This window comes from Coregonus clupeaformis, unplaced genomic scaffold (genome assembly GCF_020615455.1).
Source record: "Coregonus clupeaformis isolate EN_2021a unplaced genomic scaffold, ASM2061545v1 scaf0491, whole genome shotgun sequence".
Classification (NCBI taxonomy): domain Eukaryota; kingdom Metazoa; phylum Chordata; class Actinopteri; order Salmoniformes; family Salmonidae; genus Coregonus; species Coregonus clupeaformis.
Window position 1 is genome coordinate 151,475 of NW_025533946.1, and position 72,089 is coordinate 223,563.

The 72,089-nt window shown below is 42.2% G+C and overlaps 1 protein-coding gene across 4 annotated transcripts; it reads left to right on the top strand.

The window, feature by feature from the left end:
• The first annotated feature begins 1,082 nt into the window (after positions 1-1,082).
• LOC121576914 (UPF0606 protein KIAA1549L-like) lies at positions 1,083-52,168 on the top strand. Of its 4 annotated transcripts, none has more exons than XM_041890500.2 (23): positions 1,083-1,756; positions 19,576-19,890; positions 20,283-20,903; positions 21,030-21,145; positions 23,993-24,215; positions 24,375-24,508; positions 27,663-27,831; positions 32,801-32,860; positions 33,555-33,715; positions 34,299-34,470; positions 34,749-34,909; positions 35,134-35,169; positions 39,134-39,324; positions 41,344-41,474; positions 41,913-42,040; positions 42,383-42,597; positions 43,028-43,166; positions 43,751-44,131; positions 44,287-44,384; positions 46,748-46,890; positions 50,192-50,352; positions 50,469-50,542; positions 50,651-52,168. In XM_041890500.2, exons 1-22 carry the CDS (start codon positions 1,534-1,536, stop codon positions 50,496-50,498), a joined length of 4,008 nt encoding a protein of 1,335 aa, XP_041746434.2. In that variant the 5' UTR covers positions 1,083-1,533; the 3' UTR covers positions 50,499-50,542; positions 50,651-52,168. The 4 variants fall into 4 exon arrangements, with proteins under 4 accessions (XP_041746434.2, XP_041746436.2, XP_041746435.2 ...); XM_041890502.2 differs by having other exon boundaries at positions 50,192-50,343; XM_041890501.2 differs by having other exon boundaries at positions 41,916-42,040.
• Positions 52,169-72,089: the final 19,921 nt, after the last annotated feature.

Genomic DNA, 72,089 nt, shown 5'->3' on the forward strand with positions numbered 1-72,089 from the left:
AAGTTGTCACTTAAGTATATACTTCAACTGTATTGTATTATTATTTTATGACTTCCTATATGATTCATTCAGGGTCTTTGTATTGTCCAATATGCTACTGTATTAACCTTCCAATCCTTACCACTTTGTTTGATTGCTTTGGATCTTTTTTGCAGTAATTTCACCTGTTAGTAGAAGTTGTATTACACTTCAATTTTATTGGGTAATATACAGTATCTAAACAACACAGCATATATAGACTTGATTGCTAAATTGGAACTGTTACTGGTTTAATGTGTAGTTTTTGTGGCTTTAAGATTTTGTTTGCTTTTGATTTTATGCTACACTAGTTTGCCATGTAGCAACTGCACTGTGCAATATATACATTATGAGGACTGGGAAAATTATTCTTTTGGATGTAATGTCTTTTACCGTTTGCGGTTGTATTTCTCTCTAGTTCTCAGTGATTTCAATGTGACCAAGCCTTATGTACGTTGTCACCAAAAAGCGGGTTTTCCTGGTGAATATTGGCGAGTGTCAAATTAAGAATTGGTGTACTATTGTCAAGATTCACTTTGAATAAAAAAAATATGTTGCTTCAGCCATAATGTTTGTGACTGTGTTATTCCAGTTTTGCAATCTTGTGCATGTTTTGCATAAGGTATTTGCTTAGCTAACTATTGTATTTTACAGTATATGTCCTCTTTCAGATGCAGGACAATACAGTAGATTAAACTGAGGTCGAAGCTAATAGCACCACCCAGTGCAAGCAGAGTAGAAGAGCAGTACCTGTATTTGCGCTTGCATTGAAAATGTACAGTAAAGGGAGGCTAGCTACATCACTATGATTTACTTGACACAATGTTCCTCAGCTGAATAATAGCAGACATGTTAATATAGGCTGTAATTTTGAAACCAGGCAATCTTTTAAATGACTAGTAGCTTATGCAATGCTGTTCACAACCCAGATCTCAAATGTCTCATCACTTATGAATGCGATGCCATTGGCTGGCCCTGGCTGGCACCTGGTGACAACCTATCCTATGAAGCCCAATTTTCATTTAGGCAAATCCAATTGATTAGAATTAACGTTTCCCAGTAGGTTTAGTATTGATTATTTCTTATTTTGGTTTGTCATCTATACCCACAAGCGGTCGTCTCTTACTGAGAATGCCAAATATTTTTTGCAGTCAAAGCTGGCGTCACTGGCGTGATATTACGGGTTTGAAAGTAAATATTCTGATGGTGTAGCCTGATTTATCAGTTACGTTTTTTCAATGGGAGACGTTTGTTTTCGTCAGAATGAATGAATTCACTACTATGGATATGAGTGCACCTGACATTTTTCGCAGATAATAGCTTATTACGAGCTAGCAGGTCGACGTGGTGCATGGAGTGTGCCCTACAGACGCATTACACACAAGTGTCAATGCTGCCGTTTTCTGTCAACCTCGGGGAGAGACAGGCTTACGTAGAACCTCATTGTCCGCAGTGAAGGATTGATCAAATGTATTTTACAAGATCAAGACTGTTAGATGTATCAAGGATAAACAAATGGCTTCAAAACATGCGCATAACAGCCTAGACGATTTGATCGTCAGCGGAATAAACAATGCTCGCGCGCTTGGTTCGATTGAATGGATAGGTGTGGGGATGGGATCCACCTTATGTTTCCAGAAAAACGGAAAGACACTGGGACTGGATCGAATGTGGACTAAATGTATTTTATCAGTTGGAATGGTTTTGCTTTTAATGCAGTCGGTCCTAGCTGCTGATGGTAAGACTTATTTGGTTTTGATGACAACCTGTTCGAGTAATATTTTTATTGCTTTTGGTAGGACAAACTAATTGGTCTTCATTGAGGTGTTAGGCTGTATTATTATAGAACCATACCCCAAATTGGTTGCTCTTCAGGTTGGTGGAACTCTTCGTACCCTGTCCCCATATTATGACCATCGGCTTACACACGGGGATAATGACCGTGGAGAAAGTAGCCTACCTTCTAGTTATTTTTGTCGATGTAGGAAATTGTGATTTATTACAACAATCTAGATTTTAGAAGACAACAAAAAAAGCGCAAATTGCAATGTAGCCTATGTGGAGGGCACTTTACAAATTTCCAACTATTTAGAATGTAGTGGTTTATTGTGCGTAAATGATGACATTGCGCCTATTTTTGCATTATCTAAATGTCCCACTAGCCGTGTTATCTGTCGCAGACACATTCAGGCTATTGAACGTCCTAAATCAATATGAATGTTGATTTTCTATAATGCGGCCTCCCAGACACTTGTGTCTTTCGAATTAGTAACATAACCGCTGGAGTGCCCTTTGTGCCTGGAGTGGCCTGCCTGTGTGCAGTCAATACTGCAACGCGCGCGCGCCGTAGAAGCGCGATTTTATCATTTCCATTCAAACTTACTTGATCGTTGGCAACATTTGTGGAGGTCATTCACATTATAGAAATAAAGAACATAACGCGTGAAAGGTTCATACTCATTATTTATTATGCTGTCTTAAGAAACAAAAACTAGCCATTAGCCTAAATGAGATTTTGTTTTTTCTTTTCCTCTATGATTTCGTCCTGGTGTTTATAAGCCTATAATTTGACCATGGGTAGTGGTTTTCACCTCATTTTATCTTCAAGTAGTTAAAACAGCTTGTGAATCAGCCATGGGCATGACCTATACATGTTCAATTCCTCTCAGATTGCCATTATATCCCCCTATTCCTCCATTCATAAAACCATATTTGAATTTGGCGTTTGGCTGTGGTCCATGACTAGATCCACTTGTACCTATTTGAGGATGAGGCTTTTCTGTATTTCCAGGTGTTTTCTTTGGGGGGGGGGGCAATGAGTTGCTCCTTTGAGTCAACATGGAGCCCACTGTGCCTTGTTGCCATGGGAACTGATCTGCCTAATGCTTTTTTTTCTGACAGGGAAATATATAGCCTGCCCTATAGAATCTGAATAACCAGTACAAACTCCAATTTGGTCTGCTTTTAGACAATAGCTTAAGGTTGATTTGAAATTATTTGAAATGCTGTGTGATTCGAATAGTACATGCAAATGAAATGCTTCTCTGTGTAAATTATGGAAGAAAGGATTTCACACTGCTCAACAGCAACAATAGGCATTTTGGAGATACAGTGCATGCCTAGGCCTATAAGCCTTTCTTCACAAGAAAACACCGTATTTTGTTCTCCATTTTCTTTCCAGTATTGTTCTAACATTACACACAACTAGACCTTTCACATTTCTTTAACCAGGCTGTCCATGCTGTGGTCATGTCTTGCTACTGTATCATTATTGGTGTGGGAAAAAGAGCAGCACACTGGTCTTGGAGTAGGCTGCTGAAACGACCAGTAACCCACTACTGGTTTAGTGGTTGGTAATCCAATGAAAAGCCAGTGTATTTATTGCAGAGTATATAATGACAGCTGCTGCTGGTCGCAAGGCAATGAATTCCCAATAATAATGAATCTGTCTTCATCAATTACACTGATCAATTATGCTAACCAGGACTCCCATTCTGCTGATTTAGTCTTTCATAATGTTTCTGTTTTTTATGCATGTGGCTCCAATATGGGATTTCTTGTAAAATAGGAAACGGCATGGCAGAACATGGCACAGTTTGGTAGATTTTTTACGTTTCAAATGATACAATTCGACATGTCAGAGTATGAAAAATAAAAAGGTAGAGATAGACCATAGAACCGCTGTCCAATTGGAGTTCTCATTGGTATCCTTGATTAATAATTTGTAGCTCAAATGATGGTGGGAAAATGTGGGCCTCTGTTATCTGTCCTGCTTGCTAGCTCCTTATACCAGGGTTTCCCAAACTTCCCCCTCAGGGTGCACGTTTTGTTTTTTGCTCTAGCACTACACAGCTTATTCAAATAATCAAAGCTTGATGATGAGTTGGTTATTTCAATCAGCTGTGTAGTGTTAGGGCAAAAAACTAAACGTGACCCAGTTGGGGCCCCAGGACCGAGTTTGGGAAACCCTGCCTTATACAACCCCATAATAAGATGCCCACAATTTTGATTATGCAGAAATCAAGTATTAAGAGTTGTGTTGCTTGGATGCCTAGCCCTTTTATTAAAGAAGCCTCAAACATGGCCTGTACAGCACCTTGGCCCATGCACTCTGCTTTGCTTAATTAGGGCGATTGCCTGTGCTTTGAAAGTTAATTATGCATTGCTAGAGCCCCTCTCACTGCGTCAGATCTTAAATAGATATGTCCCTTGTACATTAAATGCATTATGCATGGAAAGCCTCTACAAATTATGTGGTTGGGATGAGCTTGTTGGCTAATTTGATTTCTAATCCCAATTAGGTATAGTACTTAATTCCCAATCTATGGGGAATTCTATGTAGTGTTCTGAACAGGAGAGTGTGTTCGAAACACAGTTTGTGTTTTTGTTGTTGTAATGAAGTGTAAACACCTTGATGCAGAAGATGTATTTATATATGCACAATATAATGTATTCACGGGTAATACATGTTATTACATAAATACATGTTAGTATATTATACTGTGTGTGCATATGTGTGTTTTCCAAATGTCTGTATTTTGGAGTCTGCATAGCAGCTATAAGTCCAGTTACTGTGTCCCCTTTTTAAAGCTGTAATTCTATCTGAGGGACATGTAATCTGTACAAGCTTAGATGTCCCCAGAGATTGTCCATATTCATGAACGCAATGTTTTATAATTTCATTTCTTTCCTTGGGGAATAGCGTTGACCCCAAACCAACACATTAGGTAACAGAGATTTTACAGTAAAAATCACAGCCTTGCATGAAATTTTAATTAAGCCCCTCAAGATTGAATGAAGAATATCTAGATGGATTTATGTCTCCATCTCCTTGAGCATTTCTGAACTCACAATGTATTAGAGCACCCTCTCGTCTTCGCTCACAGTGACGGCTGTGTGACGGCCTTAATAGATGCTGCCTGCTATGTAGCAGCAGTCTTCACTTTGTGTTGGCCTGGGAGGCTTCCGTACTGACTGAAGAGAGAAACACAAAGAGAAGGGCTGTCTGGCTGTCTCACCTTAGACCTGAGCAGATCAGGAGATCAAACTGAAACAGGAACAGAAAAATAACTGTTTTGATTGATTTCAGCAATGCCATACAGAAGCTCTGTGTAGTTATTTATTTGGCACAGCTTAAATATAGGGCTGTACAGGTACTTGGAATTTGCATTTAAATTTTTTGTGCTGTATAGGTAAAGCAAATTAAACCTCGCTGGTACAACCCCTACAGACATCACAGTTTGGAATCTTAGAAATATTCTTCACTGCAACTTTAGCGTCCGTTTAGAACCCACTTGCTGTATCCTCAACTGGCGGAGAGCTGCAAAGATGCTTCTCACTGTGTAATGTATGACTATCTATTATGTAATGGGAAAGGACAGCCAAATGAGTGCTAATTAATACTTTATGCAATGGAATTAGAGCCATTTAACAAATGTGTTTCTTAAGAGGGGTTGGAAAGTCACAGGATCATGGGTGGCCTCTGTCAGATTATGTCACGTTGTATAAGGATTTGACAAGGTACGTCATGAACAACGACGGGGACGAAGCCCAAAACAAACACGTATATATATATTACACAGGGATGTAACCCAAACAACAGAGTGAGGTGTGAACCTCTAAACAATACACGGGACAAGACCCGTAATACCAAGAGCACAAGCTCTAAACAATATACGGGACGAGACCAGTAATACCAAGAGCACAATATACGGTACTCACAAGACCAACGGACATGGGACAATAATTGACAAGGACAATGGGGATACAGTTGAAGTCGGAAGTTTACATACACCTTAGCCAAATACATTTAAACTCAGTTTTTCACAATTCCTAACATTTAATCCTAGTAAAAGTTCCCTGTCTTAGGTCAGTTAAGATCACCACTTTATTTTAAGAATGTGAAATGTCAGAATAATAGTAGAGAGAATGATTCATTTCAGTTTTTATTTATTTCATCACATTCCCAGTGGGTCAGAAGTTTACATACACTCAATTAGCATTTGGTAACATTGCCTTTATATTGTTTAACTTGGGTCAAACGTTTCGGGTAGCCTTCCACAAGCTTCCCACAATAAGTTGGGTGAATTTTGGCCCATTCCTCCTGACAGAGCTGGTGTAACTGAGTCAGGTTTGTAGGCCTCCTTGCTCGCACACGCTTTTTCAGTTCTGCCCACACATTTTCTATAGGATTGAGGTCAGGGCTTTGTGATGGCCACTTCAATACCTTGACTTTGTTGTCCTTAAGCCATTTTGCCACAACTTCGGAAGTATGGTTGGGGTCATTGTCTATTTGGAAGATGTTGCTTCAATATGTCCACATAATTTTCCTTCCTCATGATCCCATCTATTTTGTGAAGTGCACCAGTCCCTCCTGCAGCAAAGCACCCCCACAGCATGATGCTGCCACCCCATGCTTCACGGTTGGGATGGTGTTCTTCGGATTGCAAGCAACCCCTTTTTCCTCCAAACATAACGATGGTCATTATGGCCAAACAGTTGTATTTTTGTTTAATCAGACCAGAGGACATTTCTCCAAAAAGTACGATCTTTGTCCCCATGTGCAGTTGCAAACCGTAGTCTGGCTTTTTTATGGCGGTTTTGGAGCAGTGGCTTCTTCCTTGCTGAGCGGCCTTTCAGGTTATGTCGATATAGGACTCGTTTTACTGTGGATATAAATACTTTTGTACCTGTTTCCTCCAGCATCTTCAGAAGGTCCTGTGCTGTTGTTCTGGGATTGATTTGCACTTTTCGCACCAAAGTACGTTCATCTCTAGGAGACAGAACGCGTCTCCTTCCTGAGCGGTATGACGGCTACGTGGTCCCATGGTGTTTATATTTGCATACTATTGTTTGTACAGATGAACGTGGTACCTTGATGCATTTGGAAATTGCTCCAAAGGATGAACCAGACTTGTGGAGGTCTACCATTTTTTTCTGAGGTCTTGGCTGATTTATTTTCATTTTCCCATAATGTCAAGCAAAGAGGCACTGAGTTTGAAGGTAGGCGTTGAAATACATCCACAGGTACACCTCCAATTGACTCAAATGATGTCAATTAGCCTATCAGAAGCTTCTAAAGCCATGACATCATTTTCTGGAATTTTCCAAGCTGTATAAAGACACAATCAACTTAATGTATGTAAACTTCTGACCCACTGGAATTGTGATACAGTGAATTATAAGTGAAATAATCTGTCTGTAAACAATTGTTGGAAAAATTACTTGTGTCATGCACAAAGTAGATGTGCTAACCAACTTGCCAAAACTATAGTTTGTTAACAAGAAATGTGTGGAGTGGTTGAAAAACCAGTTTTAATGACTCCAACCTAAGTGTATGTAAACTTCCGACTTCAACTGTACAGTATATACACACACTAATCAGGGGAATGTGAACCAGGTGTGCGTAATGAGACAAGACAGTCCGGGGTTGGTGGTAATGATCCATGTCAGTGACGCCTAGAAAGCCGGTGACGTAGACCTCTGGAACTGGTGAACGGAATGAGCAGCAGTACCGGGGGGATCCGTGAAAGATTAATGCTTCTGATTCCCAGAAACGATAATGAAATGGCTTCTGTGCTCACACCATATGTACCTGCAAATCTCCCACTACAGTAGCTTATGAAACAGGGTCCTTTGTAGCTCAGTTGGTAAAGCATGGCGCTTGTAACGCCAGGGTAGTGGGTTCGATTTCTGGGACCACCCATATGTAAAATGTATGCACACATGACTGTACGTCGCTTTGGATAAAAGCGTCTGCTAAATGGCTTATATTATTATCTATTGAGCCACAGTAGGGGACAAGAAAGGGCAAAGCATGGCTAGTGGTTCCTCGTTGGCTTCACATGGTCCTGCAGCAGTTTTGGCATTTGTTATGAAAACTCTATGCATACTTTTATGTTAAAAGTCTTATCAATTGAAGTGCTCACGCTTCCCTGGGATAGGCTGTTGCTAGGGGCTTTTGTGATTTACTGTCTGTGTTTGGCCACTTCAGTTAATATGAATTCATAATCAAAAATACGGTTTGTGTACCTGCCAGTGTGCTGTGTACTGTGTACTGTGTGTGTGTGTGTGTGTGTGTGTGTGTGTGTGTGTGTGTGTGTGTGCATTTGTCACTTGTGCATGTGTCCTAATTTCGCTCTACCCTCAGTGCCAGTTCTGACAGTTGATCATACTGTAATGAAATAACTGTGAATTCATCACTATCTGCATTCGAGAGAAGCTATAAGAAATGATCTTAACACCTTTAAAAATATATATCTGGACTGAAAAAATATTCTGATAATATAAATTGGGCTTATAGAAGTCAGATTTAAAACAGGCATATTGTATTGAATTATATATATATATTTTAATGAAAATATTTTTTTTTGGTATGATCAGTAATGTGTTTGCCTTACACTCGCTGTAATTAATTCCAATCATGTCAGTATCTTGTTTTTTCAAAAGGCCATACGTTGCTTCTGATAGTATTTGGAAATTAATTGGATTGTCTTTAGTGTTGGGCTTGTATTTATGAGTGAGACTTACTCACATGGACTTGATATTGTCTGTCTGAGGATCAGTAGGTTTCAAAGAACAATTCAACAAGAACTAATACAGAGTGAAACTAACTTTCCCAGTGTCTATGTCTTACTTCTGGTACCCTGAGGTCAGTTTCGACTCCTCAGACATGAGAAAAAAAATTCTCACTGCTCTTTTGCAGGGTGGTACTGGAGGAGCAAGACACTCATCCACTTTTAATAGGGTTGTGATCGCCTGCTGCATCCCTGGGACTTGAAGCTTGAAGCTTGTGTTTCTTAGGATGCACTGAGGTGAAGGAATCTCACATGCTCTCCCTTGCAGGAGCTTAGAAAGCTCTCAATATTTCAGTCCCAGGCTGCTGTGATGCTAACCAAAGGAGAAGGCTGCAGAGCCCGACTGAGCCAGACTCAGAATACAAAACAAACATGGCCTGCTGAAATCCATGCTCCATCCATCATTGTCGTCATTCATTATCACTGTCCCGCAAGCTTCAGGTTTGTTGTAGCAAGCCAGTGAGGCAGGATCAGGATTTGTTTGTTTGCCAAGGTGGATTTAGGGCGATGTAATGGTGTTGGCTGTGTTCCCTTCTGTGTTGCTTTTCATGAGCTACAGTGCTAGACTAGAGCTCTCCCAGCAGCATCACATGAGACTGACTGTGTCTTTCCCCTCCAAATCAAAGGCATGCAGTAGAAGAAGACCAAAGAGCCTCCCTCCACTTAGTGGATTCTTCATCGCTTCCTGCCTGCCTCATCACCATATGGCCGGATTGTCAACTGCATCATTTCCACTCTCTCAGTATGTCCTTATGTGACCAATTTTTTAATTGTTGTGGCTCAGAATGTCTCACCCTCACTCTGTTTTTGCTAGACTGCCTGACCTACCCCGAGCCGGGGAAATGGTCACATGACTGTCTTATTTAGTCACATGGGACCCAGTAATGCCTGCACAGATGAGCTGCTATCCATCTGCATCACTGACATCACAACCATGTTTTGTTTATCACATTCGGAAAGCATTCTTCATGTGTGTGCAATGTGCTAGTTACCTTGTTTATTCCTCCAATGAAATCAATTTCCCAGGCTCTTTAACACCAAATCATTTAAGTTTGTGGTTGAAAGCTTCCCAAGTAGGCTTAATAGTAGTTTTTCTGCGATCTTGTGTTATGATAATACAGTTGTACTGAGCTCATAATGCATTTATAACTTATATTCTTCAAGAATCAATGGGTACTTTTGTGTCACAGCCTGAATTTTAAGTGGATTAAATTGGGATTTCTTTGTCACCGGCCTAAACACAATTTTCCAATGCTTCGCAAAGAAGATGGGTAGATGGGTAAAAAAAGAAGAAGCAGACATTGAATATCCCTTTGAACATGGTGAAGTTATTAATAAGTTATTCATTTCACTTTGAATGGTGTATCAATACACCCAGTCACTACAAAGATACAGGTGTCCTTCCTTCCTAACTCAGTTGCCGGAGAGGAAGGAAACCGCTCAGGGATTTAACCATGAGGCCAATGGTGACTTTAAAAACAGTTACAGAGTTTAATGGCTGTGATAGGAGAAAAACTGAGGATGGATCAACAACATTGTAATTACTCCACAATACTAACCTAATTGACAGAGTGAAAAGAAGGAAGTCTTTGCAGAATAACATTTTTCCAAAACATGCATCCTGTTTGCAACAAGGCAATAAAGTCATACTGCAAAAAATGTGGCAAAGCAATTAACTGTGTCCTGAACACAAAGCGTTATGTTTAGGTTAAATCCAATACAACACATTACTGAGTACCATTCTCCATATTTACAAGCATAGTGGGGGCTGCATCATGTTATGGGTATGCTTGTAATCAATCGTTAAGAACCGGGGAGTTTTTCAGGATAAAAAATAAACGGAATGGAGCTAAGCACAGGCAAAATCCTAGAAGAAAACCTGGTTCAGTCTGCTTTCCACCAGACACTGGGAGATTAATTCACCTTTCAGCAGGACAATAACCTAAAACATCAAGCCAAATCTACAATGGTTGCTTACCAATAAGACAGTGAATGTTCCTGAGTGGCCGAGTTACAGTTTTGACTTACAGTAAATCTACTTGAAAATCTATGGCAAGACCTGAAAAAGTTACGTAGTGATGATCAACAACCAATTTGACACAGCTTGAAGAATTTTTAAAAGAATAATGGGCAAATGTTGCACAATCCAGGTGTGGAAAGCTCTTAGAGACTTACCCAGAAAGACTCACAGCTGTAATCGCTGTCAAAATATTGACTCAGGGTTGTGAATACTTATGTAAATTAGATATTTCTGTATTTATTTTTCAATATATTTGCTAAAATTTATACAAACATGTTTTCACTTTGTCATTATGGGGTATTGTGTGTAGATGGGTGAGAGAAAAAATATATTGACTCAATTTTGAATTCAGGCTGTAACACAACAAAATGTGGAATAAATCAAGGGGTATGAATACTTGCTGAAGGCACTGTATCATTAATTGATTAGAAAATATTGCAGGCAGTAGCACATATTGCAGACTGTGGCTTTAAGTGTGTGACAACTGAAGTGCCAGAGTATGTCCATCATATTCTCCCAGGACCCAGGAGTGTGATCACTGCAATATGGGTCACACACACAGGGCCTGGGCCCAACAAGAGATTAAACAGAATATGGCACATCGTTTGTTCTGCAGCTGAATCTTTTTTACAGCTGTCTATAGCAGCGTGTGTGCAGCACTGTCACACCATCACATCATTGGCTTTTTTCAGCCTTCTAAAAATGTTTAATACTCTCCTTAATCATAAGCTGTGCAACACTCAGGCTCTGATTTGACTTTAGTTTGGCATTTCTATGAGTTAGTGTGCTGTACATGGATAGGGTTTACTGCAATAACTTAATACCTTGCTCCTATCATAAGAATAATTGTTGTGTGTTTTCTTTCTAGTGTTAAATGCAACACAATAATATCTGTCTTCAGGTCGTCATTTATGGTGCATGCAATTACAGTAGCCTAGGTGATTTGCTTTGATTCTACTGATTAGTAATATTTAATGACTACTAGTAACAGTACTATTGAATTACTGAGAATAGAATTCCATTGACTCTACAGATGGAACAACAGCCCTTTTGTCACGTCTTCCACCGAGGCTGCCTCCCCTCCTTGTTCGGGCAGGTTTCAGCGTTCGTCGTCACCGGCTTACTAGCTACTGCCGATCCCATTCTCATCACTCCACTTGTCTTGTCTTGTCAATCACACACACCTGGTGCTCATTCCCCTAATTAGTATGTGTATAAGTGTTCCCTCTGTTCCCCTTGTCTTTGTGAGTGATTGTTTCATTGTGAGAGCGTGTAGCTCGGTTGAGCTACTCTTCCATTTGTTATTGCCAAGGTGGAATATTTCCCTTGTGATAGTTTCGTTTTGACGCTGGGTTGCGTTTTATTTATGTAAACGGAATAAACTCTGGACTTCGGTGTTTTACCTCCTGCGCCTGACTCCTTCTTTCACACCTCGTCACACCTTTAAAAGGCAGTGTTGTTGCTGTGGTGTGCCTGCAGATGCATGCTGAGCTGCAGTGTGACCACACTTAGCAGGTATCTGTGCAGTACCACTCAGGGTAAACAGATGCCATATTCTGTTGTTTGACAAACAAAACAGTGAAATATTAGCTGAAATGTCATATAGCTTAGAGCTCAAATCTGCAAGCACTGCTGTCACTGCATGCTGAATGCCCTCTGTCCATACTTGATGATTCCCTTTTCTTATCTGCGTTATCTTCAAGTGAGAGGACTCACAGTACCAGTCAAAAGTTTGGACACACCTACTCATTCCAGGGTTTTTTCTTTATTTTGACAATTTTCTACATTGTAGAATAATAGTGAACACATCAAAACTATGAAATAACGCATATGGAATCATGTAGTATCCAAAAAAGTGTTAAACAAAATATATTTTATATTTGAGATTCTTCAAAGTAGCCACCCTTTGCCTTGATGACAGCTTTGCACACTCTTGACATTCTCTCAACCAGCTTCATGAGGTAGTCACCTGGAATGCATTTAAATTAACAGGTGTGCCTTCTTAAAAGTTAATTTGTGGAATTTCTTTCCTTCTTAATGCGTTTGAGCCAATCAGTTGTGTTGTGACAAGGTAGGGGGGTATACAGAAGATAACCCTATTTGGTAAAAGACCAAGTCCATATTATGGCAAGAACAGCTCAAATAAGCAAAGAGAAATGAAAGTCCATCATTACTTTAAGATATGAAGGTCAGTCAATACGGAAAATGTCAAGAACTTTGAAGGTTTCTTTAAGTGCAGTCGCAAAAACCATCAAGCGCTATGATGAAACTGGCTCTCATGAGGACTGCGACAGGAATGGAAGAACCAGAGTTCATTAGAGTTACCAGCCCCAAATAAATGCTTAACATCAACTGTTCAGAGGGGACTATGTGAATCAGGCCTTCATGGTCGAATTGCTGCAAAGAAACCACTACTAAAGGACACCAATAATAAGAAGAGACCTGCTTGGGCCAAGAAACACGAGCAATGGACATTAGACCGGTGGAAATTTGTCCTTTGGTCTGGAGTCCAAATTTGAGATTTTGGGTTCCAACCGCAGTGTCTTTGTTAGACGCGGTGTGGGTGAACGGATGATCTCTGCATGTGTATTTCCCACCGTAAAGCATGGAGGAGGAGGTGTTATTGTGTGGGGGTGCTTTGCTGGTGACACTGTCCGTGATTTATTTAGAATTCAAGGCACACTTAACCAGCATGGCTACCACAGCATTCTGCAGCAATACGCCATCCCATCTGGTTTGGGCTTAGTGGGACTATCATTTATTTTTCAACAGGACAATGACCCAAACCACCTCCAGGCTGTGTAAGGGCTATTTTACCAAGAAGGAGAGTGATGGAGTGCTGTAACAGATGACCTGGCCTCCACAATCCCCCGACCTCAACCCAATTGAGATGGTTTAGGATGAGTCGGACCGCAGAGTGAAGGAAAAGCAGCCAACAAGTGCTCATTATATGTGGGAACTCCTTCAAGACTGTTGGAAAAGCATTCCAGGTGAAGCTGGTTGAGAGAATGCCAAGAGTGTGCAAAGCTGTCATCAAGGCAAAGGGTGGCTATTTGAACAATCTCAAATATAAAATATATTTTGATTTGTTTAACACTTTTTTGGTTACTACATGATTCCATGTGTTATTTCATAGTGTTGATGATTTCACTATTATTCTACAATGTAAAAAATAGTAAAAATAAAGAAAAACCCTTGAATGAGTAGGTGTGTCCAAACTTTTGACTGGTAGTGTAGCTGTATAAAACATAGCCTAGGGAGTCTTAAATTTGTGCAGCTTTGCTAAATACAATACAATATGGAACCTATTTTTGTATTTTTCATATTCACGTTTCCTGTGTTTTGCTTGTGGAATAAATTGCTCTAATCAGCATTTTCAAGGTTAATAATTAATTGTTGCATTTAGGTCCTGTAGTCTTCCTGAAAATTACTGTAAAAGTGTTACTTACTCTCTAGATCCAATATTCAACCTAGAGAGACAGATGGACACTATGAATAGTTTCAGGAAGTGTGTATCTGTCCATCCTGTTGGAAAGGTGTCACTCCATGGAAAGCACACCACACTGTCTCAATGGGTTTAATTTCAGTTGGACACTTCCCCACGGCCCCCTACTCACCAACTGCGCCTTGGATGGTGGTGCAGTGTGTTTCTCCATGCTTCCCTCTTTCCTGCCCCAACAGCTCTGTGTTTTGAATGAGCAGAGGTTCTTCATGAATCCCAGGAAGGCTGGAGCTGCCATGTGTTGTCATATGAGCCCATTGGATGAGCTTTGCTGTCTACTGCCATGGCTCAGCCTCTCAGTGATCTCTCTGCTTCTGAGGGAGGGGCCTTATGTTGCACCCTGTTAGAGCAGGTGGCTTTCTGTGGGGGGATAGGATAGATACAGGAGAGGTCTACAGTGTGTCCTGTCTTGAAGACACCAAATACTGTCAAACTTACACTGCTGAGCCTATAGGGTCTTTTAGGATAAATATCTCCTGATAATGTTTGCTATAAAGAATGTGCATGCTCATTGTCATATATATTCATGCAGGGCTTTTGATGATTGGTTCATCTGAGCTTTTTATAGGATTTATAGGATTTATAGTTCTTGGTAGACTCATTGTTTGATATGAACAGTCCAGTGGGTAGCGTTAATGGAAGACAGTGGGCTTGCATCCCGGGGATGTAAGGACAAGCCTGGTTGTACAAAGCCAGCCAGGTTCGGAAATCCTTCCTTTTAATTAAATAATCTTCCAATGAATACATTTAGAGTGTGGGGGAAGCGTGTGCTCAGAATGGAAGTACAAATGCGCTCTGGAGGTTTGCCAGTATTTAATCTTCTCTCTTATAGAAGGCAATAAACCCTGCCTGCAGCCCATTCCTCATCGTTCACTTGTACTGAGGAAAGGTGTCTTTGAAAACACCACCACCGTATCAGCACAGATTCAATGCAATAGCTTTCCCTCGTAGGTTGAGATTTAATGTTTTTAAATCACAGCAGCTGCTTATGTGTGCCCCAGATATGTACTTGAGAACATCTAAATTAATTCCCTATGCTTATACTGAACAAAACATAAGTGACCTACTTAAGATTATTTTTCCTCTGTCACGGTTTCATAATACTGCTCCTGGATGACTAAGAAGTCTTTGTATCCTCAAATGTTCTGCTCCATAGTTTGAAGTCTGTTTCTCCCCGTACTGCTCATGTTGTTGACAGGGGGCACGGCCAGGCTGCGTTTTGAAGAACAATATTGAATGCTTTCAAGATGTAGTTATAGAAAGAGCCGATGTTGATGAGAAACATGTGGGACAGTCAGGACGTCATCATCAGGCCTCTGGGATTAATGAGTCAAATGGAGAATGAATATGTTCCTGCCTTCCCAGCTAACAATTCTAGCGAGAGAGAGAACGTTTTTGTAATGTTAGCCGTAATGGTCCCCAGATGTTTAAGTGTCCAGTTCTCTGTTAGTTAGGGGAACATTCTATGTATGTTAGCAAAAATCTCCTGAGATCCTATTTTGCATGTTTTGGCATTAGAGTTAGGAGAACATTCCCTAAATGTCAAACAGAACTTACCCAGAATGTGGTTGCCATGTTCTCAGAATATCCAATATTAATTTTCTAGACACATTTCATTGGACGCTGCAAGAACATTCTGTGTCCAGTTTTCTGAAGGTTAGGACAATATTCCACCAATGTCCCACCAAACATATACAAAACATGGGTTGCCATGTTCTCAGAATATAAGATATTAATGTTCTAGACATGTTTCATGGGAACGTTGCAGGAACATTTCTGTGTATCAGTTGTCAGGACATCACCTGATGGTCCCCCCCCCACCCCAATTTATTTATTGTTGTTTCATTACACATCACGCCTTGTTAGTGTTGCTGAGCCCATCAAGGCCCTGATTGGTGAACCACTAATCCATTTACAGCTGTTGGTCTGTTGGCAAGGTTAGGGACACACACAGTGCTTTTAACATACAGAGTTTTTAACTTACATATTTGACACACTTTGACTTACATGATTACATTGTGCATGTTGATTTATATAGTCATTATTATTCAGCATTTCCTCACGTAGGATTTGAACCTGGTTCACGGCATTCCGATCTTTCTGCTACGCAACCATGTCTGTATAAATTATAATTTAATCTGAGTATCCTCTCATTATGGATTTGATGTAATTATTTCAGCAATTTTAGGGCTTTCTGTATAGTGGTCTAATGTTGGTGGGGCATTTTACCCTGTTTTAATGTTACTCTTGAATCACTATAATCAATAAAACAGTTTTAAGATTTACTTCAAAGTGCATTTCAAGAAGACGATGGAGAGATGATTAGCTATAAAGAATGAATAAATACTCATCATTTATGAGAGGTAGTGGCTATTATTTGTGCTCAAAGGATCATTTTACAGATTCAAATTTTTCAATGAGGAACTGATTTTAATTAGATCAGATGAGGGTGTTGTAAATGTTGCCAAGTAATGACATTAACATATGTTGCTAAGAACGTGAGAGTAGGGTGACTCCCCTAGTGGGTCTCGAACCCAGGCCACCAGCACCAATGACGAACACCCTAACCACTGTCGCAATAAGGGATAGCCCTAGATTTTAAACAACTGGATAGGTGTAAGCAATATGGTGAATGCACTTGGAAGTAAATCTCAGCTCTGTCAAAAGTACACTCAAGAAAAAGTATTTTATTGATCATAGTGATTCAAGAGTAACATTGAGTAGGTCTAAGCCCTTAGATCACAATATCTACTAAGCTAACATATGGAATTGTTTTAAGATGGTCATAAAATGGATCATTTAGCTATTTGATTTAGAATTTTAGGACCCCTGTACGTATAACAAAAATATATACAGTATATAAAACAAAAATATATACATGAAACATTGAATTTGTCCTTTACTGCTATAGCCCATAGAAATGCATTGAATAACACATGTGTACATGGCAAAACAGACAGTCCAAAAATGTATCATAAGGAATAAGGTTTAGAAATGTCTGTCCTATATCTGAGATACAATAGATACAATTTAGACACACGTTTGGTCTCTTTATTCATGGCACTTTTTACCCCATATGCATGTTGAGCCTTCACTCCTGTGAAGATTGTGTGAATCATAGAGCAAAACAACGGACACCTTCGTGTTCGTGAGAGTCTCCCCTATCGATATTGGTGTCTTATAGCTCAAACGGTTTGGTCTGAATAGTCGGTTTTGTGAGACGACTTCTTCGAAATGAGGACGTCCGTGTCAGAGAGTTCAGATGAAAGTAAAGCTTGTGGATGTCGTAGAGCAAGACGATCGTTATACAGATGATTTCATGACAATTTTCTTGTCCGGATCCTCTCATGTGTAGAAAAACACCTCTTTTACAAGCCCCATGTTATGGAATAGGCACACACTTTATATCGGTGGAAAGAGGGGATTGAGCTGCAGCCACTGCAAGAAATGCTAAGTCTCTAGCATAAACACACTTGGAGCTATTCAAAAAATGTAAATTACGTCACTGTTATTATGCACGGGTGTGTCAATCGACTCTAGGGGGCTATCCCTCAGAAAACTGGACACGTATATTCCAGCAATGTTCCCATGAAATGTGTCTAGAACATTAATATCTTATATTCTGAGAACATGGTAACCACGTTCTGGGTAAGTTCTATTTGACATTAAGGGAATGGTCTCTTGGAAACAGTCCTTGTCTGTCAATGGAACCAGTGGCGGACTGGGACAAGAATTCAGCCCTGGCATTTTTTATGATTTATGGCTGGCTGGCTGGCTGGCTAGTGGCTTGTGTGGAATTTGAGTATATGGTGGTTAAACTACCTGTGAGACTCTTTTCTAATACCTCACATAATCTTTTTTAATACCTCACAAATGATCACGACAGGCTACTTTGACATTAACAAACTGAGAATCTGAGATCAATAAAAAGGACATCATCTCGAATCCATCAATAGATTAGCCTACGCCTAGGTGTGTGGAGACACACATTGGCAATATGAGGAGGAAATTATAGTCCTAAAAAAGCTTTCCAGTTTCACTAAAATACCCAATGATGCGCAGCTCACTCACCGGTGGCTGATGCACTCGTGCCAAAAGCCTATCTCTCTCTTGTTTTACTTTGTAAAACAATGTTTGCTCAACAGGCCTATTTGGATGTTAAAATAATATTTTGGTAGCCTACAGCAGACAGATTATAGTCTTCTCTTTTCAGTAGGAGCCATTTGCTTTCCAACCTCTTTTCCCGCGATTGTTTTAGAAATGTAGTGAAAGGCCTGTTTTGTCTGCATGCTGTTCACTGACAGATTTGCCGCACGTTCCTGACTGTAGGCCTAGGCTATGCCTTCTTATTGGGCTACACACAATCCACAGGTAGGCTATTTTTTTAAAGAAGCTCTGCGGCTAAATTATAGGCCTACTCATGGTGTAGTAGGCTATTCTGAATTATTGAATTTATTTCTGAACATACGGCAGTAATTCTATAACTTTGGCAAATGTATTTACATTTATCAGGGGGTTGGAGCACCTCCAGCACCCTTCCCACAGCTATGATTCTATAAGGAAATAAATGATGAAGTGCTGCTGTGAGTAGGCTATCAGCCAACCAGACCGAATATTGATGATGATTTAGCCTACATCAAATGTTATGCTGCTGTGGCAGTATGATGTAGCCTAAATCAAGTGTAATGCTGCTGTGGTAGTAGCCTACTGGTGATATTTAAACCAAATAGTTTGCTACACACAGTCGACCAGTCAATTGTCAAGCCATGCATGTTTGGATACTGGCCTCATGAAATCTCCATAGCCTGCAGGGCAGACTGGGGAAAAGGCACAACCAGGCACACGTGAGCTCCGTACAGGCACAGGGCAGACCAACAGACAGGTTAGGGGTGGGGGGTGGTGAACTTAACGACATCACAACGACTTGGGGGCAACGACAAAAACTGTATACAAAAAGAAAAATGATACCACCACCCAAAAGGACACTTGGCGAGTGGGAGGGCAAAGGGGCAGGTGCTCAAGCACAGGTAAACCCCTATCTGTGCCTGACTGCATGCACTGCCAACTCAGTGACAGTAACAGTGCCACCAACCACATGGAAGAATAAACACATTTGCTGTGCTTGTTGCTTTCAAAAACTGTTAAATGATTCTCGCTGTATCACATTTGTATCCTGTCACTTTAGTTGATACATGATGGAGTGCTGTGTGTGCATGTGTGTGTGTGTGTGTGTGTGTGTGTGTGAGAGAGAGAGAGAGAGAGAGAGAGAGAGAGAGAGAGAGAGAGAGAGAGAGAGAGAGAGAGAGAGAGAGAGAGAGAGAGAGAGAGAGAGAGAGAGAGAGAAAGGGATAGGGAGTGAGGGAGAGAGAGTGAGGGAGAGAGAGAGAGGTGACAATGTAGAATGTGTTCTACATGCTTTCAGTCACTCTTTAAGTCCCATCTCTCTCCTCATTTTCCAGATGAAGGGCACTACAACGAGTCATCAAGGCATACGGCTCTGCCTCAGGACCCAGCCGTGGCCTCTAACCTCTCTGCCAGGGCAATGCCAGTGGAGGACGGGCCCCGGGCCCCTCCAGCCATACCCACGGACCCAACAGACCCATCAGGGGTGACAGCAGAGATCACCAGAGAGCAGCCTGTGCAATCGTCAGTGCTAGCTAATGCCTCCTCCTTAGCCTCCTCCTCAGCCATCAACAGTGACAATCAAACAGCAGGAACAACAGACCCTTTGTCTTTAGCCCCTGTAACCAACAGCACCTCAAACACCAGCCCAGGTAGGACACATCATCAAACAATAATCCACCCCATGTTGTTGTAGAAGAAAAAATACAATAATAATGTTGTGTACGTACATACAGCCTCATGACTGTTGTTAGTGTCTCTACACACTAGAGAGACTTTGGTTTCTTGTCATCATCATCATCATCATCATCATCATCATCATTATGCTCTGCACCTTCATTCCCTCAAAATCCCATTTTATTTTGGTCCAGCTCAGTCCCACATTACCCTGCTCCATCCCCTCCATCATCTTCTTCCCAATGCCTGCTGCCTCTCCAGGTCTGACCTCATCCTCACATTATGGGACATCATCCAAATGGGAAATATTTCACCTGATATGACCTGATTTTGCATCATTTAAACACTGCTCCTTCTTTCATTGCAGAGGAGGCGGACAGCAATTTGCCTGCGAACCCAGATTTGCCTACAGTCCCAGTGTCCTCTCTGGCCACACTGGGGGAGAGCGACGCCACCCTCCCAGACAATGTGACTAGTCCTTTCTCGACTCACACATGGAACTCCACTACACCTGCAAGGGCTGACACCAACACCACTCCACCATCCACCACAGCAGCACACACCAACCCAACGTCAGACACTGTGACCAATGATAGTCTACAGCTTACGACTGTGACCACCACGACCGTAACGCCCCTGACCGTGACCACCACAACTGTGACACCCCAGACCACGACAGCTTCGACCACAGAGGCTGTTACGACCACGACGTGGACCACTACGACCAGACAGGAAATGACCACCCTCCAAGAGACCACAGTGATGGCAACCACAACTGACCAACCCACCACCACAACCACTACTGCTCCCACTATCACAACCACAACCGCTCCCACTACAACTACAACTGCACCGACTACCACTTTGACCATCCCCACCACCACAAAAGGAACAACCCCTGGACCGACCACAACTGAACCTCCCCCCACCAGTCCTGAAGAGGAGCGTCTACCATGTAACATCACTGAGAAGACCTGGGTCAAAACAGGTACAGTATGGGCTCTCAATCTGTTTAGCCCAAAAAAAAAAAAAAGATTTGAGATGTCACAGTATGATTACATCCCTAATAAAGACCCTCATAATTTGTTTTATATCTGTTTGCTTTCCTCCACAGTTTTGTCCATGCAGTTGTGGAGGAACAGGCTTGATATCATCACGAGGCAGAATCTGTCTAAAGGACTCACCCATGCTCTACAGAGGGCCTTCAATGACACCAATGTTTATGTCCAGGTCCGTATTATTCTCTGTGTTAGGATGCTGTTACTGCTGCATTGTAACTGGAGAAGAAAGTCTACTACATCAAATACAGTATGTGCCATAGTCCTGTTTAAATGTTGATCATCCATCTTCACGTTGTTGGAAAAGGATTTCACATTAGTTACAGTTGCTGGCTATTCACAGCACAGTATGGTTAATCATCTCTGGATGGCCAGTTCTAGGAACTATAGTGAGTGTATTTACTTATTCTGGCTCCCCTCTTAGCCATGGGGTACAATCTCTCACTTTGATAGCAGAGGAGACTGAAGTGCCTAACGGTGAAAGGATTTCAATATGATGATAAATGGCATCTTGAATTGTGAATAGGCTTTGCTTTATAGAGGTTGTTAACAGTATGTGAAGAGAATAGCTCTTTATTGACCCTACCAGCTGAATGACTAAAACCTATCATTACCAGCGTTTCCTCTTCAGACATGTCCATTATTCATATGTTCTCTGTGTTACTCTGTCTTTCTATTTTACACTCAGTCCTTCTTGGTCTCATTCCTCCCTGTCTTGGTCTCTCTCTGTCTCTGTCTCTGTCTCTGTCTCTCTCTCTCTCTCTCTCTCTCTCTCTCTCTCTCTCTCTCTCTCTCTCTCTCTCTCTCTCTCTCTCTCTCTCTCTCTCTCTCTCTCCCTGTCTTGGTGTCTTTCCCTGTCTCTCTCCCTGTCTCTCTCCCTGTCTCTGTCTGCCTGCCTGCCTGCCTGCCTGCCTGCCTGCCTGCCTGCCTGCCTGCCTGCCTCTCTCTCTCTCTCTCTCTCTCTCTCTCTCTCTCTCTCTCTCTCTCTCTCTCTCTCTCTCTCTCTCTCTCTCTCTCTCTCTCTCTCTCTCTCTCTCTCTCTCTCTCTCTCTCTCTCTCTCTCTCTCTCTCTCTCTCTCTCTCTCTCTCTCTCTCTCTCTGATGTCTGATTCAGTTTATGTCCATTGATTTCCTACCTGTGCTGTCTGTCTGTCTATCTGTCTGCCAGAGGTGTGATTCAGTGGTTACTACTCAATCCCAGTCCTCTTCTCCTCTCCCCATCAGAACCCATGTATTATTACTGAGCCCGGAAGTGATCAGCAGGAAACAACACAAACACAAGCTGCATAGTTATGTGTCTGGGGGTTGCAGCTAACACATACAGTGAGGGAAAAAAGTATTTGATCCCCTGCTGATTTTGTACGTTTGCCCACTGACAAAGACATGATCAGTCTATAATTTTAATGGTAGGTTTATTTGAACAGTGAGAGACAGAATAACAACAACAAAAATCCAGAAAAACGCATTTCAAAAATGTTATAAATTGATTTGCATTTTAATGAGGGAAATAAGTATTTGACCCCTCTGCAAAACATGACTTAGTACTTGGTGGCAAAACCCTTGTTGGCAATCACAGAGGTCAGACGTTTCTTGTAGTTGGCCACCAGGTTTGCACACATCTCAGGAGGGATTTTGTCCCACTCCTCTTTGCAGATCTTCTCCAAGTCATTAAGGTTTCGAGGCTGACGTTTGGCAACTCGAACCTTCAGCTCCCTCCACAGATTTTCTATGGGATTAAGGTCTGGAGACTGGCTAGGCCACTCCAGGACCTTAATTTGCTTCTTCTTGAGCCACTCCTTTGTTGCCTTGGTCGTGTGTTTTGGGTCATTGTCATGCTGGAATACCCATCCACGACCCATTTTCAATGCCCTGGCTGAGGGAAGGAGGTTCTCACCCAAGATTTGACGATACATGGCCCCGTCCATCGTCCCTTTGATGCGGTGAAGTTGTCCTGTCCCCTTAGCAGAAAAACACCCCCAAAGCATAATGTTTCCACCTCCATGTTTGATGGTGGGGATGGTGTTCTTGGGGTCATAGGCAGCATTCCTCCTCCTCCAAACACGGTGAGTTGAGTTGATGCCAAAGAGCTCGATTTTGGTCTCATCTGACCACAACACTTTCACCCAGTTCTCCTCTGAATCATTCAGATGTTCATTGGCAAACTTGGCCCTGTATATGTGTTTTCTTGAGCAGGGGGACCTTGCGGGCGCTGCATGATTTCAGTCCTTCACGGCGTAGTGTGTTACCAATTGTTTTCTTGGTGACTATGGTCCCAGCTGCCTTGAGATCATTGACAAGATCCTCCCGTGTAGTTCTGGGCTGATTCCTCACCGTTCTCATGATCATTGCAACTCCACGAGGTGAGATCTTGCATGGAGCCCCAGGCCGAGGGAGATTGACAGTTCTTTTGGTGTTTCTTCCATTTGTGAATAATCGCACCAACTGTTGTCACCTTCTCACCAAGCTGCTTGGCGATGGTCTTGTAGCCCATTCCAGCCTTGTGTAGGTCTACAATCTTGTCCCTGACATCCTTGGAGAGCTCTTTGGTCTTGGCCATGGTGGAGAGTTTGGAATCTGATTGATTGATTGCTTCTGTGGACAGGTGTCTTTTATACAGGTAACAAGCTGAGAGTGTGCTCCTAAACTCAGCTTGTTACCTGTATAAAAGACACCTGGGAGCCAGAAATCTTTCTGATTGAGAGGGGGTCAAATACTTATTTCCCTCATTAAAATGCAAATCAATTTATAACATTTTAATGCGTTTTTCTGGATTTTGTTGTTGTTATTCTGTCTCTCACTGTTGAAATAAACCTACCATAAAAATTATAGACTGATCATTTCTTTGTCAGTGGACAAATGTACAAAATCAGCAGGAGATCAAATATTTTTTCCCTCACTGTACTGATGGAGACTGGAGAGGAGTGGGTGGTACTACATAGGGCCAGAAACACTAGCCTTGACCCACTGCAATTGTGTTGGGTGTTAGCGATAGCAATCAAGATACATTTTCTCTTCTCAGGTTGAACGTGACCTCTGCAGCCCTCATAATGTCACTCTTGGGTACTATGTAGCCAGTGGGAAAACGGTCTACATAGCATCTGTGGTGGTGGAGACAATGAATGCCTATGGCTTGGACAAAGTGCTGGCAGACATCCGGCAGCACAGTCCTATGGTGAAGGCTGTTCTGGTCCCTGTAGCACCCTGGGCCCCCAGCCTCAGTGTCCATCTGCAGCTCAAAACAGGTGAGGCCCAATAGGAACAACACTCCACAACAACACATCCAACACAGTAACACTGCTGGATGATGTGACCGTGATTGTAGAACATGTTGTACTGTGCTCTTATGTACTGTAACTGAATGTACTATACTGGTATATTGATTGTTGCTCTGCATTTTTTAGTTCTCAGGTTCGTAGGCCAAGCGGACAACATAAACTCCTGCAGTTTTGTTCAAATGATGGAACAACGGCTGGAGAATGCATTTGAGGAAGCTCAGGACAAAGTGCTGGAATCTTACAGCAGGATTTCTGTTGAGGTATGTTTATGACTTAGGGCCATATTCAATCACACACAATTAGCATACATGTTTAGAGGGTTGTATTTACTGAAACATATCTGATAAGAGAATGGCGCCGGAGGAGATGGCTGCCGTTTTACGGCCCCCTAACCAATTGTTCTATTATGTGTGTTTTTTCGCATTATTTGTAATTTATTCTGTACATAATGTTTCTGTTACCATCCAAAAAGAGCTTCTGGATATCAGGACAGCGATTACTCATCTCGTATTGGACAAATATTTTTTCTTTAACGAGTCGGAAGCAAAATATATTCTGCAGACACCCGACAAGGCCCAAATCCCCATAATTCGCATTAGAAAGAGACGGAGATATCGTAGACATAGGTCGGGGTGCCTTGTAAGGATCCGACGGCGAGCGAGGAATCTGCCTCTTCCATCAGTCCTATTAGCCAACGTACAATCATTGGAAAACAAAATGGACAACCTACGATCACAGATATCCTACCAACCAAAACTGTAATATCTTATGTTTCACCGAGTCGTGAATGAACGACGACATGGATAACATACAGCTGGCTGGATATACGCTACATCGGCAGGATAGAACGGCTGACTCCGGTAAGACAAGGGGTGACGGTGTGTGTATATTGGTAAACAACAGCTGGTGCACGAAATCTAATATTAAGGAAGTCTCAAGGTTTTGCTCGTCTGAGGTAGAGTATCTCATGATAAGCTGTAGACCACACTACTTACCAAGAGAGTTTTCATCTATATTTTTCATAGCTGTCTATTTACCACCACAAACCGATGCTGGCACTAAGATTGCACTCAATGAGCTGTATAAAGCCATAAGCAAACAGGAAAACGCTTATCCAGAGGCAGCGCTCCTAGTGGCCGGGGACTTTAATGTAGGGAAACGTAAATCCGTTCTACCTAATTTCTACCAGATTGTTAAATGTGCAACCAGAGGAAAAAAAACTCTAGACCACCTTTACTCCACACACAGAGACGCATACAAAGCTCTCCCTCGCCCTCCATTTGGCAAATCTGACCATAATTATATCCTCCTGATTCCTGCTTATAAGCAAAAACTAAAGCAGGAAGCACCAGTGACTCGGTTAATAAGGAAATGGTCAGATGACGCAGATGCTAAGCTACAGGACTGTTTTGCTAGGACAGACTGGAATATGTTCCGGGATTCTTCCAATGGCATTGAGGAGTACACCACATCAGTCAATGGCTTCATCAATAAGTGCATCGATGACGTCATCCCCACAGTGACTGTACGTACATACCCCAACCAGAAGCCATGGATTACAGGCAACATCCGCACTATAAGAAATCCTGCTATGCCTTCCGATGAACCATCAAACAGGCAAAGAGTCAATACAGGACCAAGATTTAATCGTACTACACCGGCTCCGACGCTCGTCGGATATGGCAGGGCTTGCAAACTATTACAGACTACAAAGGGAAGCACAGCTGCGAGCTGCCCAGTGACACAAGCCTACCAGAAGAGCTTAATCACTTCTATGCTCGCTTTGAGGCAAGCAATACTGAAACATGCATGAGAGCATCAGCTGTTCCGGATGACTATGTGATCATGCTCTCCATAGCCGATGTGAGTAAGACTTTTAAGCAGGTCAACGTTCACAAGGCCGCAGGGCCAGACAGATTACCAGGACGCGTACTCCGAGCATGCGCTGACCAACTGGCAAGGTGGTCCCAAAAGATCCACAGATGATGCTATCTCTATTGCACTACACACTGCCCTTTCCCACATGGACAAGAAGAACACCTATGTGAGAATGCTATTAATTGACTCCAGCTCAGCGTTCAACACCATTGTGCCCTCAAAGCTCATCACTAAGCTAAGGACCCTGGGACAAAACACCTCCTTCTGCAACTGGATCCTGGACTTCATGACGGGCCGCCCCCCAGGTGGTAAGGGTCCGTAACAACACATCTGCCATGCTGATACTCAACATGGGGGCCCTTCAGGGGTGCGTGCTCAGTCCCCTCCTGTACTCCCTGTTCACTCATGACTGCATGGCCAGGCACGACTCCAACACCATCATTAAGTTTGCCGCCGACACAACAGTGGTAGGCCTGATCACCGACAACGATGAGACAGCCTATAGGGAGGAGGTCAGAGACCTGGCCGTGTGGTGCCAGGATAACAACCTCTCCCTCAATGTGATCAAGACAAAGGAGATGATTGTGGACTACAGGAAAAAAAAAGGACTGAGCACGCCCCCACTCTCATCGACAGGGCTGTAGTGGAACAGGTTGAGACCTTCAAGTTCCTTGGTGTCCACATCACCAACAAACTATCATGGTCCAAACACACCAAGACAGTCGTGAAGAGGGCATGACAAAGCCTATTCCCCATCAGGAGATTGAAAATATTTGGTATTGGTCCTCAGATCCTCAAAAAGTTCTACAGCTGCACCATCGAGAGCATCCTGACTGGTTGCATCACTGCCTGGTATGGCAACTGCTCAGCCTCTGACCGCAAGGCATTACAGAGGGTAGTGCATACGGCCCAGTACATCACTGGGGCCAAGCTTCCTGCCATCCAGGACCTCTATAACAGACGGTGTCAGAGGAAGGCCCTAAAAATTGTCAAAGACTCCAGCCACCCTAGTCATAGACTGTTCTCTCTGCTACCGAATGGTAAGCGGTACCAGAGCGCCAAGTCTATGTCCAAAAGGCTTCTTAACAGCTTCTACCCCCAAGCCATAAGACTCCTGAACAGCTAATCATGACTACCCGGACTATTTGCATTATCCACCCCACCCCACCCCCTCTTTTACGCTGCTGCTACTCTCTGTTTATTATCTATGCATAGTCACTTTAACTCTATCCACATGTACATATTACCTCAATTACCTCAACTAACCTGTGCCCCCGCACAGTTACTCTGTACCGGTACCCCCTGTACATAGCCTCCCTACTGTTATTATATTTTACTGCTGCTCTTTAATTATTTTAATTTTAATTTTTTACTTATCTATTTTTACTTAACACTTGTTTTTCTTAAAGTTGCATTGTTGGTTAAGGGCTTGTAAGCAAGCATTTCACTGTAGGTCTACACCTGTTGTATTCGGCGCATGTAGAACATTTGATTTGATTTGATTTGATTTTAACATCCTTGTCTGTGTTTGTCCAGATCCAGAGCGCCTCCCAGGTGATTGGCTCTCCTGCCGTGTCTCTGGTCTATGTGGTCAAGAATGAGAACACGGTGCTGAACGGAACCGTCTCCAGTGGTCTCCTGAACCAGCTGACCGCAGAGCTGGTGGGCTACTTTCTCTTCTTCCCCCCACTCGTCATCGCTGAGCGTAAGTACCCCAGGGCATCATGGGAAGGGTTTGCGTGTCAGATTTTTCCAGTGGCGTTTTCTTCTAGTTTTCTTCATTTTTATACATGAATATTGATGTCATATTTCCACTGAGTGTTGTCCTTTAGTGATAGCTTATGTTTGTGTGTTTGTAAGTGTGTGGTCTGAATACGAAAATATGAATGACGTCTTTATTTCATTATACCAGCAGGGTACTGATAATTAGATGTTGAACTAATTGACAAAGGAGACGTTATGGTCCAATATCATGTTGTGCAGAGGAGAGGAGGCTGACTAGTTCACTTCATGCTAAACTGCAATCATTTGCGTCACCTTCTGGGTGTTTCTTCAGAGAATGGATAATTTGAGCATGTAGGGAAGATCAAATAATATTATATTTATACATTGAGTATACAAAACATTAGGAACACCTGCTCTTTCCATGACATAGACTGACCAGGTGAATCCAGGTGAAAGCTATGATCCCTTATTGATGTCACTTATTAAATCCACTTCAATCAGTGTAGATGATGGGGAGGAGAAAGATTAAAGAAGGATTTTTAAGCCTTGAAGCAATTGAGACATGGATTGTGTATGTATGCCATTCAGAGGTTTAATGGGAAGACAACATATTTAAGTGTCTTTGAATGGGATAGGTGCCAGGCACACCGGTTTGAGTGTGTCAAGAACTGCAACGCTGCTGGGTTTTTCACGTTCAACTGTTTCCTGTGTGTATCAAGAATGGTCCACCACCCAAAGGACATCCAGCCAACTTGACACAACTGTGGGAAGCATTGGAGTCAACATGGGCCAGCATCCCTGTGGAACGCTTTCGACACCTTGTAGAGTCCATGCTCCAACGAATTGAAGGCAAAAGGGGGTGCAACTCAATAGTAGGAAGGTGTTCCTAATGTTTTGTACACTCAATGTATTTACACTAGCTCAGGATTTCATCTCATGCTGTCGAAATGAACCCTTCAAATCAAATCAAATCACGCTTTATTTATACAGCACATTTCCGACATGGAATGCAACGCAATGTGCTTTACAGGAAAAAACTATGTAAATAAAAGCTGCAATATCTACTACAAAATAAACATATGATCAAAAACAAAAGCATTACACAAACTGAACAACTAAAAAGCACCCTTAGGAAAAGCAAAGCTAAAAAGATGTGTCTTAAGATCTCTTTTAAATATGTCCACAGTTTCGGCCCCCCTCAGGTTCTCTGGCAGGCTATTCCAGAGGATGGGGTCATCATAACTAAAGGCTGCCTCTCCATGCCTCTTGGTCCTAGGCTTTGGGATAGTTAAAATGCCAGTGCCAGAGGACCTGAGGGACCTACTGGGTACATAACTTAAAAGCATGGCTGACATGTATTGGGGTGCACAATCATGGATTGATTTATAAACCAATAGAATAATCTTAAAATTAATTCTAAAACTCACAGGCAGCCAGTGCAGAGACCTTAAATCCGGTGTAATGTGGGCTCGCTGTCTGGTCTTGGTCAGTACCCATGCTGCAGCATTCTGTATGTTTTACAGTTGACCAATGGCTTTCTTGGGTAGACCAGACAGGAGAGCATTACAATAGTCAAACTCAAGCCAGCTTGAAATAAAAGCATGGATGAGTCTCTCTGTATCAGCCTTAGAGAGAATTGGCTGCACCTTGTCAATGTTCCTCAAGTGATAAAAAGCTATTTTGGTCACATTCCTAATGTGTGATTGGAAATTTTGTTCAGAATCTAAAATAACACGTTGGTTTTTAACCTGGTGTTATATCTTTATTATTGAATTAAAATGTGCGGCTAGATTCTCTCTCTGTACTTTGGCTCCAACAATAAGTACCTCAGTCTTGTCTTGATTTAGCTGGAGGAAGTTGTGAGCCATACAAGTATTTAAATCACTTATACAGTATAATCATTTATCTGTGGAGCTAAAGTCCTCTGGTGACACAGAAATGTAAAGTTATGTATCGTCTGCGTAGCTGTGAAAATCAATTCTGTGCTTTCTGATAACGCTGCCAAGGGGTAACATACAGTATATAAACTGAACAGTACCGGACCCAAAATCGAACCTTGTGGAATGGCACATTTGATATGTATTTTCTCTCAGATCATTTACCACTTTAACTAAGGCTGTCTATGTACTGTGGTGGGCACAAAACCAGATTGGAATTTTTCAAAAATACAGTTGGCACTTAAAAAATGATTTAGCTGTTTGAATACCAATTAAGAATGGAAGGTTGGAGATTGGCCGAAAATTGCTTCAGAAGGGGTTTCACCATAGCAGTTTTTAGTGCAGTGGAGAAAGTGCCTGTGAACAGGGACTGATTAACAATAGCTTGCACTTCTTCAGATATGCAATTAAAAACTATTTTGACGAAGGTGGTGGGGATAGGATCGAGAAGGCTTAAGTTGTGATATCACTTTCCTTAAGCATGTCTGTGTCAACCAGGGAAAATAAATCCATAGTGCCTTTGCTTGGTAGCCTAGGGAACATATCATCAAACTTCTCATCGGGTCTTGCTTGACTGATACCCAGCCTAATGTTGGTTATCTTATCTCTGAAATATGCCACAAACTGCTGGGGTAGGATTTACCAGGCCATCAATGGTCGAGAAGAGCACTCTCAAAGAATTATGATTAAGTTAGAAAAATTTGCCCGTCTGGCATTTCTAATTGCCAAGTTTCACTCTCAGAATATCATAATGGACCTGCAACTTTGACCCTTACCATTTGAATATTCAAGGCTCGCACAGTTTCAAACAGAGCGTTAGGAGGGTTAAGGTGCATCTGCAAAGTCAGAGACAACATCCCTGCTGGCCTCCAGCCAGCTGCATAATGGGACAGAAAAGGTGGAATTTATCAGGCATGCAGCCTGGCGCACTATACTAACCAGCTGTCCTCTCTGTTAGGGTTGGCCGGTATCCAGGTTTTTATACTGTCATACCATTTCTGTACAATACTGGGGTATACTGTATTACCGAATGTGAACACAAGGTGTATAAAATGAATAATGAAACAAAATACATACAGTATATATATACAGTACCAGTCAAAACTTTGGCCACACCTACTCATTCCAGGGTTTTTCTTTATTTTTACTATTTTCTACATTGTGGAATAATAGTGAAGACATCAAAACAAAGAAATAACACATATGGAATCGTGTAGTAACCAAAAAAGTGTTAAACAAATAAAATATATTTTATGTTTGAGATTCTTCAAAGTAGCCACCCTTTGCCTTGATGACAGCTTTGTACACTCTTGGAATTCTCTCAACCAGCTTCATGAGGTAGTCACCTGGAATGCATTTCAAATAACAGGTGTGCCTTGTTAAAAGTACATTTGTGGAATTTCTTTCCTTCTTAATGTGTTTGAGCCAATCAGTTGTGTTGTGACAAGGTAGGGGTGGAATACAGAAGATAACCCTATTTGGTAAAATACCAAGTCAATATTATGGCAAGAACAGCTCAAATAAGCAAAGAGAAACGACAGTCCATCATTACTTTAAGACATGAAGGTCAGTCAATATGGAACATTTCAAGAACTTTGAAATTTTCTTCAAGTGCAGTTGCAAAAACCATCAATCTCTATGATGAAACTGGCTCTCATGAGGACCGCCACAGGAAAGGAAAACCCAGAGTTACCTCTGCTGCAGAGGATAAGTTCATTAGAGTTACCAGCCTCAGAAATTGCAGCCCAAATAAATGCTTCACAGAGTTCAAGTAACAGACACATCTCAACATCAACTGTTCAGAGGAGACTGTGTGAATCAGGCCTTCATGGTCGAATTGCTGCAAAGAAACCACTACTAAAGGACACCAAGAAGAAGAAGAGACTTGCTTGGGCCAAGAAACATGAACAATGGACATTACACCGGTGGAAATCTGTCCTTTGGTCTGATGATCTGAGATTCTTGGTTCCAACCGTCGTGTCTTTGTGAGACGCAGAGTACGTGAACGGATGATCTACGCATGTGTGGTTCCCACCGTGAAGCATAGAGGAGGAGGTGTGATGTTGTGGGGGTGCTTTGCTGGTGACACTGTCTGTGATTTATTTAGAATTCAAGTAACACTTAACCAGCATTCTGCAGTGATACGCCATCCCATCTGGTTTGCGCTTAGTGGGACTATCATTTGTTTTTCAACAGGACAATGACCCAACACACCTCCAGGCTGTGTAAGGGCTATTTGACGAAGAAGGAGAGTGATGGAGTGCTGCATCAGATGACCTGGCCTCCACAATCACCCGACCGCAACCCAATTGAGATGGTTTGGGATGAGTTGGACGCAGAGTGAAGGAAAAGCAGCCAACACATGCTCAGCATATGTGTGAATTCCTTCAAGACTGTTGGAAAAGCATTCAAGGTGAAGCTGGTTGAGAGAATGCCAGGAGTGTGCAAAGCTGTCATCAAGGCAAAGGGTGGCTACTTTGAAGAATCTCAAATATAAAATATATTTTGATTTGTTTAACACTTTTTTGGTTACTACATGATTCCATGTGTGTTATTTCATAGTTTTGATGTCTTCACTATTATTCTACAATGTAGAAAATAGTAAAACTAAAGAAAAACCCTTAAATGAGTAGGTGTGTCCAAACTTTTGACTGGTACTGAATATATATATATATATATATATATATTATTTTTAAACACAAAACAATTTAGGCAACAGGGATCTTGATCTTGAATGTCTCTGCTGTAACCAAGAAGCTTGATCTTGCCATCTAGCCACTTAGATAGCAAGTTAGCAAACCAAATGCATAGCTGGATTCCTGAGCTGGATATCATTTATTTGGCAGATCTTAGATTTCTTATAGTTATACTTAACTTAATGTTATAAGCAGTGGCCTAGCACGCACCACTGCAGCCCCCGGTATACAGTATAAACGGTGTATCGCCCAAGCCTCTCTGTAACCTCTCTCTCCTCTGTGCTCCCCCTCCCTCTCTCCCCCTTTCACTCCACAGCACTAGAGTACCACAACCTCAACACATCCACTGCCACAAAGCACTACTGGGTGATCACAGGTAATTTAAACTGTCATTGATTTTCATTAACTACTAGTTAGTTAGTGCTTTGCTCAACTGTTGTGTGTTGTGTACATTTGTGCGCCTGTGGTGTTTTTCCCCCCAACATCTTTGAGCTCCTCCTTTCCTTCCGAATCCTATTGATGCATTATTTAGAGCTTCCTGACATCTGTTTCTGAGAGATCACATCAGATCAGTGCTCAGTGTGAAGGAGGCCCTCTTTTGTGAGAGGACTCTAAATGGCATTTAGCCTCCTCCTGTACCTTTCTGCCACTGTCATGATGAGACTGCAGTGTGCCAAGGTCAGCCCAACTTTAATATGACTTACAGGTTTTAAATTGAGGGATGAATGACCAGACTTCTCTTTCCTCCGCTGTCCCTACCCCACCTCACCATCTGCTCTCCATCCCTCTCTTCTCCTCTTACCTCTCTTTCTCCCCCGTCCTCTCTCGCCCTCTCTCCCTATCCAACTCTCCCTCTTTCCTCCTTCCCTCCTTACCTCTCTTTCTCCCCCATCCTCTCTCGCCCTCTCTCCCTATCCAACTCTCCCTCTTTCCTCCTTCCCTCCTTACCTCCCTCCCTCCTCTCTGCGCTCCCTCTCTCCCCCTTCTCCCCTCACGTCCCCCTCCCCCTGTCTCCACCTCGCTCTCTCTCTCTCTCTGTCTCTCTCTCTCTGTGCTCCACTGCTCTGCAGTAATTCAGGATGTTGACAGATCTTCTCTGGAAGGGAATTATCAGAGCTTCGCTAGTTTAATGGAGCAGCGGCTGGCTGAGCTGTTTTTGGTGTCTGGGCGTCAGGGGAGCCAGGGGAGCCGCTTTAGAAGGGCCACCACTGTCGGGAGCTACACCGTCCAAGTGAGGGAGGCGGGCACACACGCACATGCACACACACACACACACACACACACACACACACACACACACACACACACACACACACACACACACAAGGGACTGCATGCTCATTCACTGATAAACAACTTCTGTGTTCAGTCAAACAACTAGAACATTTTATGTTCACTTGCCCCAGAGTTTCACTATTTTATGAAGATTCACAGAATTTCAATTTCCCCTTTTAGGTTTTGTCACAGAATACATTTTTTGATGATCAGGTTTTATGAGGGGGGAGAGAGCTCATGTAACGGATGTTGATCTCTTCCATTTAACACTCCCCCCTGCTTTATGGCAAGCTTTAGTCTTTAAACACAGTCCTTGATAAAACCATTATGATGTATTGTGGACAATAAACATTTGATCTATAATAAAATACGATTAATTCCACTGATTCATATTAGTTCAATGAGAGTGTTCCCTGAGTGCTGTTATTTTTTAGTGTTTGCCCCTTCAGATAACATCATTCTTGCTATTGTATTTTTGCAATGGCTCTTTTATGCCATATGACAGCACTGAATCCATCAAATTGTGTGTTCTTGTTTAGATGGTTGGCATTCGTCGACTCCCTGGGCCTAAGAACCCAGCCGAAATGACTTACTATGCCCAACTGAATGGTGCCCCCATAACTGGCACCACTGCAGCTAAGACCCTCAGTACCTTGGATTCCCAAACCATGGCCCTCACCCTGGGCTACTTTGTCCTGCTCCAAGCTGATCGTAGGTTATCTTTTACACATCTTTACCAAACAGCCTGAACATTATTCTCTTACATGAAGTGTACAGAACTAGCTTTTTAGTCACAAACAGATGGATGCACATGAGTTATTGCAGTATATTTTAGTTTTACTCAGACTGAAGCACTTCTATCTGTCTCATAGCCTGTTGAATAGCTATGTGCCTCAATCATTTCGTAATGATTGCAAACAAAAATACATATTGATAGATCGTGTGTGTGTGGGCCGTGTATTTATTTTTGTCTCCATGGTTTCCGACAGCTGTGGTAAAGGTCCCGCCTGCCAATCTGTGGATCATGGCTGTGCTGATGCCTGTTGCCCTGGTGATGGTTGTTGTCTTCATGGTCACCGCCATCCTGTGCAAGAGGAACAGGGTCATCTTCAAGACCAACGCTTTCAGGAGCTTCAAACCCCGCTCTAAGGTGAACGTTACATCTCTTAACATCTTCATGTGCAGTTCATAGAAACGTCACATCTGGGCAGGTCTTAATACTTCATCTTGCATTCGCTCAATTACTTATAGCCAATGGTGATGATAGTGATGGATGCTCAATGAGCATGATGGGGGCGAAATAAGAATCCAGATGGTTAATGTGATGGAATTGAATCCTCAGCTAAATGTCCCTTTCATTGCCTTCTTCTTTAGACGTCCTATCGGAGGGAGGGCAGTTATCACCACCAGGTATTGACTGAGTGTTATTTATGAATAAATGCATGTTGACTGGGGGAATCAATGGAAGGGATGGAGTGGGCTCACCATGGCTCATCGTCTACGATCAGTGGGCCATTTTATACATCCCTGTTACCTTCCAATGCATAGTAATGATTCTTATCCACCAGGCTTCTACTCATCCAGTCTCATCTCATACCAGCCAGTGGCTCCGTGGCACAATCCAAGCGATCAGTAATTTTGTTACTGGATTAAATATTGTGCCATTTAGATTAATAGGGATAATGTGGAGGAGTATAACCAAGATCTGCCCCTAAACCTTTCAGATTCGTACTCAACATGCGCTCATGCAGCAGCAGAAAAAGTCAGCTGATTTCAGTGTAATTTCTGTATGTCATTCCAACATCACTCCCTCCAGAAGAACAGATGTAGCATCATGGAATATTTTTGGATGGGAAAAGAGAAGCGCTAGCTCCAGCTTATGGTGTAGGACAAGGTCAGCGATACACTTGATTAGTGTAAAGTAAAAATAGGATGGTAGGATAGGACTTCTCTCCCAAAACGGGGCCTATTAGCACCATATCTGTATTCTGTATTTTACATGTGCGAGTGCAGTGCTTCAAGGTTTTGTTGATTTGTGAAACTGTTTGTAGACATTTCATGTCACGGGGTTGTTATGAATGTGACATTAATTATTCAAAGCGCCGCTAAATCGGAGATTCACGGCGCTGCGAGGCAGATTTCTCTCTCTTTCCCTTTCTGATCCAGAGATGTGGCACGCATGCACAAATTAGATAAATGTTCTTATAATTACTTAGTTTATGAATAGTTTGTGGCGATATGACAAAAGGACATTAGTGGTAAATGCGTCGAGTTAAGCTCTTTGGCTCCACTACACTGCACATATTTGCAGTCTGTTGCAGTGGAATGTGTTGGTGTCCAAACGTTCTGGGAATGAAGACAGAATACCAAGCAGAGCATAACCCACTAGGGAGATAGTGGACTTCTTGAACCACTAGTCCCAGCACATAATTAACCATCAAAGTGGGACAACAACGCAAAGCTTCAAATCAATGGCATGGCTTCAGTCTGCATGTGTGTTTCTGCATTGATCATTCAATATGTGAGTGTATTTCATTGCTCTCCAAATACAGTATGTGGTACAGTCCATCACTTGGCTTTATTTTGACAGTTTGTGCAATGAAAAGAAAATCATATCAATCATAATTTAGTTGCTCAGAGTGGTTTTACCATGAGGTCTCTTTACATAAAGTCCCTTGGGGGTTTTATCAAACCTCTCCCTCTCCATCAGTATCCCAAAGGAGCCCAAGTGAGAACACAGAATCCATCTTTGTCAAATACATCACAGAGTAGCCTTGTGCAGAGTCTCAGATCAACTCCATGTCTTTATCAAACTGGGCAGTTGAAAGATGAAAGGAGACCATTTATAAAGTCAACCGCATCAAGTGGACAGAGAGGTCTGCCTGCTGCCAGTGGACAGAGAGGTCTGCCTGCTGCCAGTGGACAGAGAGGTCTGCCTGCTGCCAGTGGACAGAGAGGTCTGCCTGCTGCCAGTGGACAGAGAGGTCTGCCTGCTGCCGGTGGACAGAGAGGTCTGCCTGCTGCCAGTGGACAGAGAGGTCTGCCTGCTGCCAGTGAAATATATCTCTGTTGAGCTCAGCCTTCAAGGTTCATCTGTAGAAACATCCCCCCTAACTGTGAATGTCCAATATGATGAAGCCATACTGTCTTTATACATTATCTCAGCCAGACTCACACTGTCGTGAAATATCACTAACCTCAGGATGAGGTACAGATGTCTGCACAAACAGTGTATCGATTTATCTCAAAACCAGGTGTGATGATAGTGCAAGACTCTTTAATTATTAAAGCTGCGTGAGGTTCTTTTCTCCCTTCCTATCACATGCACTCAAGTAGAAATACATTGACCATCATGTATTTACATATTTAGAGTTTTCAAAAATAGCATAAAAAAATAGAATTTGAAAACAAATGGGTCTGCACATTCTGTTCCTTTTGCTGTTTTGCAAAGCAGAGAGGCTTCATGAAATTAGAGTAATTTGGTTATACAAAGAAACAGCCTAGGTATAATATACAGTTGAAGTCTGAAGTTTACATACACCTTAGCCAAATACATTTAAACTCAGTTTTTCACAATTCCTGACATTTAATCCAAGTAAAAATTCCCCGTCTAAGGTCAGTTAGGATCATCACTTTATTTTAAGAATGTGAAATGCCAGAATAATAGTAGAGATAATTATATATTTCAGCTTTTATTTCTTTCATCACATTCCCAGTGGGTCAGAAGTTTACATAAACTCAATTAGTATTTGGTAGCATTGCCTTTAAATTGTTTAACTTGGGTCAAACATTTCGGGTTGCCTTCCACAAGCTTCCCACAATAAGTTGGGTGAATTTTGGCCCGTTCCTCCTGACAGAGCTGGTGTAACTGAATCAGGTTTGTAGGCCTCCTTGCTCGCACACGCTTTTTCAGTTCTGCCCACACATTTTCTATAGGTTTGAGATCAGGGCTTTGTGATGGCCACTTCAATACCTTGACTTTGTTGTCCTTAAGCCATTTTGCCACAACTTTGGAAGTATGCTTGGGGTCATTGTCCATTTGGAAGACCCATTTACGACCAAGCTTTAACTTCCTGACTGATGTCTTGAGATGTTGCTTCAATATATCCACATAATTTTCATTCCTCATGATGCCATCTATTTTGTGAAGTGCACCAGTCCCTCCTGCAGCAAAGCACCCCCACAGCATGATGCTGCCAACCCCGTGCTTCACGGTTGGGATGGTGTTCTTTATCTTGCAAGCGTCCTCCTTTTTCCTCCAAACATAAAGATGGTCATTATGGCCAAACAGTTGTATTTGTGTTTCATCAGACCAGAGGACATTTCTCCAAAAAGTACGATCTTTGTCCCCATGTGCAGTTGCAAACCGTAGTCTGTCTTTTTTATGGCGGTTTTGGAGCAGTGGCTTCTTCCTTGCTGAGCGGCCTTTCAGGTTATGTCGATATAGGACTTGTTTTACTGTGGATATAGATAATTTTGTACCTGTTTCCTCCAGCATCTTCACAAGGTCCTTTGCTGTTGTTCTGGGATTGATGTGCACTTTTCGCACTAAAGTACGTTCATCTCTAGGAGACAGAACGCGTCTCCTTCCTGAGCGGTATGACGGCTGCGTGGTCCCATGGTGTTTATACTTGCGTACTATTGTTTGTACAGATGAACGTGGTACCTTGATGCATTTGGAAATTGCTCCCAAGGATGAAACAGACTTGTGGAGGTCTACAATTTTTTTCTGAGGTCTTGGCTGATTTCTTTTGATTTTCCCATGATGTCAAGCAAAGAGGCACTGAGTTTGAAGCTAGGCCTTGAAATACATCCGCAGGTACACCTCCAATTGACTCAAATGATGTCAATTAGCCTATCAGAAGCTTCTAAAGCCATTACATACTTTTCTGGAGTTTTCCAAGCTGTTTAAAGGCACAGTCAACTTAGTGTATGTAAACTTCTGACCCACTGGAATTGTGATACAGTGAATTATAAGTGAAATAATCTGTCTGTAAACATTTGTTGGAAAAATTATGTCCTTTATTATGTCCTAACCGACTTGCCAAATCTATAGTTTGTTAACAAGACATTTGTGGAGTGGTTGAAAAACTAGTTCTAATGACTCCAACCTAAGTGTATGTAAACTGCCGACTTCAACTATAAATCATAAACCAATTTAATTGTCCATTTCTTTCTGCCAATATATCCCAACTTCAAAGGTGCCATTAGACATTTCGTTTTAAAATTTAGTAGAACCCCATTCTGTCTTTACTTGCTGACTGAGAGAAATCAGAGCTCACCGAGCCGACTTTGCTCATTTACCTGTAAATTAAATGTCAATCTCCTAAGGCACTCCTTTACTTTACCCTTTTGTAAACCCTCTCTGTCCCAGCATGTGCAGGGATTTGACTATGCCAAGAAGCACATGGGCCATCAGCAAGGTGAGGAGACCATCTCTGTTACCAAGGAGATGCTGGTTCTGGGCCTCCCGGTGAGAGATGCCCCGTTGTCATTGGACAGGAAGGTGCACCAGGATGGGACCGCCTCTAAAAGACCCCCTTCTGCTGACTTCATCCACAAAGGGTAAGAAGAACACTGAATTAAATTGAAACAGAATGATAGGATCTCTATGAAGAAGAATCCCTGTTTACTATAGATTACCAGAACACATTTGGATTTGTTTGTTGCAATACTTTACGTCCAAAAATATGACAGTCTTGGACAGATTGCATAGAAATCTGCTTAAATCTGCTCATGTTGACTGGCTTACAGTTTGCCTGGGTGTTGCCAATTGCAAGAATCGTAGCCGTCTATCACTCGGAAAAGGCAATAGAAAACAAAAATGGTATTACAAAACATGTGATTCCTGAATGTGTTATTGCCGTGCCACAAAATGAATAGAGCCTCCTCTCTTCCCTCTAGACGGTGTTTAGACAGGCAGCCCAATTCTGATATTTTTTCCCACTAATTGGTCTTTTGACCAATCACACCAGATGTTTTCACATCAGATCTTTGTCATAGCTGATCTGATTGGTCAAAAGACCTGTTAGTGAAAAGAAGATCATAATTGGTCTACCTGTCTAAACGCAGCCAAAGCCAAGCTTGAGCTGCTGTATTGAGCCATCTTTCCTTTGAATTTCCAATGCATAAAAATGCTCATTCTAACACGCTGGAAGAAATGTACAGACTACCAAAGGCCTGATTTTATTTACTGACCCAACCCAAAACATCAGTCATTGTCAGCTGTCAAACAGTTCTCCCCTATCTTTGGCTGATTTAGACCCACTTGGGCTTTTTAGTGACATATTTACGGCCGCCATGCTGGAGGTGTGACACGAGTCTGCTGCAATGATTAGTGGGCCTTGAAGGCACTGCAGTGCAGACCTGGGTTCAAATGGTATTGTAAATCTTTCAAATGCTTTGAGTATTTGCTTTGCTCTAGCCTGCCTGGAGTATCAGATGAGCGGGGTTTGTAATTTTTGGACTATTCTATTGATTAATTAAGCCAGGCAAGCTCAATCAAACACTGATAAAGTATTGAAAATGATTTAAAATAGTATCTGAACCCAGGTCTGCTGCAGCGGCAGCTGCTGTTCCAGTCACCCTTTGGATGGACCCCAGGGCTCATTCAGACTGGGATTAGCAAGGCTTCACAAGGCTACAAACACATCTCCTCTGCTGCTGACATTGGAATTCTGCAGTGTGATGATTAAAGAATAAAACGCCTTTGAAAGGGTGCTGAGAATTATAACTGGGAAGACAAACAAGCGGTAAAGACATACTGGTGTATAGTGAATGGAGGCTGAACACTGGGCATGGAAACGTGAGTGAGCTACACAGCCTGGAGAGATGCTTCCAGGGCCATGTTTGATTCAGTGTTTTTCTGGCCTCACGTTGACAGGAATACACACATACTTACTCTGTTCTCTCTCTCTCTCTCTCTCTCTCTCTCTCTCTCTCTCTCTCTCTCTCTCTCTCTCTCTCTCTCTCTCTCTCTCTCTCTCTCTCTCTCTCTCGCTCTCTCTCTCTCTCTCGCTCTCTCTCGCTCTCTCTCGCTCTCTCTCGCTCTCTCTCCTCTCTCCCTCTCTCCCTCTCTCTCTCTCTCTTTCTATTTCCCTCTCTCTCCCAGTCCGTCTATTTATCACGAGTAGAACGGTACCTCATTATAGAAGCCTCATGAATGCGATTGCGAATGCGGATTCCATTTTGCATTTCTGAATGCATAACACCCTTAGAAATATCTGATTCATACATTCTGAAGAGTGATGTCTATATGAGCTGACATGATGGGTGTGCTTGTTCCCAGCTGTCTTATCTGACATCACATCAGACTGGTGTGTTAGTCACTTGTGTCTGCCTGTTGGTCACTCCTGAAAAGATACCATGGGAGATATTTTGACATTAAGATAGAAGCACCAACTGTTCTAGCCTGTGGCCTTAGCTAGAACACCACCTGTAGAGGTGTCTATGTTGCGCACTGCAGTCAGTCTTCACAGGTTAGAACTGTGGCCAGGGGGCTGTGTGATAGCAGCATTAACCTTGGATAATACTGTATGCACAGAGCTTACCACTGCCTGCCTCTGTTGCTATGGTTACCCGCAGCAGGTTGCCAAGCGAGGATGGCTCGGTTACGAGCAACGAATCCGGGAAACTCAACACGGGCAAGAGCTTGGCGGCACGGAGGGCTGCGACACAGAAGAGCACCAAGGAGGATTTGCTGCACAAGAGGAACGGTGAGAGAGAGGAGAGAGGCCATGCTCTGGCTACTGTAGGCTACTGCTGCTTGTCCACACAATGTTATGTCATCACACAGGCTTGAGACACTGTAGGACCAATAGAGAGAGCTAATGAATTGTAAAAAAACACATGTATGCATGGACGCATGCAGTGCAGGCATGCACACACACACATGCCGCAGGCACTCACACACTCATGCGCGCTCACACTCTCTCTCACACACACACACACACACACACACACACACACACACACACACACACACACACACACACACACACACACAGGGAGGCACACACACAGGGAGGCACACACACACACACGCCCCATGTCTTACTGCAGTAACTCAGGCAGTGTGAGTGGGGATAACAGCAATATCAGTCATAGCTGGGCTAGCTAGTGGTGTGCTAAATAGCAATGTCCTCTCACCCCAGCAGATCCCTACGAGGACCACACTGGCTCACTGCGACTCATCACCATCAAGCCAATGGCGGCCCAGCCCACATACTCCTACCCATCCTCCTCCAGTCACAGCCAGGACTCAGTCATCCTCAATGGGGAGGTGAGACCCCGCCCCCAGCCTGCTGGGAATGATGTCATAAAGAGTCTGCCAGCCTGTCCCAATTTGCTCCCTTCCCTTTGGCCCCAACCCTTTATATGCAGATCTGAAGATAGTTCTGGATAGGTGCAGTAAAAGCACTGTAGAATTGGAGCTACTGTATATTGCACTTGGACTACAGATCTGCAAACATCAATGGGTTAGGGCCAAGGGGAAGTAAGAATGGAATTGAAACCGGTTGTTTCTTTATAGGGAAGAGTGACCTCACCAAGTTTACTCATAATACCAAGCAATGCCAAACTAGAATCAATATACAAATGTAATGGATACAAATTACGTCCACAGGCAAACATGGGGCTCAAGCAGAAGTCCGACATCGAACGCTACAGGAACAAACTACGGCAGAAAGCCAAGAGAAAAGGCTACTATGATTTTCCCATCACAGACAATGGCATCCACCCATTCAACCCCAGAGAGAGGCACAGTAGGCATGAGATGGCCAAGGAGCCAATGACTGCTGAGGAGAAGAGGGCCTCCTATGCAGGATGCCACATCAGGAGGTGGGGGAGCATCCACATTTTATAATATGCCAAGAGACATACAGTATGCTATACAGGAAGCATTCATTTCATGTTTGAGTGGGTGTTCAGTGGGTGTTCAGCGTATACAGATCCACTGATTTAAAAGTTACTTTTCAAAATGCCTGTGCTGCAGCACCGTTACTTTTACCGGTCGAGAGTATCTGCTGGCGTCACGCTTGACTGCCGCTTCTCCCTGGTACCTGTTGAGTAACTGTCTGAAATATTCTTGTAAGGGTACAGTTATAAGTCAATTTTGTATATCCAGGTTTTCAGTTTAAACCTGTGCTGCAGCGCAGATAAATAATTTAATCAACCCAACTGTAGATGTTGCAGATTACATTTTTTACTGATGATGATGATGATGATGGCTATAATAATGATGACGGCGACTATGATATCCCTACTTTAGGCACCCCCCATCCAGAGAGCCAGCCTACTGGAGCCGTCAGTCCCTGGCCGCCAGCAGCCCTAGCCCCGTGGAGACAGAGATGGACTTGCTGGTCCTCAGGGAGAGGTCCAGAAGAGGCATCCGCAACAGCGGTTATGACGTGAGTCCTCACTGAATATCAGTGCAGTATGTCGTCCATTGTAAGACATCCATGAGATATAAATGTCCTTAAATGTACGCCGTACTGCTGAAGTAACTGCAGGGTGAATGTCCTAAAATGAACACCATACTACTGGAGTCACTGCAGGGTGAATGTCCTAAAATGAACACCATACTACTGGAGTCACTGCAGGGGCAAAGGTGGTTGAGCCTACAGAAGTTCTGATACTGGGGTGCAATAACCTAGAGAAAACCCTAGGACAAAGCCAGCCCCATTATACCTACCTCTCCCAATATTCACTTTAAGCTCCATGGCTCAAATGAAGAGGATTGCCTTCAGCCGAACTTTAAAACCTCCATCTAGTGCAGCGGTGGAGCCCGTTCTTTATGCTGCCTGAACCTTGCTGAATGTCAATGACAGTGAATATGATTTATAGCCTGTTCGGTGATTTAGATGGGAAATTCAATACCAGTTAATAGCTCTGAATGTTCTGAGCTTTTAAATTGCAAATGGATAACCCTGTATGTGTGCGATTCGGTGTGTGTGTGTGTGTGTGTGTGTGTATTCGTCTTCCTGTGAGTCAGGCGGAGCCAGAGCCGTTCCAGGAGACCAATGTGGACCGACTGATGAGCTCCCTGGGTTATGGTGGAAGCCATCAGGTCAAAGGTCTCTCGGACTCGTCCACTCTGAGCTCTCAGCCCTCCATCGACGAGGTCCGGCAGCAGATGCATATCCTGCTGGGTAATGCCTTTGGGCTGGCCGCAGACGAGCCCCCGCCTGGCAGCCACCACCACCACCACCACCCTCACCCCCACCTCCATAGTTCCTACAATCCCAGCCACACCAGCGCCTACTCCGAGGGGGTGACCAGCGCTCCTGGCACCATGAACCACCCATGCGGAGGAGGCCACCAGAGCGGGTCTGCCTACGGGCCGGAAATCCACCAGTGTAGCTTACCCAAGCCTGTGAGAGCATTGATTAGACTGTGCAATGTAAAAATCCTGAATGCTATTGTAGAAAATCAACATGTGTCGAGTGAGTAGCTGTACAGTACATATGTTTAAACACCCACACCCTGATTTAACTATGTTGTGTGTGTGTGTTGTGCTTGGTGCTGCAGGGCTTCAGGTTCGCTCAGCTTCCTGACATGGGCGTTGGACCCCCACCTCCTCTGATACCCTCAAGACCCGGACCACCTACCGGGACCTCAATGAGGCGGTACGAACCCCCCTCCTCCTCCTCCCTTCAACACTCCTCTAGCTGTCAAAAAGACAGTAAACGGATGAATATAACATGCATTCTAATTTATTCACATCCTCACAATGCTAAACATGCTGTCGTGACTTTAATTATTGTGATGACTATTATTTATCGAATAATTACCTACTATGTTGAATTGTTACTAGATTAAATTCATAATTTAACAATGAAGTCATTAGGAATTTGGGGCACCACGGGAAAAGTCGTTTAACAAGTTACCGTTTCCCCAATTAACTCTAAAGATATCTAGATATCTCTTATCATTTAACAGTCAATTATTAATAATTTACCTCATATAAGTCTCATTCTGAAAGTCGTAGACTCTTTAAGTCTGCACGAACCCGGGTCTTACTGATCATTCCGTACCACACAAATTAATTTAATTATTTATTTTCGAACTAATAAAAATGATAACACAAGATACAAACACGTACACGGTATAGGTAGGGATTAGAAACTTAATACAATGAAAACGGGTCCCTAGCGGACTAACACAATATGACACTTGTTACAAAAGATGGCGAGTTAAAGAGAGAGAAAAAACACTTGGATACACATGGACCTACCCTCACAGTAATCCTAATACTTTGCCCCGAACTGTCACCCGTTTGGGAAGAAAAGTAATGTATGTATTTACATGTTGGAGGTCTTCGTCATGTATCTCTGTTGGACCCAGGCCTTCGTGGGAAGGGTTCGATTGGGCCTTCTCTTTTGGATGGCCTTTCAGATGTAAGGCTCAGATTGTCCACAAGAGGTCACAATGTCCTTCTTCTTAGTTGTATGTTTACTTTCACTCGTCTGGAAGTGGTCTTCTGAGGATGGCTAATCAGCCGTGTCGATGATCCCCTGTGGGGTGATGAGAGCAGTGTAGTAGACGATGGTTTGAAGAGAGTAACAGGATGGTCCCACTTAAATTCACCTTCTTAGATACAGTACTTAGAACAGCTACTCAGCCGTAACATTGATTGTTAGTGGAGGCAACTTTGTCGTCTTCACCTCGTGTTGATTTTCAGGGTCGGGACCAATATGGACAAAAGCTGCAGCTTGAGGTCTGTCTAGTTTGATCTGATCATTCTTATCTCAATATTTTATGCACTCTGGTAAAGAGGGGCGTTTCCATCATAATGACACGCTCTCTGAGCTCCCTCGGGCGTGGCTAGTTACGAGGCAAAAGTATTATTATCACTATGATTTTGTTAGAAAGCTAAAATCACATTCCTATCTTCACGAAAACATTGTCTTCCTCCTTGATATTTTCTACCCAAGGTAAAGGAAGTAAACCTGATATACACAGTGTAAACGCTCTTCAAGTCACAATGTTTTCATTATAACACCTTTATACCATTTTTAATGACATCACAAAATATGCATTAATTTTCCATATTCCATTTCTCATCATTCCCAACATTTGGATGTTGAAATATTTTGTCCTAATGTTCATTGTTGGATGTTGAAGTTTTTGTGCGGCAAAAAGTATCTGAAACAAAGGCATTCCTTTCACCATACTAGAGTGCCAGAGATAGATTCTCCTCCTCTCTAATTTATGGCAGAATTAAGGTGTCAAGACCGGCACAGCCCCCCTGTGGGTAAGAGTGTCTGGTTGTTGTCAGCCATTTGCCAAGCTGATGTGAGGCCTTTGATCCTCACCCAGGGAGAGTCATGACAATGCTCAACCTACTACTTTTTTGAAGGTCTACTTGTAACTAGTGTACTGTATCCTTGTAGTGCATCCTTGTTTTTTCTACTGCTTAAAGGGAAACAAAAAAAAATAATCAACTTCATATTCATCATCTCCAGCACCACCCCAACATCAACATATGTGAAAATGGTGCGTTTCTATGTTTTGTAGTAAAAAAGATAGAGGAAGATAAGGGTTTCCAATTACATCATCGGTGTGCATCATGTGATTTTGACCAATTGTGAGTAGGCATTGCCTACTAATTGTCTACTAATCGGTTGATGATGTCATTGGAAACACTTGTCTTTATCTTTTTTACTACAAAACATAGAAATGCGCCATTTTCACATAATATGTTGGTGTTGATGTTGGGATGGTGCTGGAGATGATGAATAGTTAAGAAGAAAAATTGTGAAGTTTCCCTTTAACATATGGCTTTGGATGTTATACTGTTAACACACTGTGTTGTAATTCTACTCTGAGCTGTATTTTTTTCTGAATCATTTAAAGCAAACGGCATCTTCATTTGAATGCCGTGCTGCAGATAATTGACTGTTAACGGGTTTGCGTGTGAGGTATACAGGCCAACCAGTGGTGAGACTTATTAATTACACAGCTTTTGTCTTTGTTTCCCCTTCTGCAGTTCTACACCCGATGTCAGCCTGAAGCCTCGTGTTTCCGAGGCCACTGAGTTGCAGAGTCAGCACAATGGTGCCCCCTATCTGCCTATCAACAGAGCGCCCTTCCCTGCTGTTACTGTTGACCAGTCCGTGACCAGCTACTCAGGTCAGAATAATACATATTATATATACAGTGAGGGGAAAAAGGTATTTGATCCCCTGCTGATTTTGTACGTTTGCCCACTGACAAAGACATTATCAGTCTATAATCTTAATGGTAGGTTTATTTGAACAGTGAGAGACAGAATAACAACAAAAAAATAAAGAAAAACGCATGTCAGAAATGTTATGAATTGATTTGCATTTTAATGTGGGAAATAAGTATTTGACCCCTCTGCAAAACATGACTTAGTACTTGGTGGCAAAACCCTTGTTGGCAATCACAGAGGTCAGACGTTTCTTGTAGTTGGCCACCAGGTTTGCACACATCTCAGGAGGGATTTTGTCCCACTCCTCTTTGCAGATCTTCTCCAAGTCATTAAGGTTTCGAGGCTGACGTTTGGCAACTCAAACCTTCAGCTCCCTCCACAGAATTTCTATGGGATTAAGGTCTGGAGACTGGCTAGGCCACTCCAGGACCTTAATGTGCTTCTTCTTGAGCCACTCCTTTGTTGCCTTGGCCGTGTGTTTTGGGTCATTGTCATGCTGGAATACCCATCCACGACCCATTAACAATGCCCTGGCTGAGGGAAGGAGGTTCTCACCCAAGATTTGACAGTACATGGCCCTGTCCATCGTCCCTTTGATGCAGTGAAGTTGTCCTGTCCCCTTAGCAGAAAAACACCCCCAAAGCATAATGTTTCCACCTCCATGTCTGATGGTGGGGATGGTGTTCTTGGGGTCATAGGCAGCATTCCTCCTCCTCCAAACATGGCGAGTTGAGTTGATGCCAAAGAGCTCGATTTTGGTCTCATCTGACCACAACACTTTGACCCAGTTCTCCTCTGAACCATTCAGATGTTCATTGGCAAACTTCAGACGGGCCTCTATATGTGCTTTCTTGAGCAGGGGGACCTTGCGGGCGCTGCAGCATTTCAGTCCTTCACGGCGTAGTGTGTTACCAATTGTTTTCTTGGTAACTATGGTCCCAGCTGCCTTGAGATCATTGACAATATCCTCCTGTGTAGTTCTGGGCTGATTCCTCACCATTCTCATGATCATTGCAACTCCACGAGGTGAGATCTTGCTAGGAGCCCCAGGCTGAGGGAGATTGACAGTTATTTTGTGTTTCTTCCATTTGCGAATATTCGCACCAACTGTTGTCACCTTCTCACCAAGCTACTTGGCGATGGTCTTGTAGCCCATTCCAGCCTTGTGTAGGTCTACAATCTTGTCCCTGACATCCTAGGAGAGCTCTTTGGTCTTGGCCATGGTGGAGAGTTTGGAATCTGATTGATTGATTTATTCTGTGGACAGGTGTCTTTTATACAGGTAACAAACTGAGATTAGGAGCACTCCCTTTAAGAGTGTGCTCCTAATCTCAGCTCGTTACCTGTATAAAAGACACCTGGGAGCCAGAAATCTTTCTGATTGAGAGGGGGTCAAATACTTATTTCCCTCATTAAAATGCAAATCAATTCATAACATTTTTGACATGCGTTTTTCTGGATTTTTTTGTTGTTATTCTGTCTCTCACTGTTCAAATAAACCTACCATTAAAATTATAGACTGATAATTTCTTTGTCAGTGGGCAAACATACAAAATCAGCAGGGGATCAAATACTTTTTTCCCTCACTGTATATATAAATATATATACTACCAGTCAAAAGTTTGGACACACCTACTCATTCAATGGTTTTTCTTTATTTGTACAATTTTTTACATTGTAGAATAATATTGAAGACATCAAAACTATGAAATAACACATATGGAATCATGTAGTAACCAAATCAAAATATATTTTAGATAAATATACTTCAAATAGCCACCCTTGATGACAGCTTTTCACACTATTGGCATTATCTCAACCAGCTTCATGAGGTAGTCACCTGGAATGCATTTCAATTAACAGGTTTGCCTTCTTAAAAGTGAATTTGTGGAATTTATTTCCTTCTTAATGCATTTCAGCCAACCAGTTGTGTTGTGACAAGGTAGGGGGGGAGGGGGTATATAGAAGATAGCCCTGTTTGGTAAAAGACCAAGTCCATATTATGGCAAGAACAGCTCAAATAAGAAAAGAGAAATGACAGTCCATCATTGCTTAAAGATATGAAGGTCAGTCAATATGGAACATTTCAAGAACTTTGCAGTCGCAAAAACCTTCAAGCGCTATGATCAAACTGTCTCTCATGAGGACCGCCACAGGAATGGAAGACCCAGAGTTACCTCTGCTGCAGAGGATAAGTTCATTAGAGTTACCAGCCTCAGAAATTGCAGCCCAAATAAATGCTTCACAGAGTTCAAGTCACAGACACATCTCAACATCAACTGCTCAGAGGGGACTGTGTGAATCAAGTCTTCATGGTCGATTTGCTGCAAAGAAATCACTACTAAATGACACCAATAAGAAGAAGAGACCAGCTTGGGCCAAGAAACACGAGCAATGGACATTAGACAGGTGGAAATGTGTCCTTTGGTCTGGAGTCCAAATTGGAGATTTATGGTTCCAACCGTCGTGGCTTGTGAGATGGTGTTGGTGAACGGATGATCTCTGCATTTGTAGTTCCCACCGTAAAGCATGGAGGAGGAGGTGTTATGGTGTGGGGGTGCTTTGCTGGTGACACTGTCTGTGATTTATTTAGAATTCAAGGCACACTTAACCAGCATGGCTACCACAGCGTTCTGCAGCAATACGCCATCCCATCTGGTTTGGGCTTAGTGGGACTATCATTTGTTTTTCTACAGGACAATAACCCAACACACCTCCAGGCTGTGTAAGGGCTATTTTACCAAGAAGGAGAGTGATGGAGTGCTGCATCAGATGACCTGGCCTCCACAATCCCCCGACCTCAACCCAATTGAGATGGTTTGGGATGAGTCGGATGGCAGAGTGAAGGAAAAGCAGCCAACAAGTGCTAAGCATAGGTGGGAACTCCTTCAAGACTTTTGGAAAAGCATTCCAGGTGAAGCTGGTTGAGAGAATGCCAAGAGTGTGCAAAGCTGTCATCAAGGCAAAGGCTGTCTATTTGAAGAATCTCAAATATAAAATATATTTTGATTTGTTTAACACTTTTTGGGTTACTACATGATTCCATATGTGTTATTTAATAATTTTGCTGTCTTCACTATTATTCTATAACGTCGAAAATAGTAAAAATAAAGAAAAACCCTGGAATGGGTAGGTGTGTCCAAACTTTTGACTGGTACTGTATAATATACATAAGGCATATGTATATCTTTCTCTGTCAAATTGCTTCAGTTCACTCATTCAAGCCTCTGATTGGCTAAACACTGCTTATCTCTATAGGAAACCCAATTACAGCGGTCTACGCCATATCAGCCAACCGCCCTGGTTACTCAGACTACTTTGTCATGCCTCCACCATCGTCGTATGGAAGCCCATCCTGGATGTCCTACCCACCAGAACCCGAGGACATCCCACTCCAGTGGAATGATACTGTAAATACTGTTAGTATCTGAACCAGACAATATCCTCTGATATTGTGTCTATATAACTCTGATGGTTTGATCTGGATTCCTCCTCACTATTAGTCCCTGTTTAAATCAGTCTCTTCTCTTTGCAGAACCCGTGTCATTTAGAAACTATTTGTTGAGATTACATGATCTTTGGAGCTGAGTGGAGACAGCATATATTTTGGTGGGCACACACACACTTCGTAACACAACACAGCATTTTCCGATCAAATGTTCAGGGTTGTTGTGGCTCATTTCCGCTCATTCCATTTCCTTCTCTTTTGTCTTCCAGGTGTCCTTTTGGTTAGGCAGTAGGGCCTCCCTCCCTCACATTGAGTAGCCCTGGACTCGAGCATCCCGCCCTGCCCTTCACCCCTGGCCCTGGCTACTGGCCCCCTGGCCTGCCTCCTCAGCCCAGCCAGGCCCTCTCTGCTCTGCTGTCTGAGCCCCAGGTCTCCCAGACCTCACAGCCTCCATGTCAACTGCCACCAGCTAGCAGAGGATGGCCTAGACTACAGTACAGCAGAACTATCCCCCATGGTAGTGCCACATACAGCCTCTACCCTGGTCCACACCATCCAACGACAGGGCTGGCAAAGCTGGACTAACTAACTGTGCTTTTTGATTATCCAAATTCCTTAATGGACAGAAGAGTTGTACCTACTACTGGTGGTTTATGTGTATTTAAAAAACTAACTTACTCTCTCAGTTTCAGTTTTTGGATATTTGTCATTTACTTTCATGCTTTACTTATTTTTCAAAGGGGAAATAATCTAGTGAGTGTATGTTGTACGCTCACCTTATTAAAAGGCTTTGGTGTGAGTGGCTATGTCATTCTGTATTTTTAAAATGTACTCATTACCTTTTCCCCATCAGATTACAGTAAAAAACAACGGTCACCTGTTCTGCCATTCATATGTTTATGAGGTTTGTCTACTAACCATGATTATGAAAAGCTGAATAGATTTGTATATTGCAGCACACAAATGATCTTACAATTGTTCTTTACTCGCAAGTGTTATGTTTTTGTATTTTGAGATTTTGACATAGTGGGTCATATCAATCCACTGGACAGAGCGGTAATGAGGATGAGTGTTGGATGGGCCACAGGTGTATTGATTAAATATATTATGTAACATGTTAACATGAATTATTGAAGAGACTTATGCAAGTAGTGAGAGAGAGCGAGAGAGAGAGAGATTTGCTGTATATTTTGACACCATTTTCTTTAGACATGTTGACTTGCTTTACTGCATTTTCAAATTTGAAGGATGGTCAGATTGCTTTCAACCCTATTTTCTAATTTGTCAAGGGTACCGACACAAGATCACATAGTGTAAAACAAATACCACATTTCGAATGTATTCATGTAGGTGCATATGCTGGTATATGCACAATTACTCACTCGGTCATAACATAAGCAAAAGATAATTCTATGTTTTACTAGTATTTACTGAGTTGCCTGGATTTCAAAACAAGGAAAATGTGATGGCTAGGGCCCTTTACCATGTACTGTACATGCTACTAGTTGAGTTCATCAGTGCAGTTAAGTGTAGATCAACAGCCACCAAAAGATGCTACCAGACTTGACGATGTGTATTACTGCGCTGATATTGCATATCTGATAATGACATAGCATTGGAAAAGTTCTCACACTTAGAAATAGTGACAGAATAAGGTATAATCAATGTGATATAACAGGAAATAGAAAATACAGTTTGGTCTATCACAATGTAGGTACGATATTAGTTTAGTATGGATTAGACAAACATAGCACTTTCTCAGATGACCTGACCCTACACAACTGCAGTAGCAATGCAAATACTTTGTTAAGCATGCAATATTCATATTTTAAATATTAGAATAACCTTTTTTTTTTCTTCTTTTTTTTTGTCATACTCAATGATAATGTTGCAAATGCAAAGTCAGTATGTAGTCCATTAGTTTGACTGGGTAGGTGTCTTAAAATGGACCTCAACTGTTGCTACCCAGTTTGACAAATGTTATTTTACTATTTTTCTACACAATGATGAATCAATTATTTTTGGGAGATGTAGTTCTAAAAGTTTAAGCGTAATAATCCAAAGGAAATATGATAAAATGTAAAAAGCTGAAATGTCTATGATTTGCTCTGTAATACTACATACTTTTTTCAGCTCTACTCATACATTTGTAAAAATTCCTCTACCTGATTTATTCACAATTAAGTTTCACTCAACAACGTGGATGAGACTTGAAAAGCAATCATAATGTAGCCTATAAATTGAACATCTTGGCCTTTATCAAGCACAAACAATCTGGTTGATGCTTGGAATCATCATCATTATCACTTGTATCGCTAAAAGACAAAAGGTACTCTCATTTGTTGAAAATAATATCATTGGTATGTTCAGTTACCCATATTTGAAGCTAATGAATGGAAAATATGATTGATTAAAACAGTCAAAAGGAACATAATGAAAGAGTTGACACAAGTTGATGTACTGTTGATGCGTCTTTTACCAGATGCATTTCTGAGATGGAATGTGATTATAGGTCCCTGAGGTTTCTGAAGGCACAGCAATTTGAATCATGTCATGCAGAATGCAGTTGGATGTAGTTATGCAGAATTTGGGTGAAATAAAAACCAATAAATTACAACTTAGAATTTGTTTCTTGTGTGGAACATTACAGTTTACAACCCTGAATAAAGAATATCTAGGGGAGAGTGGGGTACGTTGAGACATTCTTTACATTCAGCTTCCCTACGGGAAATATAGTATTCTTTCTAGCAAAGATATCTACTGTACATATATTTCAGGATGTTGTATATCCCTGGAAATAATCAGAATTCATGTAAACATAACAGTTTTGAAAACATAGCTTGTCCAAAAAAAGTGTTCTCTTGGCACAACTTACCCCGGGTATGAGGTATATTGAGCAAAGGGACAGGGTAAGTTGAGCCGGCTTGGGGTAAGTGGGTGTTGGTGTCCTGTGACAGTGGTTGATGGTGCTGGTAGGTCAAAGTTGAATTCATGGAATGTGGTTGTGGTATATTCTATATCATAAATGTGCACCTACATTTAGATATAGATCTCTGTTCAATATCACTTACCCTTCCATTTCACATTTACGTCATTTAGCAGACACTCTTATCCAGCTCAACGGCACTTCGACAGATTTTTCATCTAGTTGGCTCGGGGATTCAAACCTTACCTTACTCCACCCAACCTCAACTTACCCCAGGGCAAACGTTTTGACTGTATTGGCCCACACAGCTACAAGGATGCACTTTCATGCTAGGTTTAGAACCTCATATTGTAGCTTATAGAGACCCCAACTGATGTATAAAACTATCTTTAAACTATCTACTTTTGGTTTAGATACAATCATCACAAAACCTATAACACAATAAATTAATTTGACTTTGTGAAAATCAGTTATATTTTTTTACCTAACTTGCTTACCACTTTTTTTCCATGTGTTTTCTTCCTTCACAGACTCCATGAAATGATGACCTCTTCTTAAATATTAGGTCACATTATTCATTTTGTGTATGGTTTCCTAGAAACAAGGGGTGGCTCAAATAACCCTTTGGCTCAACTTACCCCACTTTCCCCTATTGTAGAAACCTGCATGTGAGGGAGGTGGGAGTTAGTGTTTAACATTTTCTACTAGTTCACTGAATAAATGTCATGGTCTCACAGTCATCTCACGTGCATTGTTCCCATTGTGTAAAGAGCAGCACTTCCCCAGTGTGAAACTCATTTGACCAGTGACATTGGAGGATTTACAAAGCCCGCAGCTCCAGCCTCTAAAATGACTTTTCTTGACTGTATTTCTTGACTTTTCTATGAGAACTGAATCCCACGTCATGGACCTTGACTTTTTTTAGGTGAGGGAACACAACAATAAAAAAAGTAAATGAAGTATGTGTCATTATAGAACAGGACTTGCCAACCCTGTTCCTGGAGATCTAACCTCCTCTACGTTTTCACTTTAACCCCAGTTGTAAATAACATAATTAATTTTATAAACCAGCTAATTATTAGAATCGGGTGCACTAGATTTGGGTTGGAATGAAAGCCTACAGGATGGTAGCTTTCCAGGAACAGGGTTGGGGAGCCCTGTTATAGAAATGTATCCTACAATTGCAACTTATGCCTATGCCCACACATATTGTCTCAAGAAAAAAATTATATTTTGAATACCCTCAAACACAGGCATACCTAATTTCAAAATAGGTAATCATCACTGTCAATCGTGAATGATACTTCTTCACGTTTTACCGGTGAAACTCATCTGCATACCAGTCATTTGATTGATCTCAATCCGTTTCAGGGGAATAGCCTATGCATTTCGATCTTCCTGAATTAGTGTTTCGTGAGCGAATTAGAGCAGATAGTGTTAACAAATGATTAGCCTTTCTTGTATTTTGTTTCAATCAAAGCATACATCCTGCCTTGTGGCGCGCTCTGTTGAGCTTTGGCGCATATTTTTGTTGTTGTGACTATTCAGCTTCAGCTAACCATCCTAAAATCTCATTAGAACTGAGGAGGTGTTTTTTGGTGTAACAGTAACGTTTGTCATGACTTCCTCCAAAGCTGCCTCCCCTCCTTCTTCGGGCAGGCTTCGGCGTTCGTCATCACCGGCCTTCTAGCCACTGCCGCTCCATATCTCATCATTCCATTTGTCTTGTCTTGTCAGTTACACACACCTGGTTCATATTCCCCTAATTAGTACGTGTTTAAGTGTTCCCTCTGCCCCGTTGTCCTTGTGGGTGATTGTTCATTGTGAGGATTAGTAGCTCGGTGGAGCTCAGTATTTTGTATTGCCGGGGTATTTTCCGCGTGTGCATGTTTGTTCCAGTGCGCCTGTTTTGGGCACTGGACTGGTTACACTGGATTACGGAATAAACTCTGTATACTGTGATTTACCCTCCTGCGCCTGACTCCTTCAAATCACGTATCACAACGTTATAGGCCTACTACTGTATGCTACGCTATTATATTCGGTTCTGTTATGTAAAATACTAATGAATCGTTATGTAATCTCTCATGGACAGATTCTCGTGGACATTAAACAACGAGGCAATGACAAACTTGCGTGAAATAATTGTACTTCTAGGTAACCCAGATGAATCGTTATGTGATCTTGCTAGACAATAATTCAGCTTTGATCGAACTTTTATAAACGACCACCATTGTGAGAAGTGATCATCTTCTATTTGTAATAATAATAATAATAAGCGATGAGTAGGACTATTAGGCGTAGGCAACAGATCTTGATGAGTATTATTTTAAACGATTGGAGCGCCCTTCATGGTTCTGAAAGGACAACACCAGGGGCCTGTTGCACAAAAGTAGAATTAAGACATCCGGGATAAATGACTCAGCTGAGCTCAATGAAGCCAAAACATGTGCGTCCAGGCTTAATTGGTTGCACAAAGACCAAGCCAGGATGAGCAGACACGGATTCATTAAGCCAGGTGAAACCAATCCTGGATAGGTGCGCGCTCACGGCTCACTCAAATAGACCCCGCCACAGATCACAGATTAACTGATTTACCATGGCAACTAGAGCCGCGTACTTTTCCCCGTCGGAAGCACAAATCCTCATGGAGGCATACGAGGAGGTAAAAGATATAATTAAGAAGAAAGGCAACACCGCCACAGTGATAAAGCAAAGAGAAAAAGCGTGGCAAAGTATTGCAGACCGCCTGAATGCGTAAGTAGTGCACAATTACACACTCACCACTCCGCTGAAACATCACAATTACAATTCAAATATTTAATTCACATCTCCAAAAAATGCAGTTGTACTGTAATTATGAAACGGTTAAATTTTTAATTGAAATGCACTGCAGATATGAGTGAAATTGTGTAAAGTAACTCCATCACACTGTATAAAGCTATGATAAATTGTTTGATATTTTTACTGAAAACAAGACAAAAATACCAAGTAATTTTTTGCAGTGTGACTCCATTAAATGTGTGTGTGTGTGTGTGTGTGTGTGTGTGTGTGTAGATTAAACATGAACGGGCCAAAACGGACATGGCAGCAGGTCAAAATCAAATACAAGAACATTCTGCAGAATGGTATGGTCCCTGACTAATATTTAACAAAGCACAAGCATATATTGTACCCAGAAGGTGCCTGCTCACACATTGTCTGTACTGTTTTAGCAGTGAAAAGAATACCCACAGACAAGGCACGGGTGGTGGGTCACCAAAGGCTGACCTTACCCCAGCAGAGGACATGGCCTTGGAGCTAAATAAAGGCAGGCCCGTCTTAGAGGGGATCCCTGGGGGGAAAGAGACAAGCATAGGTTCCTCCCAAGATGCCACCCGCTTCATTCAAGGTATGTCCTTCCATCTCTACATGGGATACAACCACATTCATATTGAATCAATTTGGACTGTCTGACTTTGGTTTACCTATTGCCTTGCAGTGTCTGGCAGCACTGTGTTCCTGTTAGAGCCACCAGCACAAGCACCAGACGATGCTGATCCAGTGAGTACTCCATCAAAGGCATACTGTAGGCCTGGCATGTCTTGTCTACTAGCTTCAATATGAATCCGATTAAATGTGATAGGGTGAAGGCCCCAGTGCAGCAGCAACAGCACATGATGGAGACGATGATGAGGAGGAGACCATCTCTCTGGATTCCAGAAGGCATGAGGTATCATGTTAAGACTGTGAAAGTACTATTTACTCTACAATGGTGAGGAGTCCTCATCAAAATCAAAAATCTAATTTCTTTTACAGGACCCAGATGCTATACAGTGGGAAAACCAGCCTGGCAACATAGTGCGTATTAATAAAAGGACACCACATCCTGCCAAATTCCAGCTGCGCTAATTGTATTGTGTTCACAGAGCTCACAAGCTATCAGAAAGTTGTATGGCAACCACCTCCGGCGCCAAATAGAACTGGCAGACATAGACATTCAGTACAAGAAGAAAAAGATGGAAAATCTTGCACTGGAGTCCGAAATAAAAAGAGGACAATTAGGAAACTGGACCTTGAAATAAAAAAACTTGAGAGGGAGGTGAGATATGCCTTCAATGTACACTGTATGCTAACTGTAACACAAATGTATTAATCATTATTTTTCTTTCCTCCCCCAGCTCCAAGAAGATGACACAGCTCAAAATAAAAATTAGGTATATTCTCGTAAAGTCAAGTGAGCCATGACATATGAGCTCTTATTGTGAGCACACAGGACGGTGGCATCTTTCTAAGGTTTTTTTATTTTCCCAGCAATCAGTACAACCAAGTCATCGTTATAAGGCATCGCCCTCTTTTGCCCACCCCCAGCACCAGGTGTGGCCACTAGCCTATATGAAGACCCAAAATTGTGTGTTCCTTTCTGCTCTGACAATGGCATGCCCATTCGTGCGAGATGTGGTGGATGAAGAAGCACTTGTGCTGAGGAGAGCCTTCAGGCGAGAAAGGGTCTTCAGGGACCGGTTGGACCCACTGGCCTTCCCTGATGACCATCTATATGAAAGATACAGGTTTTCTGCAGATGGCATCAGGTATCTATGCAGACTACTGGGTCCCAGGATTAAGCACCGCACTGCACGGAGCCATGCACTGAGTGTGGAGCAAATGGTTTGTGTGGCCTTGCGCTTTTTTGCTAGTGGAGCCTTCCTGTACTCAGTGGGGGATGCAGAACAGCTGAACAAGGCCACAATTTGCCGCACAATAAGGAGTGTGTGTCTGGCTATCAAAGCATTAGCAGATGTCTTCATCTCCTTCCTGGCCACAGAAGACTCTGTGACATCAAAGAGGAGTTCTATAGGATTGCAGGTAAGAGGATCTACAAATTACAGGACAACTGTTAACACATAGTAGGATACTCATTACTTTGTGTGACAGGTTTCCCCAATGTCATTGGTGCAGTGGACTGCACACACATAAGGATAAAAGCCCCCTCAGGTGCCCATGAGGCCGATTTTGTGAATAGGAAATCCTTTCACAGCATTAATGTTCAGGTGAACATAACTTTTTGATATTGTCCATTGACGAACACTCTGCATTGCCAGTGATGTGCATTGATTGGTGTAATATTCCTCATCTTATGATTTCCAGATGGTCTGCAATGCTGACTGTGTGATCAGCAATGTTGTGGCAAAATGGCCTGGCTCAGTCCATGACTCCAGAATCTTTCGGGCCTCTGAAATCTATCAGTGCCTATCACAAGGTAAGCCACACAACCCCTATTTATAACCATCATGGCTGTGTCAAGAATATCACTGTGTTTATGAGGTAGTAATGATGAGATTTTGTGTTGACAGGTGAATTCTCTGGTGTGTTGCTGGGAGACAGGGGGTATGGCTGCCAGCCTTTTCTCCTGACACCTTTCACAGACCCCCCAGGAAGCACAGCAGGCCTACAACCATGCCCATGCCAGGACCAGGGCCAGAGTTGAAATGACCTTTGGCCTCCTGAAGGCACGCTTTCACTGCCTTCACAAATTAAGGGTCAGCCCTGTTAGGGCATGTGATATTACTGTGGCTTGTGCTGTCCTCCACAATGTGGCCTGCCTGAGGAAGGAGAGGGCCCCCAGAGTGCCACCAGCCATGGACTGGGACAATCCGGCAATCTTCCCTGATGACGACAGTGGTCGGCTGCTGAGGGACCAATATGTGTTGAATTATTTTAGTTAGTATGTGTGCTTTCAATTTTGGTTAAATATATTCCTGCGGTGGCAGAGGAATTTGGGTTTTTTTGGGTTCGTTTTTTTACGAATTTGGCCTCTTATGATGTTTGTGCGGTATACTGTGTGTAATACAAGGCTGCAGGGAGGCTACTGCATCCATTCATTTGTCTGTTCAGTTGATGTGTATGGATTTGTCCTGCATTTATTTTAGTGTGCAGACATGCAGGGTGTGTTATATACAGACCTTTGAATGTGTATGTATCATTTTGTATAATATGCTTGGATTCTGTGCTTTCCATCTTGTAGAGTCACTGTGACTTCAGTTTCGAAAGGAGCTGATGGTTTACCTGCTTTGTTTTGTCCTTATTCAATAAAGGAACATAATGTTACACATTGTGTTTTTATATTCATATGGAATGTGTATTTGTTTATATGACAGAGTACTAGGGCCACACTGAAGAAAAAGGATAAAGTCATAAATTTATGAGGCTGGTTCTTTCTGCAGAAAAGCTACATATTGTTTTTACAGTTTTGATACTTATGACAATGTGATACTTAATATTCTGGCACATCAGCATGTCTTTGTTTATGAAACCATACTGAAGTACAATTTCACGAAATGCCCCACATCTGTCATTTTAACAACTGTCCTCCTTTAAAACAACTGGTTACAATATTATGACTTGTGTTTTTTTTCCCCTCTGTGGCCCTAATATTCTATCATTTTATATATAGCCTTATAGTCTATGGGAAACTGTAAATTATCTAATGATAGCAACATCATCTAAAAAATCATTTTTTATCCAAAATCATTGAAATTAATGATCACAAACGTTTAAATAATGACAGTGGGTCTAGTTATATGTGATAACAATGTATAGTGAGCAGTGAAATAACTATTGGTTTCCATTTGGGTGGCCGGCGGCCGAAATTAGGGGACCTTTTAACTGGTCGGGGGGCTGCTCTAATCCCGGTTACACATTCCCCCCGCCCCCTATCCCTTTTTTGAAACCGGGTCGATCAACTGGGGGCATCCCACTTTCTCCCTTATCTCCTATTGCGTCTTTGGGGATTGCACAATGATGTTAAAGAGGTTGATACAACTTGTTGTGCTTAAGGGTAGCTGAACGTTAGCTCCGCCATTCGGCCAGTTCAGGAAAAAACTATAATTTGCACTATACCCTAATAGGCCTACGACTACGTGGTGTAGCTATTTGTAGGCTATAGCCTAATGTTAATACAATACATATAGCTTTATATCATTGCACTGTTTACGAGGAGAGCTTTAGCTGCTATAGGCATTTCATTGTATTTGTGTAGCTTAGACTATGCTGTATCATAAACAAACTTTGATTTGATTAGCTTGAACACATGGTTACAATATACCCTATTGCAGAATAAAAGAAAACAGAGACATTCACTATCAATAAATTATATCATCAAATCATTTGACCAAGTAGTTAACATAAATCATTACTACATAGAATTGCATGAAATTCGTTTTGAAACAGCCATAAAATCAAGCTTTTGGTGTGGTGTATTCATGCATCACAATAAACTATAACCTAAATGCATTATTACCTCCATTCTGATTAGCCAAAGTGGTCAAGCCTCAGACAGGCCTCAACAGTGCACAAACGTAGCCTATAGTACATCATAATTCTCGCCACTACCAGAGAGAAGACAGAGAAGAAACCACCATTTCCTGTACCTCTAGGCTGCTATGCATATTTATTTGGTTTGTCATTCCATCGTTTTTAATGGATTTTCTGTGGTAATTAAATTAAATTAATTTAGAATTGATCAGAATTAATTTTCCAGAATTAGTTATACCAGCTCTGTGTATTCTCAAATTGAAAAATGTGAAGGAGCGCCGCCCCTCCGTGCCCCAGCAGCACTACACCCCTGGTTAAGACACTTCTGTCTTAAGGACATAAATCCATATGAGATCTAAAGTAACACGGGATCAGTTTCACTCATAGACCCAGATTGTCAGTAAGCCTGAGAGTAAAGCAAAGAGTCCCGATCAGCTTTTTAATTGTTTTACTCTCAAGGCATAAAGCCCATAAAACATGAGGTCAAAACACACTCAGCTGGTAGTAAATGTGTGATCATCAACTGGCAGTTCTCCTGTATTCCCATAAGGGGGAAGCAGAATTCCTCCAATTCATTAAGGTTTCATCTTACTCTCCTTTTGCAAAACCTCTCTCACATTAATGGAGGTCTAGATGTTTTTTTCTCCCATAATGCCCCCCAGGCAGTGATGCAGTGACAAAAACAATCCCCTCTCTTCATCGCATGAAAGAAGACCCTGTCCACATCTGTTTCTTCCTCTCTCCTACAGTGAGGGAAAAAAGTATTTGATCCCCTGCTGATTTTGTACGTTTGCACACTGACAAAGAAATGATCAGTCTATAATTTTAATGGTAGGCTTATTTGAACAGTGAGAGACAGAATATCAACAAAAAAATCCAGAAAAACGCATGTTACAAATTTTATAAATTGATTTGCATTTTAATGAGGGAAATAAGTATTTGACCCCCTCTCAATCAGAAAGATTTCTGGCTCCCAGGTGTCTTTTATACAGGTAACGAGCTGAGATTAGGAGCACACTCTTAAAGGGAGTGCTCCTAATCTCAGTTTGTTACCTGTATAAAAGACACCTGTCCACAGAAGCAATCAATCAGATTCCAAACTCTCCACCATGGTCAAGACCAAAGAGCTCTCCAAGGATGTCAGGGACAAGATTGTAGACCTACACAAGGCTGGAATGGGCTACAAGACCATCGCCAAGCAGCTTGGTGAGAAGGTGACAACAGTTGGTGTGATTATTCGCAAATGGAAAAAACTCAAAAGATCTCCCTCGGCCTGGGGCTCCATGCAAGATCTCACCTCGTGGAGTTGCAATGATCATGAGAACGGTGAGGAATCAGCCCAGAACTACACGGGAGGATCTTATCAATGATCTCAAGGCAGCTGGGACCATAGTTACCAAGAAAACAATTGGTAACACACTACGCCGTGAAGAACTGAAATCCTGCAGCGCCCGCAAGGTCCCCCTGCTCAAGAAAACACATATACAGGGCCATCTGAAGTTTGCCAATGAACATCTGAATGATTCAGAGGAGAACTGGGTGAAAGTGTTGTGGTCAGATGAGACCAAAATCGAGCTCTTTGGCATCAACTCAACTCGCCGTTTTTGGAGGAGAAGGAATGCTGCCTATGACCCCAAGAACACCATCCCCACCATCAAACATGGAGGTGGAAATATTATGCTTTGGGGGTGTTTTTCTGCTAAGGGGACAGGACAACTTCACCGCATCAAAGGGACGATGGACGGGGCCATGTACCATCAAATCTTGGGTGAGAACCTCCTTCCCTCAGCCAGGGCATTGAAAATGGGTCGTGAATGGGTATTCCACCATCACAATGACCCAAAACACACGGCCAAGGCAACAAAGGAGTGGCTCAAGAAGAAGCACATTAAGGTCCTGGAGTGGCCTAGCCAGTCTCCAGACCTTAATCCCATAGAAAATCTGTGGAGGGAGCTGAAGGTTCGAGTTGCCAAACGTCAGCCTCGAAACCTTAATGACTTGGATCTGCAAAGAGGAGTGGAACACAATCCCTCCTGAGATGTGTGCAAACCTGGTGGCCAACTACAAGAAATGTCTGACCTCTGTGATTGCCAACAAGGGTTTTGCCACCAACTACTAAGTCATGTTTTGCAGAGGGGTCAAATACTTATTTCCTTCATTAAAATGCAAATCAATTGATAACATTTCTGACATGTGTTTTTTTCTGGATTTTGTTGTTGTTATTCTGTCTCTCACTGTTCAAATAAACCTACCATTAAAATTATAGACTGATCATTTCTTTGTCAGTGGGCAAACGTACAAAATCAGCAGGGGATCAAATACTTTTTTCCCTAACTGTACTAAGGTAGACAACACAGAGCACAGCCTCCAGGACTAGTTCTGCAAAAGCAATGGGATTATATCCAACTCTAATAGCAAAGTGTAATTCAATTATCAGATTTGACAGGCTGTGTCTCTCTCAACCAGTGGAGGCTACTGAGGGGAGGACAGCTCATAATAATGGCTGGAAAGGAGTCAATGGAATGGTATCAAACACATTTTAGATGTGGTTGATACCACTCCATTGACTCCATTCCAGCCATTATTATGAGCCGTCCTCCCCTCAGCAGCCTCCACTGCTCTCAACCCCTGATAGCTGAGTGTTTGGCTTGATCTACATCTGGTTGTAGTGATGGATCCACACTACCCCTGAACTGGACCAAGCTACTCATACAGAAAGTGAAATCATTAATTAATTATCCACCATACTGGCAACGGTGACCTCTAGAAACCTTTGTCTGTCTTTATGTAGACAAAATGTTATTGATAATTAGATTAGTTATGTTGTCTGTTGTTTTTGTCTATGCATGTTTTTGTTTACTGTCAAAGGAAATAAATAAGTACAAAAATATACAGTGCTATGAAAAAGTATTTGCCCCCTTTCTAATTTTCTCTACTTTTGCATATTTGTTATACTGAATGTTATCAGATCTTCAACCAAAACCTAATATTAGATGAAGGGAACAAATTACACAACAATTACATATTTATTTCATAAACAAAGTTATGCAACACTCAATTCCCCTGTGTGAAAAAGTAATTGCCCCCTTACACTCAATAACTGATTGTGCCACCTTTAGCTGCAATGACTCCAACCAAATGCTTCCTGTAGTTGTTGATCAGTCTCTCACGTCGCTGTGGAGGAATTTTGGCCCACTCTTCCATGCAGAACTGCTTTAACTCAGTGACGTGTGGGTTTTCAAGCATGAACTGGTCGTTTCAAGTCCTGCCACAACATCTCAATTGGGATTAGGTCTGGACTTTGACTAGGCCATTCCAAAACTTCCAATTTGTTGCTTTTTTAGCAATTTTCATGTAGACTTGATTGTGTGTTTTGGATCATTGTCATGCTGCGGCGAAAACCAAACACTGCATTCCACAGTAAGAACATCATACCAAAGGTCAAGCATGGTGGTGGTGGTGTGATGGTTTGGGGATACTTTGCTGCCTCAGGACCTGGACGACTTGCCTTAATAGAAGGAACCATGAATTCTGCTCTGTATCAGATAATTCTACAGGAGAATGTCAGACCATCCGTCTGTGAGCTGAAGCTGAAGCGCAGCTGGGTCAAGACAATGATCCAAAACACACAATCAAGTCTACATGAAAATTGCTAAAAAGCAACAAATTGGAAGTTTTGGAATGGCCTAGTCAAAGTCCAGACCTAATCCCAATTGAGATGTTGTGGCAGGACTTGAAACGAGCAGTTCATGCTTGAAAACCCACACGTCACTGAGTTAAAGCAGTTCTGCATGGAAGAGTGGGCCAAAATTCCTCCACAGCGACGTGAGAGACTGATCAACAACTACAGGAAGCATTTGGTTGGAGTCATTGCAGCTAAAGGTGGCACAACCAGTTATTGAGTGTAAGGGGGCAATTACTTTTTCACACAGGGGAATTGGGTGTTGCATTACTTTGTTTATGAAATAAATATGTAATTGTTCTGTTATTTGTTCACTTATGTTCCCTTCATCTAATATTAGGTTTTGGTTGAAGATCTGATAACATTCAGTATCACAAATATGCAAAAGTAGAGAAAATTAGAAAGGGGGCAAATACTTTTTCATAGCACTGTATATATACAGTACTAGTCAGAAGTTTGGACACACCTACTCATTCAAGGGGTTTTCTTTATTTTTACTATTTTTTACATTGTAGAATAATAGTGAAGACATCAAAACTATGAAATAAAATATATGGAATCATGTAATAACCAAAAAAGTGTTACACAAATCAAAATATATTTTATATTTGAGATTCTTCAAAAAGCCACTGTTTGCCTTGGTGACAGCTTTGTACACTCTTTGCATTCTCTCAACCAGATTCATGAGGTATTCACCTGGAATGCATTTCAATTAACAGGTGTGCCTTCTTAAAAGTTAATTTGTGGAATTTCTTTCCTTCTTACTGTGTTTGAGACAATCAGTTATGATGTGACAAGGTACACAGAAGATAGCCCTATTTGGTAAAAGACCAAGTCCATATTATGGCAAGAACAGCTCAAATAAGCAAAGAGAAACGACAGTCCATCATTACTTTAAGACATGAAGGTCAGTCAATACGGAACATTTCAAGAACTTTAAAGTTTCTCCAAGTGCAGTAACAAAAACCATTAAGCGCTATGATGAAACTGGCTCTCATGAGGACCGCCATAGGAAAGGAAGACCCAGAGTTACCTCTGCTGTAGAGGATAAGTTCATTAGAGTTACCAGCCTCAGAAATTGCAGCCCAAATAAATGCTTCACAGAGTTCAAGTCACAGACACATCTCAACATCAACTGTTCAGAGGGGACTGTGTGAATCAGGCCTTCATGGTCGATTTGCTGCAAAGAAACCACTACTAAAGGACACCAATAAGAAGAAGAGACCTGCTTGAGCCAAGAAACACAAGCAATGGACATTAGCCCGGTGGAAATTTGTCCTTTGGTCTGGAGTCCAAATTGGAGATTTATGGTTCCAACCGTCGTGGCTTGTGAGATGGTGTTGGTGAACGGATGATCTCTGCATGTGTAGTTCCCACCGTAAAGCATGGAGGAGGAGGTGTTATGGTGTGGGGGTGCTTTGCTGGTGACACTGTCTGTGATTTATTTAGAATTCAAGGCACACTTAACCAGCATGGCTACCACAGCGTTCTGCAGCAATACGCCATCCCATCTGGTTTGGGCTTAGTGGGACTATCATTTGTTTTTCAATAGGACAATGACCCAACACATCTCCAGGCTGTGTAAGGGCTATTTTTCCAAGAAGGAGAGTGATGGAGTGCTGCATCAGATGACCTGGCCTCCACAATCCCCCGACCTCAACCCAATTGAGATGGTATAGGATGAGTTGGATGGCAGAGTGAAGGAAAAGCAGCTAACAAGTGGTCAGCATATGTGGGATCTCCTTCAAGACTGTTGGAAAAACATTCCAGGTGAAGCTGGTTGAGGGGAGGACGGCTCATAATAATGGCTGGAATGGAGCCTATGGAATGGCATCAAACACATGGAAGACACATTTGATACCGTTCCCCTCCAGCCATTACCATGAGCCTGCCCTCCCCAATTAAGGTGCCACCAACCTCCTGTGATATATATAATTAGCTTATCAGAATAATACATTTTTCATTGTTCTGTCTTCCAAAGGGCCCAAGGACATATAACTTTGAATGGAAAAATCCCACAGCTCTCTTTTGTGCTTGCGAAGGATTTTGATTTGAGAATGTTCTGTTTTGTCCTTGGATGCCTTATCTTGTCTCTTAATCCTTTCACCGCCTGCTGGAGTTGATTTTGCACTCAGCTTTGACTGTGCACTGGTCCATCAGATTCGCACAGAACAGCATCTTTAGGCCAGCAGTGTGTGTGTGTGTGTGTGTGTGTGTAAATAAGGGCTTGGAGGCCCTTCAGACAGTGCTAGCTCAGGCCCTCTGCCTGGGAGGCCCAGTGTAATGAGAGATGTTTAATCGCTTCTCGCAGTAATTAATGAGTAATCACTGAAAGGCAAACAAATGAGAATTACGAGATTGTGGAACTCAGCAAAAGATCAGAGCACAGGGCTCAAACTGTTCAGAGGATTTACGTTTTGATAGAGAATGGGGAACATGGGGGGAAATTGCTGCTCTAACTGCAGTGTATTAAGATAAAAAAGTATGTCTTTTTATGGAGAATTCCACATAGGTTAGGCCTAAATGTAGGCCTACTTGCATTTTTCAGTTTTAAAAATAGAAGGTAAACAGAGTAAAATTACAGATTCCTTAGCTATAAAAACACTATTTAAAAAAAAAACTTTTGTCACAAATTAAGCACAGTGTGACAATATAATTTTTTTATTATTATTATTATTATTATTATTATTATTATAAAAAAGAAAGGGAAAAAAATGGCATGGCAGTGAGCTAGCCTGGAACAAGTCTGATCACTATGTTCACCACTCTATTTCACTTCATAGTAAAATCAGGCTTTGATGAACAAACATCCTTCCTATCCGGGATCCTTGGGACATCCCTACCCCATTGAAGTTGAAATCTAAAATGGTTAGGGTAGGGGTTAAGGTTAGGGTTTAGGGTAGGCGTTAAGGTTAGGGTTTAGGGTAGGCACGTCCTAAGGATCCCGGATAGCACTAACAATTAACAAACAAACTCAAACTCCAAAATTATGTAAACAAAATATTAGCCAATTCTGAGTTATTTGTAACCATACCCAACAAATGTCATAAAATATTAGAATTAGCGACATCGTTAATATTGCTAGCTAGACATGATGTCCACTGGTCATATGATTCAAAGCTCCAATGTGCCGGTCATACTTGGATTGCAACTGACAGGCAGAATTTAACGCGCTCCTGAAGGTTATCGCTGGATTTCTTAAAACGCTAATAACAGGAGATGACATGCTTGATTGCAACCAAAAACCCACAAGAATAAAACAGTAGATCAGTTGATCTCTCGCTACCGTGTCAAGTGATTATGATACTAGACAGTTGCGTCTACATTATCTACTCCCACCCCCAATGAAATATCAACCTATCAGGAGTATCGGAAACCGCACCCTCTGTTCCATTGGTAAAAATCAGAGACATCTGGTTTTCAGGAGTAAAGGAAGAGAGCCTGTGACGCAACTAATGGCACATTTGCTAGCTTGTAACCTAACGTAGCTAGCTTGCTCTCTGAAGTTGTTTCTATCCGGAATGTTAACAAGGCAACACTCCATCTTAACTCCTCCTTCACATTTACTGTATTGGTTGAACAGTTTAGAAGACAACCTCCCCTGACATTGTTTTCTGAATAATGTATTTAGCTAACATTTTCTCATATCTCACAATCCTTTTTCGTTATTTAGCGCAAGCTCGGTCCTGGCAAACGCCCCCCAACACCCCCTAGCACTACACAGCGGATTCAAATAATGAAAGCTTGATGATGAGTTGGTTATTTGAATCAGCTGTGTAGTGCTAGGGCAACAACAAAAAAAAGGGGCCACCCAAGGATTGAGTTCAAGAAACCCTGATTTATTCAGAGCAACTATGGTTAAGTGCTTTGCTCAAGGGCACATTTAACATTTTTTCACATAGTCGGCTCAGGGATTCAAACCAGAAACCTTTCGTTGACTGGGCCAACGTTCTTAACCGCTAGGCTACCTACCGCTCTATGAGTAAATAGGCTATATTAGTCCTTTTTCTCATGCAGGGCCTACTGGTAATGTAATTGCCCAACGCCCAATTATGAGACTTATTTCAAAATGTTCCATATAATCTGAGTGAACAATTTTCAAACAGGAATAACTACTACCAGTGTCTTTCTCAGTTTGTCATACAATGAGCCATCATTGTAAAAATAATTAAAGAAAGAAACACCACTCAGGTTAGGTTAGCTTGCTAGGTACATCAATAGCTTTAGGTTGGTTGTTTTTATGCACAACTTCCAAGATTTCCACCATGGACGTTGCCTCTTAGATCATCACTCTCCCTCGCTTGGGCAAGGGACATTTAAGTTACACTCGGATGTGACAATGTAAAACGTGATTCAAGGGCTGATGGTAGAGGGCCAAGGGCTGTCTACTTCGTGTTTGGAATGCAGCCTGAATGTCTCCATGTAATTGGCAGGACCAAATGGAGAGATGGTTGAAAGAAGCCACTGCCTCATAGCGAATGTCATTCATTGAGAGAGAATTAGATGTCCTTGTTAGATTCAAAGCCACAGGGGGAGACACTGGTTCAGTTGAGCCAGGATGATGACAGGGCGCCATCCGCTCTAGATGGCTGTCTTTTAAACTACGGGGGACAGGCCAGTAGAGGGCTGCAGTTCTCCTCTTATCTGTTCTGGGCCGCTGATCTCAACAGCCATTTGTTCCAGTGTAATATGGGAGAGATGAGAGGCAGCCAGACATCTTGTTTGGGCAGAATTCATTAGGTTTGGTTTCCCTTCCAGGGCCCATTATCAAAGTCCTATCTGCTAATAAGAAACTGAGACTGTAATTACAGTTCAATATACCTGGCAGAGGGGAGGCTCTGATTAAACAGTAATGAAGACCTGTAAAGTGAAGAGAGAGGGGGGAGGGAGGGAGGGAGAGAGAGTGAGTGAGTGATAGAGAGAGAGAGACAGAGAAAGAGGGGGGGAGGGAGAGAGAGTGAGTGAGTGATAGAGAGAGAGAGACAGAGAAAGAGGGGGGGCAGAAATGGAGAGCCAGGAGAGTGATGAAATATGTAAGCCTTTGGCACTTAAAACTTTACAGATCTTACAAACGTTTCTGCAGTGTGTGTATGTCTGTGTGTGTGTTTTGTCAGATGTAGGCAAAAAAAAAATCATGTTATGAAATCGTAACAGTCATTGCAGTAAGCGCGTATCCCTAATGTAATGCTAGTCTCCTTCAGTGCAACGTTTCACTCTCTTCAGAATATGTCAATTATCTCAGGATACAGAAGAAATACACTGTGGGTAATTTAAATCACTGATGGAGAGGCAATGTAAGGCCATTTTAATTAATGAGTTTTGGGTACAAATGGTTTTTGCTTTATTAAATGCAAATTATTAGGCAGTAGGGGATGCATTATCAGCACTCTGTGGCTGTCTGACAAGTGCAGACAGCCACACACACACACAGTCTTGTGCAACTAACCTTGTGGGGACATACAATTCAGTCCATTCAAAATCCTATTTTCCCTAACCCCAAACCTAACCCTAACCTGTACCCTTACCCTAACCTTAACCTTAACCTTAACCTTAACCCTAACCCTAACCTTAACCCTAACCCAAAAACCTAACCTAACCTTAACCCTAACCCTAAACCTAACCCTAGCTCCTAACCCTAACCCTAAAACTAACCCTATCTCCTAACCCTAACCCTAAACCTTATTCTAAACCTAACACTAACACTAATTCTAACCTTAACCCTAAACCTCCTAGAAATAGCATTTCGACTTGTGGGGACTAACAAAATGTCCCCAGTTCTGGTCCCCACAAGTATAGTTCAACACGTCCACACACACACACACATACACACACACAATGTTATCTTCTTTCCACACTAATGACTCCTCGCAGCACCGCCACAATTACAGGTAGATGCTTGCACTGCACTAATGGGAGAGAAAGCAAGAGCCAGGCATGCTTTTCTCTGAAAGGATGCCATTTTGTCATTTAAATCTCCTGAATATGACATCTCTTTGTCTGGTCTTGTGGATCGATTAGGGCTCTCTTCTAGTTTAGCTGGCTTTGCGAGTCTGTCCCCAAGATAATTGATTACAGAATATAACGTTTTTATTTTTATGGTAGTGGTGGACAGCAGCAGCTTTCTGCACTGAACAGTGACCTGGAAATAACCTTTAATACAATTTCATAGCAGGTATGTCTCAAAGTACGAATTTATTGACAAAAGTTTGGGTGTACACCTACATCATGATTCCTTTTCATTGCAAGGTGTATTTAGATGATATGTCCTTATAACATCCCAGACCTAAACTGAGACACACGGATAAAGGCATGGCCGCGGGAAGATGTTTTGGGGTGGGGGTGCTGTCGACCAGGACTCAAATATAGGATCTTCTCAGTGTGCCGGACAAAGCATTTAACCATCAAGTACTTAAAGTATTTGAGGATTATTAGAGCAGTGTTTCCCAACCCTGGTCCTCCAGTACCCCCAACAGTATACATTTTCAATGTAACCCTGGAAAAACACACCTCATTCAACTCATTGAGGGCTTGATGATTAGTTGAATCAGGTGTGCTTGTCCAGGGTTACAATAAAAATGTGTACTGTAGGGGGAACTCGAGGACCAGGGTTGGGAAACACTGTACTAGAGTATACTGTGGGTGAAGAATTTCTCTTAGCTGACTAGTATTTTTCTACGCTCATACAGGAGTAATAAAGGCCTAGTGCACTCATTTTTATTATTATTACTATTATTATTTTAATTTGATTTATTGTGATTTATCACTGGGTGTTGCAGCACCCTCAGCACCCCTACCTCCCGCAGCTATGGATAAAATCATGACACTCACTGACTTGTCAGGGCTATGCACAATTGTCCCAGTGTGAATAAGTGTATTAGCTACCATTACTAGATAACGCTAACCCTAGCTTCATGTCCACAACTCTAACCATAGGTTTGTGTCCACATCTCGGTTCAACCGTTACCCTACACTCTTAGAAAAAATGGTGCTATCTAGAACCTAAAATTGTTATTTGGCTATCCCCATAGGAGAACCCTTTGAAGAACCCTTTTTGGTTCCAGGTAGAACCCTTTTGGTTCCAGTTAGAACCCTTTTGGGTTCCATGAAGAACCCTTTCAACCCAAAGGGGCTCTACTTGAAAGCAAAAAAGCTTATACCTGGAACCAAAAAGGGTTCTCTATGGGGACAACCAAAGAACCCTTTTGGAGTGTAAGAGTGTAGCCCTAAACCTAACCCTTGTTTGGGTGGGTTTCTAAGGCATCCTCTGACTAGGCTCCTCTTGGACTGGTTGGTACTGTATAATATGTTCCTGCTCTGTGTCCACACTTAGCACAGTAACAGCGAATAAGGCCAGAGCAGCTCTCTCTATTGCTGCAACTGTCCAGTTTGGGATATTTTTCTAGCTCTCCATCTGTCTCTCCCTCTATCTATTGACTGGCACCCTTGGCGGGGGCTTTCTTTGATTGTTCCTGTGTGTCCTGTCATTCCCTCTCTCACCTCCACATGGGCAGCTGTGTCCCCCCCCCACCCCAAACACACACACAACCCATCAGCACCACCTCCTCTAATCCCAGAGCCCACCTGCAGATTTTTCTGTCCCTGTGTATCTCTTATCCCCTTCACATCCAGAGAGACCAAACCCCCTCTTTATCTCAGAGGTAGAACAACCACAGGAGAGGTGATCTGGAAATGGCTCTGCTGACCTGGGGGAGTTGTGCATAATGATCCACGTTGCCAGTTTGTATGTTCTTATATTCCCCTTTACTTGTTCCCCTCTGTCTTCTGTAATCGTCTGTTGCACTGCAGT

Bases quoted from the DNA above. Each gene is read 5' to 3' on its own strand.
- LOC121576914 (XM_041890500.2), top strand. From the start codon at position 1,534: ATGGCTTCAAAACATGCGCATAACAGCCTAGACGATTTGATCGTCAGC. The intron at 21,146-23,992 runs GTCCGTATTATT...TTCTCTTCTCAG, and splicing joins ACACCAATGTTTATGTCCAG to GTTGAACGTGACCTCTGCAG. The intron at 44,385-46,747 runs GTACGAACCCCC...CCCCTTCTGCAG, and splicing joins ACCGGGACCTCAATGAGGCG to TTCTACACCCGATGTCAGCC.